General features: G+C 45.9%; 2 protein-coding genes across 2 annotated transcripts in view; one reads left to right on the forward strand and one right to left on the reverse strand.

Annotated features, from left to right (window-relative positions):
- The first annotated feature begins 15539 nt into the window (after nucleotides 1–15539).
- LOC113451314 (polyunsaturated fatty acid lipoxygenase ALOX15B-like) lies at nucleotides 15540–57548 on the forward strand. Its single transcript, XM_087917289.1, has 17 exons — nucleotides 15540–15597; nucleotides 16551–16657; nucleotides 25029–25205; nucleotides 25941–26105; nucleotides 31374–31578; nucleotides 34703–34787; nucleotides 36111–36233; nucleotides 38419–38522; nucleotides 40693–40865; nucleotides 44481–44624; nucleotides 45997–46200; nucleotides 47469–47555; nucleotides 48582–48751; nucleotides 50542–50663; nucleotides 51282–51382; nucleotides 51800–51970; nucleotides 56310–57548. Exons 1-17 carry the CDS (start codon nucleotides 15540–15542, stop codon nucleotides 56487–56489), a joined length of 2376 nt encoding a protein of 791 aa, XP_087773415.1. The 3' UTR covers nucleotides 56490–57548.
- Nucleotides 57549–61007: 3459 nt separating this feature from the next.
- LOC113451308 (hydroperoxide isomerase ALOXE3-like) overlaps nucleotides 61008–70953 on the reverse strand; it is a 23316-nt gene continuing 13370 nt past the window's right edge. Inside the window, exons 11-14 of the mRNA XM_026722674.2 lie at nucleotides 70510–70631; nucleotides 70120–70220; nucleotides 65797–65967; nucleotides 61008–62764 (exon numbers count right to left, since the gene is read on the reverse strand). Coding sequence (XP_026578459.1) covers nucleotides 62546–62764; nucleotides 65797–65967; nucleotides 70120–70220; nucleotides 70510–70631 — 613 coding nt within the window. The 3' untranslated portion in view covers nucleotides 61008–62545. The remainder of the gene's footprint in view (nucleotides 62765–65796; nucleotides 65968–70119; nucleotides 70221–70509; nucleotides 70632–70953) is intronic.

A 70953-nucleotide genomic window follows, 5' to 3' on the forward strand; every position in this document is an offset into this window, starting at 1 on the left:
TCAGTGCTTTTATTACTTCCAACGGTCACCGAAATCCTGTTGTAAATTGAGAACCACCTGTACAGAATTCCTAATGGATGCATTGAAAACCTTCCCAAATCACAATAAACTTAGATTATCTTCTTCCTCTTCCTGGAAGTTTTGGACTACAAGTCCCATCCCCCTCCTCGCCATCTGCCCCTGTAGCTTGGATGGCTGGAAGATGCGAACCCTAGGTAGCTCAGCAATATAGCTGTCCATCTTCGATGCTTTCAAAGGGTGATTGGCTAAACATCCAGAGGGCGGGACATTTGCCATTGGTTGCAAAGCATCACCGCTATGGATCTTCCACGTTCCGAGGCAGTCTATCTGCACCAGGAGAGCCTGCTTTCTGGGTTTCCGAGTGGCTCCTCTGCGGAAAGATCTCTGGATTTTCTTAGAGATTGCAGAATGAACCTGGAAATAAGGAGGAATTTTCTGACAGTGAGAACAATCAATTTTGTTGCCTTCAGAAGTTGTGGGAGCTTCATCCTTGGAGGCTTTCAAGAAGAGATTGGACTGCTGTCTGTCAGAAATGGTAGGGTCTCCTGCTTGGGCAGACGGGGTTGGACTAGATGACCTACAAGCTCCCTCCCAGCTCTCTTTAATCTGTATTATTAAGACCACCAGTTCCAGAAGTGTCCCATCCAGGTGTATCAGCTCCATGATTAAGAATGCATCCAGTTTCGGTCACCACAATATTGTAAAAAAAGAGGTTGAGACTCTAGAAAGAGTGAAGAGAAGAACAACAAAGGGGATTAGGAGACCGTAGGCTAAAACCAGGAGTGGGATTCAAAAACCGGTTCACTGCTCAGTGGGTGGGCGTGGTCACAGTGGGTGTGGCCTACTGGAACATCCGGGACGGCCATTTCTCACTTTTCCAAGGGTCTAGAGGCTTCCCTCAGGCCTCTGGGGGGGCAAAAATGGAATTCTGGACTTCCGGAAGGCCCATTTTCCCTTTCCCAGAGCCTCCACGTGGGCTCTGCACTTACCTGCACTGAAAATGGGCTGCATGGAGACTGCTGGGAAAGGCGTGGCAGGGCGGGCGCCTGTCAGTTCAAATACTGGTTTGGCAAACCAGATGCAAATTTAACAACCAGTTCGTCTGAACCAGTCCGAACCGGTAGAATACCACCTAAAACATGAAGAACGGTTGCGGAAATTGGATATGTCTAGTTTAATGAAAAGAAGGACTAGGGGTGACACGATAGCATTCTTCCAATATTCGTGGGACTTCCACCAAGAAGAGAAGGTCAATCTATTCTTCAAAGCACCTCAGGGCAAGACAAGAAGCAACGGATGGAAATTAATCAAGGAGAGAAGCAAACCGGAATTAAGGAGAAATTTCCTAATATTGAGAACAAATAATCAGCGGAACAGCCTGTTGTAGGTTCTCCATCACTGGATATTTTTAAGAAGAGACCAGACAAGCCATTTATCTGAAATATTATAGGCTTTCCTGCTTGAACATGGGGTGGGACTAGAAGACCTCTAAGGTCCCTTCTGACTCTGTTATTCTGTTATTCTGAATCCAGAGGCAGGATCAGACCAAAGGTCCATCATATCTAGGGTTGGCTTTCCTATAGGGCAAAGGAAGAGAAGTGGACACCCACCCAAAGGTTTTGAGACTAGAGAACAGACTTAGACTTAGAACAGGAGTTGGCAACCTGTGGCTCTGGAGCCGCATGTGGTTCTTTCATCCCTCTGCTGTGGCTCCCTGATGCTCAAAATATGCGTCACAACCATCATTGTGCAACACCCACCAGCATGCAATTTATTGAGCTTTTCAAACGTCTCTCTCAGTAGGTTTTGTGGCTCCCGGTGTTTTGCCTTTTTTGTGGGAAACGGATCCAAATGGGTCTTTAAGTCCTTAAAAGGTTGCCGCTCATTGGCATACATTAAAATGAAATTGCATTGCACACAGCTCTCAAAGGGTCACCACTTCCAATATACATGACATAACCATGACAGAATAAATCAATCAGTACAAAATTATGCATATATACCCATATATTATATGACACAGAGAAACAACGCAGTTTAGTTCAGATGTATACACATACAGGGCAAGAAAAACTAATATTTTTGGATTTACCAGATGGATGGACTAGGGCAGTGGTCGCCAACCAGTGGGCCGGGGACCACTGGTGGTCTGCAAGAAAATTTTGGTGGTCTGCAGAGAAATGTCGCCCCTAAAGCAACCCCCAAAGCAATTAATCCAGGCTGTAAGGGAACACAAGGCTTGTGTCGTTTGCATTGTGAACAACACAAGATAGTGAGGTGAGGGGGGAAAGGGCAGAGGGGAGGAACTTGCCCCACTAACTCCACATGCCTCGTCTGGCCACTGGGCTGCTTCTTTCTGCTTCTTTCTTCTTCTGCTTTTGGCTGCACGCAAGGAAAGCAGCAAAACATCTTTCTTTCTCTCCCCCAAACTGTGCTAGAAATGAATCTTTGGGGGCCTCCTGCTCCAAGAGGATGCACCGGCGTGACAAATCTCACAAAGACTTGTTTCTGACGGAATTTGGGGGACAGGAAGAGAGACTTCTGCTGCTTCTGCTGCTTTCCTTGAATGAAGCCAAAAGTCTCTCTCTCTCTTTATCCCCCCCTGAGAACGGAGCTGGAGATGGTATCCTGCGATGCCAAATAAAAAATGATCGATAGGTAGGAAAACGGGGTGGGGGAATTTTCCTTGGTGGTCCCTGAGGTCCAAAAAGTTGGTGACCCCTGGCCTAGGGGAACCAAGCTATTTATAGAATTTGGTAGTCCTGCTAGAAAGACTTTGAAAAGAAATACTTTGAAAAGTATAGAGTAGAATAACAGAGTCGGAAAGGACCTTGGAGCAGGGATAGGCTTCAAAAAAATTTAACAACTGATTATCTGACCTATTGCTGGGTGGCCGTGACCATGGTGGGCATGGCCTAGTCAGCCTCCTTCACCACCCTGGCCTAGGAGTGAAAACGGGCCACGGGGGGGCTTTTTTCACCCTCTCGGGGCTCCCGGGGCTCTCTGGAGGCCAGAAAGCGAGCCCATTTCCAGCCTTCCGGAACTTCTGGGAGGCCCATTTTTACCCTCCTGAACCTCCTCACAGACCCTGCACTTACCTGCGATCCAAAACAAGGTGTGGAGGGACCCTTGGGAGGGGAGGGGAGAGTGGGCGAGGCCAGCCGGGGTGGAATTTGCCGGTTCGCTGAACTGGCCATAAAATTAACAACCGGGTCGCCTGAACCGGTGCGAACCGGTAGCAGCCTCCACTCCTGCCTAGGAGGTCTTCTGGTGCATCCCCCTGCTTAGTCAGGGAACCCTAGGCCACAAATGTTCACCCGATCTCTTTCTTGAAAACTGATACTTCATAGAATGACAGAGTTGGAAGGGACCCCAGGGGTCATCTAGTCCAACCCCCCACTCGAACAGGAGAGTCTATATCCAAATATTAGCCTCTACCTAGGATCGAACTCGCAGCCTGCTGATTGTGAGGTGAGAGCTCCACCTCTAGGCCACCGGAGCTGCCTAATATAAGAATTTCCTGTTGGATTTCTCTCCTCTCTGTCAACTTGGAATGAGGACAGGAAGGAAACCTGGTGAGATACAGCAGTGTGGATGACTTGCAAAGTTCTCCTCCTTCAGAGGCCGCCATGTGGGGTGGGGTAAAAGGAGGAGATAAATAAATGTATCCAAGGATAATTTTGTGGGATCCAATCTGAGTCGGTCGCGGAACCAAGGTTTATTCTTGAAGGTTTCTTGCCGGAGGCCATTCTTAGGAAACGCCTCCTTCTCTCCAGAATATATATGCACTGGGCTGTTCTACGCAGTGTATTCCAATCAATCAATTAATCAATCAATCAGAATAGAGCTGGAAGGGACCTTGCAGGTCATCTAGCCCAACCCTCTACTCAAGCAGAAGACCCTATCCGGGATGGGGGGAGGGAATTCAGCCGATTCGGTCCAGTTTGGGTGAATCGGATGTTAAACTTACAACTGGTTTGCCGAACTGGTAGTTGAACTGGCCAGCTGGCCTCAGCTGCTCCTCCCAGGAGTCTCTTTGCGGCTTCTTAAAAACCTCCAGTGTTGGAGCACCCATAACTTCTGGTGGCAGGCTGTTCCACTGATTAATTGTTCTCCCTGTCAAGAAATTTCTCCTTAGTTCTAGGTTGATTCTCTCCTTGATAAGTTTCCATTCATTGTTTTAGCCTCCAATATTTATATTTAAATTTTATTGTATGTGTGTATGTGAATATGTATGTATGCATGCATGTAGGTAGTTCCTGGTTGTGTGTAGCTTTTAGTTGTTAATTACCGGTAGTCCATTAAGTCATTAGTTGCTTTTTCCTCATGCCCTTGGCTCCTACATACCTGATAGACTGGCAGTAAATCACCCCCCTAAGTACTAGGTACTTAGGCCTGTGGCACAAGGAAGCCACAATTAATGACTAAATGGCCAGCTACCAACACTGAACAGCTATTAACAAACTGAAAGCTCCACATAACCAGGAAGTAAAAATACAATGACAAAACCACCCAGTTTGCACATATTCTGGAGACAGAAGTTCCCCGAAGGATAGGGCCTCAGGACAAGTCCCAAAACTCGGAAGAATAAATTTTTGGTTCCAGTGACTGACTCAGATTGGATCCTGAAATGAGGTGAGTTTGAATCCAGTCCTGCTTGGAAAGCTGGAGACAGGATGCTGGAGAAGTGGAAACGGGCTTCAGCTATCTTCTTCAAGATATGATCAGAAGATCTCTCTGGTCGTCAATCAAGCCATTCCTTCTGGCCTAGTTTTGTTGGGGTCTCCCAACTCTGATAGGTGAGAACAATTAACCAGCAGAACAGCTTGCCACCAGAAGGGTCAGAGTGTTTGCAAGTGTGACTTCTACTGTGAGACAATCCAGGAGCACAACACAGCACACACAGAGGCCTCGTCTTTTAACAGTGGTTTATATACGAGACTGCTATATACATCCATATTCGTGTTAGGTAAATACCAGGCAAGCAAGCAATCTTCAACTCTTCACAGAGAACTACAATGGAAATAGAACATGAGAGAGAGAGAGGGAGGCTCTCTCATGGCTGCCCTTATGTAGACAGCTTCTTAAAGGGGCAATAACCCTGCTGACCCCAACCTCAGTCTTAAAACGGCAATAACCCTTGCTGACTCATCCACATTGCATCCGCAGCCTTACAGCAGCTGGTCAGCTATTAAATCGTCAATATCTTAACAAGAAGTAAGAGGCTGGACAGCAACTTGCCTGAAATGGGATTGGTGCTTCTGCTTGAGCAGGGGGCTGGACTAAAAGACCTCCAAGGTCCCCTTCCAGCTCTATCCTATTCTAAATGTCAGCAACCAGCTTCATTTGGGTCAAATGCTCGCTCCTGAACATTTGGCACAAACGTATAACTTTAGCACCTAGCACCACCTAGAAGGGCTGTTTCCTTTGCAGTTTAAATTACTTGGCTAGAATAAAATAGGTGGTACCCTGTCCAATACAGTAGAAGTAACTGTGAGAGGGATACAGATACAGATTAACAGAATTAGAAGGGACCTTGGAGGTCATCTAGTCCAACCCCCATCCCATCTCTCCTTGAAAAAAGGCGACGAAGGTCCCACAACTTCCAAAAGCAACTTCTGTTCTATTAGTCGATTGTTCTCTCTGTCAGAAAATTCCTCCTTGTTTCCAGGTTGAATCTCTTCTTGTTCAGTTTCCATCCATTATACCTTGTCTGGCTTTCAGGTGCCTTGGAAAATAATTTGCACCTCTTCTTTCTGAGGCAGCCCCTCAAATATTGGAAGGCTGCTCTCCTGTCCCCCGGGTCCTTCTCTTCCCTAGACCAGCCAGGCCCAGTTCCTGCAACTGTTCATCGTATGTTTGAGCCTCCAGTCCCCTCATCATCCTGGTTGCTCTTCTCTGCACTTTTCTAGAGTCTCAACCTCTTTTTTATAGCATGGTGATCAAAACTGGATGCAGGACTCTAGGTGTGGCCTTACTAAGGCTTTATAGAAAGGTATTAGTACCTTACTTGATCTTGATTGTATCCTTCTTGTTAAGTTTGAGCAATGAGAGGCTGAACCAGAGCATGGGTGCAACAGTACTTTATTTTACAAATAAAGGGCTGACCGTGCTATGCCAAGCCTGGAACTGGTTCACAGTCAGCAGCCAGTTATCAGCCTGTGGCTGGCTGAGAACTGACCAATGGGAATGGGGGAACACGCCCACACAAAGTGAGTGGACCTGAGTGAGAACTCCTTGAGTCCTCAGGACATAACACCCCTTCCCCCAGATGCGAACACGCATAGTCTTGAGGTAGATGGGGGTTTGTGTTGGCGCCGGAGCGGCGCAACTCGGGAACATTGTCTGACTGTTCGGTATCAGTCTGTGACGGTTGAGCTGGCATAGTGTCGCCAACACTCTCTCTGGACTGGGCATCCTCGGAAACCACCGGGTTGGTTTCTGGAGTCAAACTCTCGTGGGTTGGATCCGGTTGATCAACTCTCTGGGCGCTGTTGTCCGAGTTTGGGCTGACCGGGCGACCGCTGGCGCAGACTGGTCACTGGGTGCGGTGTGGCTGGGTGGCGGATGGGACGGTTCCCCTTCGACTGGAGACTCTGGATTCTTGTTTGCGAGGTTGCTGAGGCGCCTTCTGAGTTGGTCTATGTGTCTCCTCCAGGCGCGACCATCCTCCAGCCTGACTCTATATGATCTCGGCCCGGTGGCGGCGATGACCTCGCCGGAATCCAAAGTGGGTCCCCAGCGAAATTCCTTGCGAATATCGGCTCCTGTAACATAAAATGTCTAACCCCGAAGTGGAAGCGAGGGGAGAGTCAAGACAGTATTGTGGGTGCAGTCTATCTAATACAGTCCTCAGGCGCGGCCCATCAGAAGTTCCGCTGGGGACTTATTGGTGACTGCACAGGGGTTGAGTGCTGGCTCATCAGGAACCGTGAGAGTTTGTGGTGCCAGTCATCTCTGCCAAACCTAGCGAGGGCCTCTTTGGTGGTCCTGGCGGCCCTTTCAGCCAACCCATTACTCGCAGGGTGAAATGGGGCTGTGAAAATGTGGCGAATGCCTAGGTTGGCTGCAAAGCGGCTGAATTCTACTGATGCGAACTGTGGGCCATTATGGAGACCAAGGAGTCGGGTAGTCCATGGAGTACTTGAACAGGCGCGTTAACACGTTGGTGATTGCTAGTGTGGTGGTGCGTGGATAGCTGCGCCACGTCTATCCACTTGGAATAAGCGTCCACGACCACTAGGAACATCTTTCCATGCAGGGCGGCCAGATCGATATGGATTCTAGACCAAGGGGCGCTGGCGCTCTCCCATCTGGTAGGGGTGGCGATGGGGGAGCAGGACGGGATTCCTGGCAAATGCTGCAGGAACTTACCCAATTGACAATGTCCTCGTCTGAGACCCGGCCACCACACGTAGCTGCGTGCCAACGCCCTTCATTCTCACAATGCCGGGGTGTCCCTGGTGCAGCGCTTCCAGGACTCGGAGTGCATGGCGAGGTCGGGATGACCACTCGAGTGCCCCACAGTAGACAACCCTGCAAACTGGACAGCTCCTGCATGCGAGTCTTAAAGGGTGCGAATTTGTTATCAACATTGCCTCCCGGCCACCCCTCCTCACCCAGTCGAGCACCTGGGCGGCGTTTGGTCTGCCTTGGTTTTGGCGGGCGATGTCAAGGGCGGTGATGGGCAGGTCCAACTGGGTGATTTCAAAAATGGCATTGACAGGAGCTGGGTCTTCAGCCGGAGCGGGTAAGGGCAGCGACTGAGTGCGTCAGCGTGGGATAGAGTTTTGCCCGGGCGGTGGATAAGTTTGTATGAGTAGGCCGCTAGGAAAAGCGTCCACCTTGTCATCCGGGGGAGAGGACTTGAGGTGTCTGTTTGTGCGGCCAGTAGGCCCAGGAGGGGCTTATGGTCGGTGACCAGTTCGAAAGAAGTGGCCAAAAGGAATTCGTGAAACTTTTCACGGCTGCAGCAACTGCTAGGGCTTCCTTGTCTATTTGGCTGTAATTTCGCTCCGTGGCCGAGGCGTCCTGGAGAAAAAAGCGATGGGGGCCTCGGCGCCATTGGCGAGTCGGTGACTAAGGACCGCCCCAATTCCAAGGGGATCGTCTGCTGCCAGTACTAAAGGAAGGTTGGGGTCGAATTGGATGAGCACTGCCTCTGACGTAAGTAGTGATTTGGCGTTAAACGCCTGGTCTTCTTTATTGCCCCAGTGCCACGGTGACTTTTGTCTAGTAATCTGTGTAGGGGTTCGGCTACTGAGGCTTTATGGGGCAAAAGGATGCATAAAAGTTTAGGAGTCCCAAGAAAGCTTGTAGCTCCGTTTTGGAGGTCGGTGTGGGAGCTTCGTGGATCGCCCTGACCTTGGACTCCAGGGGTGAATGCCAGAGGCGTCAATTTTATAACCCAGAAAGTCCACCTGTCTAGTGGCAATGGCGCATTTTTCTTTTTTTAACTTGAGGCCATGCTGTCTGAACCTCTCTAACACTGCTCGCACTCTCTGGAAGAGTTGGGGTCTGTCCCTGGCCGAGACCAAGATGTCGTCAGTAGGGTACTACACCAGGGAGGCCCTGTAAAATCCGCTCCATGAGGATTGAAAAATACCGGGGCAACACTTACGCCAAATTGGAGGCGCTTGCATGGAAGGCACCCTGTGAGTGGCGATGGTCTGAAGTTCCGCTGTTTGGTTATCAACAGGGAACTGTTGATATGCTTGAGACATGTCCAATTTAGCAAAAATACTGCCCGGTTGAATGTGTGCAATAAGTGCTGAATAGCGGGCACAGGGTGGCGCTAACTTGTAAATATTTATTGATTGTTGTCTTGTAGTCCGAGCAAATTCTCAGGCTACCATCTTTTTGAGGGTGTGACAATGGCGTCTCCCACTTGGCGAAATCTGTTGGCTCAATGACCCCTTGTTTTAGTAGTTTATCCAATTCAGCGTCTAGTTTTGGTCGAATAGCAAATGGAACTCTACGTGGTTTTAATCTGATTGGGACTGCCTGGGGGTCAACGGTGAAGCGAGATGGGGTTCCATTATAACACCCCAGCTCCTCGCTGAACACATCTGCGGAGTCAGTGTAAGGAGTCAGTGTCTGAGGTTGAGACAGCATGGACTCCTGTTAACCCTAGGCCGAGGTGGAAACCAATCGAGCCCCAATAAGGTGGGTAGATTGCCGTTAACTACCACTAGAGGTAGGTGGCCTTTAAAAGCTCTAAAACTGACAAAGAACTTGCCTCTGCCGATCACGGGAATGGCCTTCCCCTGGTAGTCCTTCGGAGACCGAACTGGCATCTCTGAAGCCGGGTAGTAGATAGGCTGGGGTGGAGTCTCTTGAGGGTGTTCCACGAGATTATTGAGAGCGCTGACCCTGTGTCAACCTCCATGTACACGGTTTACCTTCTAGGGAAACGGAGAGAGAAATTTTACTAACAGAGTGGCAAGTACGCCTGGCAAGGCGGTGCGTGCGACAGTTTAATACTTGCCTCTGTGGTCCCGAGTGCGAGGGCGGGGGTCTTTGTGCAGCGCTTTGGGGGCTTGGCAGACTCTGCAATGTGCCCCCTCTTATGGCAGTTGTTGCAAGCGGCTCCTTTAAACTTGCAGGTGGCCCTTTGATGTGATCCCCCACAGGCTAGGCACAGGGTGATGTGCTTGGGTGGACGGTGTATTCTTGTTTGGCCCCTACCTGCGACCGTCTGTCATTGGTGAGGCGATGGACATCGTTCTCATCGTTGTGGCCTTCCTCCGCTTCCACCTCTTCGGAATGGACTGGGAGCGCTGCTAGCTTGGTGCTTGGGCCCTGAATTTCGGTGGCTGAGTTCGTTGCTAGCTCGGCTGCTAGGGCCTCCTCTACCGCTTGCGCGAGGTTGAGGTCTTTTTAGCTAGCAGTCGCCTCTGTAGGTTGAGATCCTTGACCCCACAAACCAATTGATCGAGGAGCATGTCCTCCAGGTATGTTCCAAACCCGCAGTGCAGGGCTGCTGTTCTGAGGGCGACCATATATTGGTTGATGGTCTCCTTACTTGATTGCTTCCTCATTCGGAGCGTGAACCTCCTGGCGATTTGTGAAGGCCTGGGAGGGTAGTGGTTTGTGAGGATCTCAAGCAACTCAGACCACGGGCGTTTTTAATTCTCTCGGCGCCACACGAGTGCTGCAGCGGTATGTAAGCGGTGGCTCCACAGTAGATTAGGAAATAGGATTTTTCGATGCTCTCCCGCATCCGACAGGCCGGCCGCATCGATGTAATGATTGAAAGCGGTTCTTATCGATTCCCACTTCTCTTCGTCTGGTTTAAACGCCGGGAATACTGGATTGGAACTCATGGTGCTGGAGCGGCTGGGCTACCTGCGGGAGAAATCTCTCTGGGACTACGACGCTCGTGAGTTACTAGTGATATCAGCTCTGGAGGTTTTTGCTACCCTCTCTTCTCTCTCTCTGGGTTACCACGTTGGCTGCTAGCCGTTGGAGTGTCTTGATTCGCGCCAAAAAAGTGGGCGTTAGTGACTCTCTACAGCGCTGTGCTGTGATTCCTACTGGCTCGAAATTCAAATGACACCCGTTTGAATTTCGCGCCAAATGCAGAAGCGGCTGCGGCTGCCATGGCGCTTCACTTTCCCCGTGGCGAGGCTAACAAGCGGCTACAGCGCTTCTAACTTTGACTCAGACCGCTTTCTCTGGCTGCGGATCTGCGTTTGCTCTTTTTGATCGCTCGTTTCGCTAGCTGACCGCTCTCTCTGGCTGCGGATCAGCGTTTCCCTTGTTGCCAGCCGATCGCTCTCTCTGGGCTGTAGATCGGTGGCTGGTGACTCAGCGGTTGCAAGGTGCTTCTGGTAGCCATCCCACCTTCGTGCGCCAGTGTTAAGTTTGAGCAATGAGAGGCTGAACCAGAGCATGAGTGCAACAGTACTTTATTTTACAAATAAAGGGCTGACCGTGCTTGCCAAGCCTGGAACTGGTTCGCAGCAATCAGCAGCCAGTTGGACCCCGCAGCCTGCTTTTATAGCTGGCTGCTGGGGGGGATAAACTGACCAATGGGAATCAGGACGTAACACCCCTTCCCCCAGATGCGAACACGCATAGTCCTTGAGGGAATAGCGCCCACACAAAGTGAGTGGACCTGGTGAGAACTCCTTGAGTCCTCAGGACGTGGGTTGGATCAGGTTGGTCAACCTGGCGGAGCACCGCTGGCGCAGACTGGTGCTGGGTGCGGTGTGGCACTGGGCGGCGGATGAGGACGGTTCCCCCTTCGACTGGAGACTCTGGATTCTTGTTTGCGAGGTTGCTGAGGCGCCTTCTGAGTTGGTCTGTGTCTCCTCAGGCGCGACCATCCTCCAGCCTGACTCTATCCGATCTCGGCCCGGTGGCACGCGATGACCTCGCCCGGAATCCAAAGTGGGTCCCCAGCGAAATTCCTTGCGAATATCGGCTCCTGTAACATAAAATGTCTAACCCCGAAGTGGGCGAGGGGAGAGTCAAGGCAGTATTGTGGGTGCAGTCTATCTAATACAGTCCTCAGGCGCCGGCCCATCAGAAGTTCCGCTGGGGACTTATTGGTGACTCACACAGGGGTTGAGTGCTGGCTCATCAGGAACCGTGAGAGTTTGTGGTGCCAGTCATCTCTGCCAAACCTAGCGAGGGCCTCTTTGGTGGTCCTAAGCGACAGCCCTTTCAGCCAACCCATTACTCGGGGTGAAATGGGGCTGTGAAAATGTGGCGAATGCCTAGGTTGGCTGCAAAACGGCTGAATTCTGCTGATGCGAACTGTGGGCCATTATCGGAGACCAAGGAGTCGGGTAGTCCATGTGTAGCGAACAGGCGCGTTAACACGTTGGTGATTGCTAGTGTGGTGGTCGTGGATAGCTGCGCCACGTCTATCCACTTGGAATAGCGTCCACGACCACTAGGAACATCTTTCCATGCAGGGCGGCCGTGATCGATATGGATTCTAGACCAGGGGCGCTGGCGCTCTCCCATCTGGTAGGGGTGGCGATGGGGGAGCAGGACGGGATTCCTGGCAAATGCTGCAGGAACTTACCCAATTGACAATGTCCTCGTCTGAACCCGGCCACCACACGTGGCTGCGTGCCAACGCCTCTTCATTCTCACAATGCCGGGGTGTCCCTGGTGCAACGCCTCAGGACTCGGAGTGCATGCAGCGAGGTCGGAATGACCACTCGAGTGCCCCACAGTAGACAACCCTGCAAACTGGACAGCTCCTGCATGCGAGTCTTAAAGGGTGCGAATTTGTTATCAACATTGCCTCCCGGCCACCCCCTCCTCACCCAGTCGAGCACCTGGGCGGCGTTTGGTCTGCCTTGGTTTTGGCGGCGATGTCAAGGCGGTGATGGGCAGGTCCAACTGGGTGATTTCAAAAATGGCATTGACAGGAGCTGGGTCTTCAGCCGGAGGCGGGTAAGGGGCAGCGACTGAGTGCGTCAGCGTGGGATAGAAGTTTTGCCGGGCGGTGGATAAGTTTGTATGAGTAGGCCGCTAGGAAAAGCGTCCACCTTGTCATCCGAGGAGAGGACTTGAGGTGTCTGTTTGTCGCCGGCCAGTAGGCCCAGGAGGGGCTTATGGTCGGTGACCAGTTCGAAGAAGTGGCCAAAAGGAATTCGTGAAACTTTTTCACGGCTGCAACAACTGCTAGGGCTTCCTTGTCTATTTGGCTGTAATTTCGCTCCGTGGCCGAGAGCGTCCTGGAGAAAAAAGCGATGGGGGCCTCGGCGCCATTGGCGAGTCGGTGACTAAGGACCGCCCCAATTCCAAAGGGGATGCGTCTGCTGCCAGTACTAAGGAAGGTTGGGGTCGAGGTGGATGAGCACTGCCTCTGACGTAAGTAGTGATTTGGCGTTAAACGCCTGGTCTTCTTTATGCCCCCAGTGCCACGGTGACTTTTTGTCTAGTAATCTGTGTAGGGGTTCGGCTACTGAGGCTTTATGGGGCAAGAAGGATGCATAAAAGTTTAGGAGCCCCAAGAAAGCTTGTAGCTCCGTTTTGGAGGTCGGTGTGGGAGCTTCGTGGATCGCCCTAACCTTGGACTCCAGGGGTGAATGCCAGGCGTCAATTTTATAACCCAGAAAGTCCACCTGTCTGAGTGGCAATGGCGCATTTTCTTTTTTTAACTTGAGGCCATGCTGTCTGAACCTCTCTAACACTGCTCGCACTCTCTGGAAGAGTTGGGGTCTGTCCCTGGCAGAGACCAAGATGTCGTCCAGTAGGGTACTACACCAGGGAGGCCCTGTAAAATCCGCTCCATGAGGGACTGAAAAATACCGGGCAACACTTCGCCAAATTGGAGGCGCTTGCATGGAAGGCACCCCTGTAGTGGCGATGGTCTGAAGTTCCGCTGTTTGGTTATCAACAGGGAACTGTTGATATGCTTGAGACATGTCAATTTAGCTTAAAAATACTGCCCGGTTCGAATGTGTGCAATAAGTGCTGAATAGCGGGCACAGGGTAGGCGCTAACTTGTAAATATTTATTGATTGTTGTCTTGTAGTCCGAGCAAATTCTCAGGCTACCATCTTTTTGAGGGGTGTGACAATGGCGTCTCCCACTTGGCGAAATCTGTTGGCTCAATGACCCCTTGTTTTAGTAGTTTATCCAATTCAGCGTCTAGTTTTGGTCGAATAGCAAATGGAACTCTCGTGGTTTAATCTGATTGGGACTGCCTGGGGGTCAACGGTGAACGAGATGGGGTTCCATTATAACACCCCAGCTCCTCGCTGAACACATCTGCGTAGTCAGCGAATAAGAGTCAGTGTCTGAGGTTGAGACAGCATGGACTCCTGTTAACCCTAGGCAGGTGGGAAACCAATCGAGCCCCAATAAGGTGGAGTAGATTGCCGTTAACTACCACTAGAGGTAGGTGGCCTTTAAAAGCTCTAAAACTGACAAAGAACTTGCCTCTGCCGATCACGGGAATGGCCTTCCCCTGGTAGTCCTTCAGACCGAACTGGCATCTCTGAAGCCGGGTAGTAGATAGGCTGGGGTGGAGTCTCTTGAGGTGTTCCACGAGATTATTGAGAGCGCTGACCCTGTGTCAACCTCCATGTACGGTTTACCTTCTAGGGAAGCGGAGAGAGAAATTTTACTAACAGTGTGGCGAAATACGCCTGGCAAGGCGGTGCGTGCGCAGTTTAATACTTGCACCTCTGTGGTCCCGAGTGCGAGGACGGGGGTCTGTGTGCAGCGCTTTGCCAGGGGGCTTGGCAGACTCTCGCAATGTGCCCCTCTTATGGCAGTTGTTGCAAGCGGCTCCTTTAAACTTGCAGGTGGCCCTTTGATGTGATCCCCCACAGGCTGGGCACAGCGTGATGTGCTTGGGTGGACGGTGTATTCTTGTTTGGCCCCTACCTGCGACCGTCTGTCATTGGTGAGGCGATGGACATCGTTCTCATCGTTGTGGGCTTCCTCCGCTTCCACCTCTTCGGAATGGACTGGGAGCGATGCTAGCTTGGCACTTGGGCCCTGAATTTCGGTGGCTGAGATTCGTTGCTAGCTCGGCTGCTAGGGCCTCCTCTACGCGCTTGCGAGGTTGAGGTCTTTTTTAGCTAACAGTCGCCTCTGTAGGTTGAGATCCTTGACCCCACAAACTAATTGATCGAGGAGCATGTCCTCCAGGTATGTTCCAAACCTGCAGTGCAGGGCTGCTGTTCTGAGGCGGCCATATATTGGTTGATGGTCTCCTTACTTGATTGCTTCCTCATACGGAGCGTGAACCTCCTGGCGATTTGTGAAGAGGTCTGGGGCGTAGTGGTTAGTGAGGATCTCAAGCAAGCGCTCCGGACCACGGGCGTTTTTAATTCTCTCGGCGCTACGCAGTGCTGCGGCTAGTGCTAGTAAGCGGTGGCTCCATGATAGATTAGGAAATAGGATTTTTCCGATGCTCTCCCGCTATCCGACCAGGCCGACCGCATCGATGTAATGATTGAAGCGGTTCTTATACGATTCCCACTTCTCTTCGTCTGGTTTAAACGCACAGGAATACTGGGTTGGAACTCATGGTGCTGGAGCGGCTGGGCTGCCTGCGGAAAAAATCTCTCTGGGACTACGGCGCTCGTGAGTTACTAGTGATATCAGCTCTGGAGAGGTTTTTGCTAACCTCTCTTTCTCTCTCTCTGGGTTACCACGTTGGCTGCTAGCCGTTGGAGGTGTCTTGATTCGCGCCAAAAAAGTGGGCGTTAGTGACTCTCTCACAGCGCTGTGCTGTGATTCCCTACTGGCTCGAAATTCCAAATGACACCCGTTTGAATTTCAGCGCCAAATACAGAGCGGCTGCGGCTGCAGGCCTTCACTTTCCCGTGGCGGGGCTAACAAGCGGCTACAGGCGCTTCTAACTATTTGACTCAGACCGCTTTCTCTGGCTGCGGATCTGCGTTTGCTCTTTGATCGCTCGTTTAGATTTAGCTGACCGCTCTCTCTCAGCGGCTGCAGCCGATCGCTCTCTGGGCTGCGGATCGGTGGCTAGTGACTCAGCGGTTGCAAGGTGCATCTGGTAGCCAAACCCACCTTAGATGTCGCCAGTGTTAAGTTTGAGCAATGAGAGGCTGAACCCGAGCACGCCGTGCAACAGTACTTTATTTTACAAATAAAGGGCTGACCAGTGCTTGCCAAGCCTGGAACTGTGAGTGGACTGCAGGACAATCAGCAACCAGTTGGACCCGCTTGGAGCCTAGCTTTTATAGCTGGCTGCTGGCTGAAGAAGCGCTGTCCAACCAATGGGAATGAGGGGAAGTATCGCCCACACAAAGTGAGTGGACAAAGGCTGAGTGAGGACTCCCCTTGAGTCCTCTTAGCCACTGAGCCACTGCGTCCTAGTAGGCAACCACTTAAATATGAGCCAGCGGTGTGCGGCGGCAGCCAAAAAAAGGCCAACACAATCCTAGGCTGCATTAACGGAGGGATAGAATCAAGATTACGTGAAGTTTTAGTACTACCTTTACAAAGTCTTAGTAAGACCCACACTTGGAATTTTCCATCCAGTTTTAGTTGCCATGATATAAAAAAGATACTGAGACTCTGGAAAGAATGCAGAGAAGAGCAACAAAGCCGATTAGCGGCCTGAAGGATAAAACACACAAGGAATGGTTGCAGGAATTGTGTATGTCTAGTTTAATGAAAAGAAGGAATAGGGGGGACATGATAGCACTGTTTGAATATTTGAGGGGCTGCCCCAAAGAAGAGGAGGGTCTACCTATTCTCCAAAGCCCCTGAAGGCGAGACAAGAAACAACAGATGGAAACAAATCAAAGAGAGAACCAACCTAAATTTCTTGACAACGAGGACAATTAACTAGTGAAACAGCTTGCCACCAGAATTTGTGGGTTCTCCATCACTGGAAGTTTTTAATAAGAGATTGGACAGCCAGTTGTTTGGAATAGTATAGGATTTCCTGCCAGAGCAGGGGTTGGACTAGAAGACCTCCAAGGTCCCTTCCAACTCCGTTACTTAATTCTGATATTTAAGATGGCCTTGATAGTGCTGCCTCCTGACTTCTGGTTTGTTCCTCATCGGTGTCGATGCAGAATCTGTGATCGTGCGCGGTTTCGCCCGAGCCCACTTGCTGGAGGATCCCGATCAAGACCGGAGCCACCCTGGTGGCGTGATGAAGAAGGGGGAAATCACCTGGAGGGTTGAGGGGAGCCTTAACTCCACTCCCTGACAGGAAAATCTCTCCCAAAGGCAAGCTGCTGTGGTGGTCTTAAAATGGCCACCACGAAGACGAAGAACATTCCGGGAAACTAAGTTTTGTGCTGGAGAGAGAAGTAATGAGCAGAGTGAACCAAGCAAAGGACATCACTTTTGAGGTATCCTGGTATCAAATTAAAGGGCTATTTTGGAGGAAAGTGTGTGGAAGCAGCGACCAGAGAAAGTGAGAAAGAAAACGGGTCTTTAAATTTGGATTTGACTATTCTATAGGACTAATCTGGAGGAGAAATTTAAAGGAAAATTCATTAACACAACAAAGGTTTAAAAATTAAACTGGACAGATATTGAACTGTGGGCACTTAAAGGGGATAACAAAATGCTGGAATTAAGTTTGTTGAATGATTGAAATTAGCAAACTTAAATATTATATTCAAGAAAGAAAGTTAAAAAGAAAAAGACTCAAGAGCGCCACCTGATGGTACAGGAAAATTTTAGTATGTTTTAAAATGAATGTCTGATCTTTTTGAGACTTTGGATTTTGGAATTTGAAAGAAAATAAAAGGAACTTTACGATTGCCAGTAATTTGGGAAACAATGGAGAGGCCAGTTAGAGGATTCGGAATAAAGACTCAAGAGTATGAATTGTTGAAAATAAACTCAAAATATATTGGCTGAAATAATATACTGGACTATGAGATTGAATATATCTACGAAAGAAGAGGATTTCAGCTATTAAGAAGAGGAAAGAAAAAGGAAAAAGAAGATATCATGGAGGAGCTACTTGTTGACGTAAGACTGGACTCACAAGATATAAGCTCGGATATGCAAGATATAAGGGACATGATAAAAATCAAACTTGGAATGTGTAATTATGTACTACAAAAATTAGAAATGGTGACTCAGCATACACAAGAACATAATAAACCAGAGGGGGAGGAGTTTGATAAAGAAAAAGCCAACTTAGAAGGACAAAATGAACAACATTTATTTAAGCGAAGGGGGGGGAAGGAATTAAAATTAAAAATTTGTGGTCTGATGGGATAATATAAGGGAGAATGGCTTGGAAAACGGCTAAAGAGAGAAGGAAAAAGCAGAAAAAGGAAATGTAAAAGGAAGATCAAAAGAGGGAGAGAGAAAAGTTTAATAACTGGAATGAGAAAAGGAGGGGAATAAGAATGGGGAGGGAAAGGGAATTAAGAGAAAGGACCAGAAAATAAAGAGAAACGGGAAACAAACGAGGATGAAAAGAAGGTACACTATTCAAAGAGTGAGAGATAATGGGTGGAAAAAAAAGGAATAAGGAAGGAGATTTCGCAAGGCAATGTGTTGGGATGTATAAGAATATATTGAAAATAGTATTTTGTAATGTATAGATGATTTATTGAGAAAATATAATGCGGAATCTGAGAAAAAAAAATATATATATATGGTTTTTTTATACTAGATAGGGAGATTGATATTAAGGAACAGTGAAGGTGGTTAGCTCAAATTATTAACTAGAGGGGACAATTATATTTACAGATAAGGATTGATAAAATGACAAATGTGACAGGAAAAAATAATAGGAGAAATGACAATAGAAAGGAGATGAGAATTTTAAATAGCATTGAAAAATAAGATATGAGAATATACTAAGAAAAATGGAAGGAGATATATTAGGATTTGGAACTGAATAAATGAATATAGAATTGAGATGAGAATTTTAGATAATATTGTAAAATAAGATGAGAGAACATGAATTGGAATTGGATAAGCTTAATATTTAATAATGATAAGGATGACGTAATACAAAATTAAACAAATAAAATGAATAGGTAACTATGGTCATGTTTGTATTGAGATGTGAAACCTGGAACCGTACTGCTTGCCAAATGAGAATTTTTTATTTAAAAAAATAAAATGAAATGAAAACAGGGAGAAAATTGAATAATGGAATCATTAGGTATGTTTAACTGATATGGTGGTAGGCATTTGGAGAGAATAAGGTTGAAAATAAATATTGAAGAAGTATGAATTAATATGAATATATGCAATGAGAGATATATGATATATTGATGCCACACTGTTAATGTATTGTTGTTATATGTAGATTGAAATAAAAAAAAATGGGGGGGGGGAGATAATACTGCCTCCAAGAACAACAATCTTGTGAGGTAGTCTGAGCTGAGACAGGATGAACCCCAAAGGCACCCAAAATATCAATTCACTCCTCTTGAACCCAGGAAGGCCTAATATTCACAAGTTCCTCTGTTTTGGAAATTGCAATAGGATCTTTCCAGATATTTTTCACATTTCCACCTTCCAAAACATTGCAGATATACCTAGATTTTTAGGTGCCTTTCCCTGCCTGTTGACCTCAGGCTGGGATGGATAACAACGCCCATCATCCCCTATCGACCTGCATTTAAAACCCAGCAGGTGCCAGCTGGGGATGTCCTTTGCAGACAGCCAGTTGAGTAGGACCAGGTAATTACAAAGAGGCAAACTCACAGGTTGTCTAAACAGCAATTTTATACCAGCAGGTGATGCAAATGGATTTTTTTTTAATGTCAATTCCATCAACTCAGCAGCTGCCTGCAGGAAACGCACACAAATCTTGGCTGGTTATAACCCTGGTCTTGTAACATATAATTCATGGCAAGTTTCTTTAACCCATTGTGCTCTTTATTATGTATGTATGTATGTATGTATGTATGTATGTATGTATATATACTCAGAGAAGCAAAGACCCGAAGACAGAAGCCTGAAGATGATGAATGAGACTTCATCGAAACGTTGCCTAGATACTTCCAATTTTATGCAGGAGAAAACCCAAATAACCAAAGATCCATATACAAATACCCGCGAGAACCTCAGAAAACATTTTATATGTATATGTATATGTGTGTGTATATATATATATATTCTTAAGTTTTCGCGGGTACTTACATGTATGGTATTCAGCTTTGTTCAGGTATTTTCCCACATCATTATAGTTGTGCCTTTAAAGTTGTAGCGACGTTTCGGCAGAATCTCATCTGCCATCATCAGGCTTCTGTATAGTGTTCATCTGTGAGTCAGACGGTTGTGAAAGCCTGACTCACAGACGAACACAATACAGAAGCCTGATGATGGCAGATGAGATTCTGCTGAAACATTGCTATAACTTTAAGAGCACAACTATAATGACGTGGGAAAATACCCGAACAAAGCTGAATACCATATATACGTACATACACATATATATGTATACACACACACACACACACACACACACACACATAATTTGATTTGTCAACTGCTTACAAGATAATAGGTATAAGTAAAAACATAGTTATGACATGGATACATATAAGAAAAATAAAAAGCTAAAAGAAATAATAGGACAGGGACGGTGGGCACGTTGGTGCGCTTATGCATGCCCCCCCACAGACCTCTTAGGAAAGGGGTGAGGAAGAAACCACAGGGTCAGGATCCAAGCAAGAATAGAACTGAACAGAACAGAACAACAGAACAGAATTCAGAATTCAGATTTCAGAGTAGAGTAGAAAATAGAGAATAGAGTGAAACAGAACAGAATAGAACTGAATAAAAAACAGAATAGAATAGAATAAAATAGAATAGAATAGAAAATAGAGTGGAACAGAACAGAACATAATAAAAAATAGGGAATAGAATAGAATAGAATAGAACAGAATAAAAAATAGGGTATAGAATAGAATAAAGAATGGACAATAGAACAGAATAGAGAATAGAATAGAAAATAGAATAAAGAATAGAAATGAGAATAGAATAGAATAGAAAAAAAGAATAGAAAATAGAGAACACAGAATAGAGAATAGAATAGAATAGAATAGAATAAAATAGAATAGAATAGAATAGAAAATAGAGTGGAACAGAACAGAACATAATAAAAAATAGGGAATAGAATAGAATAGAATAGAATAGAAGAGAAGAGAAGAGAAGAGAAGAGAAGAGAAGAGAAGAGAAGAGAAGAGAAGAGAATAGGTCACTTTTTCTGTGGGATGCTAATTTTGAATGGTCACTAATTAAATTGTTGTAAGTTGAGAACTACCTGTATCTTCCTCCAATTTTTTTTCTTATTTTTCTTCTCAGGATGCACACCAACCAGATGTGTCGCTCTGCTCAGGATGATTGTGTACAGTCTCCTGCTTGGGCGGGGGGTTGGACTAGTTGACCTACAAGGTCCCTTCCAACTCTTTGTTAACCTGTTAATGATGGATCTTGTTATTGATGGAGATTTTGGGAGGTTCATTCCTGGAGGCTTTCAAGAAGAGACTGGACTGCCATTTGTCAAAAATGGTGCAGGGTCTCCTGCTTGGGCAGGGAGGGGGGGTTGGACTAGATGACCTATAAGGTCCCTTCCAACTCTGTTCATCTCTGTTAATCTCTGTTGTAGTCCAAACTCCTGGAGGGTTCCTAAATCTGGCTGCATTCCAACTCCCAAACAAGGCTTGACAAAGTCAAAGAAAGCTATATGAATATGGCTAAAACCCAAGATTAAATCCCAGTTGGCAGAATTTGGAAAAGAAAACCTTGGTTGATTCACCCAGAATCTGGCTAGGATTAAAGGCTTGCTCTTTAAAACACAACAGGTGAAGAGAGACAGATCGCCTCTTGGTCATCTTTGAGCCAGAAACCTTCAATTAAACCCGATTTAATGTTATTAAAATCATATGCTGGAGTGGAAAGAAGAAAGAAGAACGTCAAATCAAAGGTATGCCCTCGATTAATTCTTCAAGGGCCCGCCCTGCTGGCTTCCTGGACTTGGCTTTTAATCATCCCTGCTACCCTGTTTCCCCAAAAATAAGCCCTACCCTGAAAGTAAAGTCCTAGCTTGATTTTTTTTAACACCTGCACCTAATATAAGCCCTATCCTAAAATAAGCCCTAATTAAGATCCTGCTGACTCCAGAGTGCACAGATAAACATTAAACTAATGTGGGAATTTGGGAGTGGGTAGGTGGAGCTGCACCTTTGGTCAGTTGTAGCCAGGCCTCGCACACCCCGACATCAGAAGTGAATTCAGCAGGTTCTGACCAGTTCTGGAGAACTGGTAGCAGGAATTTTGAGGAGTTCAGAGAACTGGCAAATTTATTTATTTATTTATTATTTGTCGATTGCTTACAAGATAATAGATATAAGTAAAAACATAGTTATGAATATATGGATACCTATAAGAAAAATAAAAGAAACAATAGAACAGGGACGGTAGGCACATTGGTGCGCTTATGCACACCCCCTAGAGATCTCTTAGGAAAGGGGTGAGGTCCATAGTAGACAGTCTAAGGTTAAAGTTTTTGGGGTTTGGGGAAGAAACCACAGAGTCAGGTAGAGGATTCCAGACATTGACCCCTCTGTTGCTGAAGTTGTATTTCCTGCAATCAAGTTTGGTGCGGTTTACCTGGAGTTTGTATCTATTGTTTGTTCCTGTATTGTTGTGGTTGAAGCTGAAATATTCATTGACAAGTAGGACATTGCAACGTATGATTTTATATACTATACTTAGATTGGACCGAAGGCGGCGTAGTTGTAGGTTTTCTAGGTCTAGAATTTCAAGTCTGGTGGCATAAGGTATTTTACAACGAGTAGAGGAGTGGAGAACTCTTCTTGTGAAATATTTCTGGACTTTCTCAAGTGTGTTAATTTCAGATACGTAATGTGGGTTCCAGACTGATGAGCTGTATTCGAGTATCGGTCTAGCAAATGTTTTGCATGCTCTAGTTAGTAGTGTGATATTTACCAGAGAAAAAGTTACGTAGGATTAGGTTAACAACTCTTAACGCCTTTTTGGCTATGGAGTTACAGTGGGCTCTAGCACTTAGGTCATTAGAGAGGAGTACTGCAAGGTCCTTGACAGAGTTTGGATCATCAACAAGGTCTGCTGCAAAAAAATAAGAAGTAGCCACACCCACCCAGTCACATGGCCATGCCCACCTAGCCACGTCCACAGAACCATATTTGCATCCCACCCCTGCTGATACCTGCCTTGTTGGCCCATTTCTTTGGCAGCCGGCAAGGTTTTCCTGAGGCCTCTGGAGCTGATAACAAAGCTCTGGATCGATCCAGAACTCTGTTATCAGCTGCAGAGGCCTTCAGGAAAGCCTTGCCGGCCATAGAAGAAGCTCCTGGAGGACTCTGACAGCAAAAAAAAAAAAGGGGGGGGGCGATGCATGCAAGTGAGGTTAGTCAGTGGATGACAGCCCCTCCCCCCAAAATAAAACCTGGTGCCTCTTTTTGATGGCTATATATATATGTATGTGTGTGTGTGTGTGTGTGTGTGTGTGTGTGTGTGTGTATGGATGGATCTTTGGTTATTCAGGTTTTCTCCCGCGTAAGATTGGAAGTATCTAGGCAACATTTCGATGAAGTCTCATTCATCATCTTCAGGCTTGTGTCTTCAGCTCTGTGCTTCTTCACTCTGAGAAGCACAGAGCTGAAGACACAAGCCTGAAGATGATGAATGAGACTTCATGAAAACTTTGCCTAGATACTTCCAATCTTACGCAGGAGAAAACCCGAATAACCAAAGATCCACATACTAATACCCGCGAGAACCTCAGAAAACATATATACATATACATATACATATACATATACATATACATATATCATAGGGTCTTATTTTGGGGGTATTTATTTCCATTTCACAGTTGGGAAAATTGAGAGCCCAACATTGATCAAAGATGCATTTGAACCCAGGACCCAAGTGGGTCTCCAAAAAGCAAAAAGTTGCCCACAGACATTGTCTAGAGAGATACAGGTGATGTCATTAAGTGATGTTAACGTGGTTGTTAAGCGAATCCCCCATTTGCTGCTAAGAAGGTCACCAAAGTGGATCACGTGACACCCCCCTGGGATACTGTGACCATCATAAATATGAGTCGGTGGACAAGCACCTGAATTTTGATATCATGATCCTGGGGATGCTACGACAGTCGTTAAGTGGGAAAGGTGGGCATAAGTCCATTTTATCAAGGCTGTAATGTTGAACAAATGGTCATAAGTTGAGAACTGCCTGCAAAATCTCCAGGTCCTTCTGTAATACAGGTTGTAAGCCCTCGCCTTACAATGGTTCATTTAGTGACTGTTTCAAGTTATGACAATTCTGAAAACAGTGACTTGTGATATGATCGTTTTTTGCACTTATGACCGTTGTAGCATCCCCAGGGTCACGTGATTTACATTTGGATGCTAGGCAACCAACTCACATTTATAACGGTTGCACAGTCCCAGGGCCATGCAATCCCATTTTGCGACCTCCTGACAATCCAAATCAATGGGAAAGCCGGATTTACTTAACAACTGGGTTACTCGTTGAACCATGGCAGTGATTCACTTAACCACTGCAGCAAGGAATGTCGTAAAGTGGGACAAACTCACAAATGTCTCACTTAGCAACCTAAATTTTGGACTGAACCGTGGTCGTATGTTGAGGACTACCTGGAATAAGTTAACAGATGGAATCGGTAACCGATTTCCCCAGCACTGGGTTCCTGATAGCTCCGGGTTCAACCAGTCCTAGGTCCTGAAAAGTAGAGCAATTCGCACTCAGTCCTCAAAAGTCCGAGCCGCAAAACTGAGGATTTTTTTAAAAAAAAATTAAAATAAAATCAGGCCTGTTTATTAGATTTTGCCATGATGCAAATCAAGGATTTGCCCAAGAGGATAAAACCAGGTTTTCCGACTGAGATTTAAACCCTGAAAGTCAGTTTCATGCAGAGAGAGTGGTATTTGACCGGTTTGGACTGGTTCTATAGAACCGGTTGTTATGATTCTGTGGACTTCGGAGAACCGGCAGATCGTGCCCCTGGCTGGCCCTGCCCGGCCTCCCCTCCTGGCCCAATCAGTCCTTATCATGTATGCACGACATCGCACGCATGTCCAGCATCGCTGACTGCGTTCTCCCCCGCCCAGTTACTCCTTAAAGTATTTTTTTTCCCCTCCTCCGGATGATCGGCTGTTCCGACATTAAATGTTTAGATGATTAAATGTTTAGGCTGCCCGTCTCCCCTCCCAGCTGACCACGTGACTTCACTTAACCACAATGGGTCATTAAAAATCAGGTGGACTCGCTTAACGACCGCCTTGTTGAGCCACGGAAGAAAAGGTGATCGTAAGTTGAAGGATTGCCTGCTGTCTGGAAAAGGGATCAAACGTGGTTGCCCCGTGCGAAGGCGGAGACTTGGAGGATCCGGGAGGTGAGTCACCATTGGTCGGAGCTCACTTCCGTCGTTGAAAACCGTGCACCGAGCAGAGGGTTGGACTAAATGACCTCCAGGGCTCCCTCCCGCCTGGATGATTGCACATTGTAGGAAGGGCTCAACCGTCTTCTAAGCACCTGGGCTCTTCCAGCATTTGTCAGTTAGCTTCACCTGGTGCCGCGGCCCTTCCTGGGTGCCGGTGAGCAGCCACGGGAGGTTCAGAGGTGGGGGGAACGGAGACCGGACCTCCCACACCGAACAGCCTCAGGCCCACCACCACCGCCTGGTCTCGCCCAGCTTCGTCTCTCACCCCGAAGCTCAGCGGCAGGTGAACGGACTGGTTCTCTGGCTTATGGGGACAAATTTCAGGAGCTGAACGGGAGCTAAACTTTGGGGCTGATTTGTTTTTTATTTTATTTTCTTTCTTTCTTTCTTTCTTTCTTTCTTTCTTTCTTTCTTTCTTTCTTTCTTTCTTTCTTTCTTTCTCTCATTCTTCTGTCTTCCTCTTCCCCACTCTTCCACCCTCCCTCTTTTCCTTCCTGTCTTTTTTCCTTCCTTCCTCCCTTCCTCTTTCATTCGTTCATTCTTTATTTTTTCTTTCTTTCTCTCTCTCTATTTCTTTCTCTTTCTCCTTCCTTCCTTCCATATTTTCTTTCCTCCCTCCCTCCCTCTTTCTTTCATTCTTTCATTTTTCTTTCTTTCTCTCTCTCTATTTATTTATTTCTTCTTCCTTCCTTCTATATTTTCCTTCCTTCCTTCCTTCCTTCCTTCCTTCCTTCCTTCCTTCCTTCCTTCCTTCCTTCTTTTTTAACCTATTTTTCTCTTTCTTTTTCTTTCTTTCCCCATTCCCTTCTCCTTATTTTGCTTCCTTTTCCTTCCTTTGCTTTCCTTTCTTTCTTCCTCCCTCCCTCCCTCCCTCCCTTTCTTTTCTCTTTTTCTCTTTATTTTTCCTTCCTTCCTTCCTTCCTTCCTTCCTTCCTTCCTTCCTTCCTTCCTTCCTCCCTTCCTTCCTTCCTTCCTTCCTTTCCCTCTTGCCTTTGTCACCATCAGGGTCACTGGCCAGCATGGCAGCCGTCCCCTCTCCCACCATCTACAAAATCGAGTGGCCACCGGCAACTATCTCTTTGGTGGCACCATGGACAACATCTCCATCTCCTTGGTGGGCACCCACGGCGAGACCCACAAGTTCCAGCTGGATAAATTTGGCAAAGATTTCTCACCAGGAAAAGTAAGTGCTGGGATGTTGACACAGATGGAAACCAGCTGGGGAGCCTCCAGCTGTTTATTACAGCTCCTGTCATCCTCTGCCCCCTTCCTGAAGGCTGGCAGGAAAATCTTCCGGAGGAAGAGATTAAGATTATCCTTTGCCACCCTAGATGGCAACCGGAAAAACCTGCTTCAGTTCAGGGTTTCTCAACCCAGGTGTGGACTTCAACTCCCAGAATTCCACAGCACAGCCGTGGAATTCTGGGAGTTGAAGTCCAGACATCTTCTAAGGGCCAAAGTTGAGAAACACTATTTCATTTTATTTCATTTCATTTTATTTTATTTTATTTTATTTTATTTTATTTTATTTTATTTTATTTTATTTTATTTTATTTTATTTTATTTTATTTTATTATCTCATCTCATATTTATTTGTTTGTTTGCTTGCTTGCTTGTTTACTTGTTTACTTATTTATTTATTTATCTATTTATTTATTTAATCTGGTAGTCTTCTGGCATTTGCAAGCCAGATCTTCTGAGTTGACTTTCCAGATTTTCCAATTTCTCCAGCTGAGCTTTTGACATGCAAGGAGAGAGTCTCAGGTTTTTGGGAAGAAATTGCAACAGGACTCATCCAACTGGAAGAAGAGATTGCCCTCTGCTAATTTCACCCTATGGGTGCTTTGGCGGGGGGAGGGGGAGGAGAGGGAGGAGAAGGACTTGGGGTCCTGGGTGTTGTCTGAACTTGGCTGTTTTCTTACAGACGTTTCATTCATTGATTAGGGAATATCATCAGCACGGTGGTCATCAAAATAGCACTGATGACGTTCCCTAGTTGGGTCATGAAATGTCCGCAAGGAAACAGCCAAGCTCAGAGAGCACCAAGGACCCCACAGTCTTCCTCCTCCTCCTCCTCCTCCTCCTCCTCCTCCCCGCAAATCCCATTCCCTCCTAGCACTGATGATGTTACCTAGTTGGGTCATGAAACATCTGCAAGATTAACTCTCCCCCTCTCTATTTATTTTTTTCTCCTTCCTCCCTTCCTTCCTTCCTTTCTTCCTTTCTTCCTCCCTTCCTCCCTCCCTTCCTTCCTTCCTTCCTTCCTTCCTTCCTTTCTTCCTTCCTCCCTTCCTCCCTTTCTTCCTTCTTGCCTTCCTACCTTCTTTTCAATCTATTTTTCTTCCTTCCTTTTTCTTCCTTTTCTTTTCTTTCTTTCCTCCCTCCCTTGCTCCCTCCCTCCCTTCCTTCATTCCATTTTTCTTGGACAAGAAAATAACCCACTTCAGAGAGCACCAAGGACTCCCTTGTAGCACTGATGTTGTTGCTTAGTTGGGTCATGAAACATCAGCCAGGAAACCACCGAGCTCAGAGGGCACCAACTTTGACCTGCAAATAATCTCTTTTATCAGAAGCAGGAAGCACCTGCCTGCATCCCAAAGAATCAATACTTGGGGTTTCTTTTCCTTCTTCAATTGATCTCCTCTCGAGATCCAATGAGGGGCTGAAATCCACACACCCCCAGGACCCCCAGCCTGCCATCCCCAAAGAGGGGGTCTCTAAGGAACAAATTCAACCCAGCTGCCTTCTTACGAACCAATCTCTAAGCTGAAGAGCTTTTCCTTTTAACCTCCTTAGCATGAGAAATGATTCAATTTTTCTCTTCTTTGCATAGATCCGAACCGAAATTTAATCTGGTTCCACCAGTTCAATCTGCAATGTGCTTTTTTTTTTTTAATTTAGGGAGGGAAGCAGAGGTGGGAGGCTGGATACGATCCGAGCATTGCTTCATGTAAGTTTCTGCATTTCCCAAGAAATAGCTCAGCTCCAGTGGCCTAGAGGTGGAGCGCTCGCCTCCCAATCAGGAGGCTGTGAGTTCGATCCTAGGTTAGAGGCAGATATTTGTCTCTCTTTGGACATGTTGAGAATATATCTGCCGAACAAAACTCTGCCCCGGCGACACGAAGGGCATCCGGCCAGTAAAACACTCAGCTCCATTCAGTTGCCATTCAAATTTGTGGGGGCAGGGTGGGGTCCATGGTGGAATGGAAATGACTGGCATGGTGGCCTAGAGGGGGAGCTCTTGCCTCCCAATCGGGAGGCTGTGAGTTCGATCCTAGGTAGGGGCTAATATTTGGAATAGAGCCTCCTGCTCGAGCAAGGGGTTGGACTAGATGACCTCCAAGGTCCCTTCCAAATCTGTTATTCTATGATATTTAACACAACATTTCTGTGGCTAAGTGGAACCTTGGCTCAGTGAGCTTGGTCCCCATTTTATGACCTTCCTGGCACACTGAGACCATCTTAAATGTGAACCAGCTATCAAACACCTGAATTTAGATCCCACATTGTGGTGAAGCCCAAATGGTTGTAAGTGTGGTGAAAAAAACGGCCCTAACTTGCTTTTTTTCCCCAGTGCCGTCGTAACTTCAAATGGTTGCTAAATGAAATACCGTAAGTTGGGGACCGCCTGTATCCATTTGACCATCTCGGGGTCACGCAATCGCTTTCCTCACCTGCTTCCAACAAGCAAAGTCATTGTTGAAAATCGTATCTGTTTAACGACACCGCAATTCACTTAACCAACGGGAGGAATTTCCTTTAACCGCCGTGGCAGAAAAGCTCGTAAAATGGAGCTTGATTTACCTATCAATGGCTTTGCTTAGAGCGGGGGAAATTCCAGTTGCCGTGGTGGTCGTACGTTCAGGAGCAGCCTGTAGCCAGCAACCCTCTTCGATTGAGGTGGAAACTACACCGATCCAATGAGGTCAACTTTGTGACCACAGTGTCAGGACTCCAACAAATCCACCCCCCATTCAAATCATGTCTCAAATCTACTCTCAGAGTAAAAAAGATTGATTTATTAGAAGTGGCCATGTCGCCGTTAGCTGGGTGCAGCCGACCACTAAAATACGTCATTCATTTCCCCCTTGACCCTGGTCTTCCTCCCACCCCCTGGATGTATATTCTCCAATGGGACACATCCATAGCCAAGAGTCATCGATCATTCTCTCCAGTAATATTCTTGTGCTCCGACAACTTTGGGCTGCCGGGGCGATTATCTAGGCACTTAAGGAAGGCACTGTTTTGCCCCGCTTCCTTTCTGCTGGCAGCTAAAAGGACCAAAGGAGTATCTTTTTAGTTGCCACACAGCTGACGTTTTTGGATCTATAGACTTCCCACCTCAATCAAGGGAGGTTTTTCCTATTTATTGGCAAATTAAATTTCCTCGGTGGAGCTTAACCCATCCTTGCGTCCATGTCACAGCCCCACAGCCACAATTCTGAAAAGGGTTAAGCCAGAGGAGGACAACGGCCAATGAACCTCATAGGTGAAGATTGAGGTCAACGAAGTGACCGTTTCAATCAACCGATCAATCAGAATAGACCTGGAAGGTACCTTGGAGGTCTTCTAGTCCAGCCCCCTGATCAAGCAGGGGGCCCTATAGCATTCCAGACCAATGGCTGTCCAGTCTCTTCTTGAAAACCTCCAGTGATGGGAGCACCTACAGCTTCTAAAGGCAATTTCTGTTCCACTGGTTAAGTGTCCTCAGTGTAAGGGGATTTCTTCTCAATTCCTTCTCTCCTGGGTCCATTTTTATCCGTTGCTTCTTGTCCTGCCTTCAGGGGCTTTGGAGCATAATTTCACACACCCCCTCATTTGGGGGTAGCCCCTCAAATACTTGAATTACTCCTATCATGTCCCCCCTAGTCCTTCTTTTCTCTAGATTAGCCAAACCCAATTCCTACAACACAGTGGTGGGATTCAAAATTTTTTTTTTACTACCAGTTCTGTGGGCGTGGCTTGATGGGCTTGGCATGGCTTGGTGGGCGTGGCAGGGGAAGGTTACTGCAAAAAATCCCCCTTCCCTCCCCACCCCACTAACCTGCTTTCCAGCTCCGTTCTCCTCTGCAGGGCAACAAAAGGAGACCCAGCCAATCAGCTGGGACTCAAGGGGAGGCAGAGAAGAGATGGGATTGGTGGGGCCAGTCAGAGGTGGTGTTTGCTGGTTCTCTGAACTACTCAAAATTTCCACTACTGGTTCTCCGGAACTGGTCCAAGCTGGCTGAATCCCACCTCTGCTGTATCTGTTCTCTGTATGTTTTAGTCTCCAGACCTTTAATCCTCTAGTTGCTCTTCTCTGCACTTTCTTTCTTTCTTTCTTTCTTTCTCTCTCTCTCTCTTTCTTTCTTTCTTTCTTTCAGAGTTTCTTTCTTTCTGTCTTTCTTTCAGAGTTTCTTTCTTTCTTTCAAGTTTCTTTCTTTCTTTCAGAGTTTCTTTCTTTCTTTCTTTCAGAGTTTCTTTCTTTCTTTCGAGTTTCTTTCTTTCAAGTTTCTTTCTTTCAGAGTTTCTTTCTTTCTTTCTTTCTTTCTTTCTTTCTTTCAGAGTTTCTTTCAGAGTTTCTTTCTTTCTTTCTTTCTTTCTTTCGAGTTTCTTTCTTTCTTTCAGAGTTTCTTTCTTTTTCTTTCTTTCTTTCTTTCAGAGTTTCTTTCAGAGTTTCTTTCTTTCTTTCTTTGAGTTTCTTTCTTTCTTTCAGAGTTTCTTTCTTTTTTCTTTCTTTCTTTCTTTCTTTCAGAGTTTCTTTCTTTCTTTCTTTTGAGTTTCTTTCTTTCTTTCAGAGTTTCTTTCTTTCTTTCTTTCTTTCTTTCTTTCTTTCTTTCAGAGTTTCTTTCAGAGTTTCTTTCTTTCTTTCTTTCGAGTTTCTTTCTTTCTTTCAGAGTTTCTTTCTTTCTTTCTTTCTTTCTTTCTTTCTTTCAGAGTTTCTTTCAGAGTTTCTTTCTTTCTTTCTTTCTTTCGAGTTTCTTTCTTTCTTTCAGAGTTTCTTTCTTTTTCTTTCTTTCTTTCTTTCAGAGTTTCTTTCTTTCTTTCTTTTGAGTTTCTTTCTTTTTCTTTCTTTCTTTCGAGTTTCTTTCTTTTTCTTTTCTTTCTTTCGAGTTTCTTTCTTTTCTTTCAGAGTTTCTTTCTTTCTTTCATTCTTTCTTTCGAGTTTCTTTCTTTCTTTCTTTCTTTCAGAGTTTCTTTCTTTCTTTCAGAGTTTCTTTCTTTCAGAGTTTCTTTCTTTCATTCTTTCTTTTCGAGTTTCTTTCTTTCTTTCTTTCTTTCTTTCTTTCTTTCTTTCTTTCTTTCTTTCTTTCTTTCTTTCTTTCTTTCTTTCTTCCTTTCTTTCAGAGTTTCTTTCTGATCCTCCCTTCCTTGCCTTCCCAACTCTCTCCATCTCCACTCTTAATAATTGCTAGGAATGGGTGGGAATTGTAGTCCAGGTGCACTTAAGCTTTCCTGTTTGGCTTTGCAGGTGGAGGAATTTGTGGTGGAAACCCAGATGGAGCTGGGGGACATCCTGTTGGTGCGTCTTCATAAGGAGCCCTACGGGTTCTTCCCTCCCACCAACTGGAACTGCAGCTTCATTGAAGTGGAGACCCCTGAGGGGCAGACCCATCGTTTCCCTTGCTATCAATGGATCCTGGGGTACCCCACCTTTGAGCTCCGAGAAGGGACAGGTGAGATCTTCCCACCTTCTATGAAGCTTCTGGAAGGGAAGCCCTTGAACATTATTTCTTGAGTTTGGCAAGTTAAAGATGGGTAGATTTCATTCCCAGAACGGAACATGGGTGGACTTTAACTTCAAGATTGCTGGACTTCAACTCCCAGAACTGAAGATGAATGGACTTCACCTCGAAGAGGGCGGAGTTCAATTCCCAGAATTGGATGAATGGGCTTTAGCTTGAAGATTGCTGGACGTCAACTCCTAGAACTGGAGATGAGTAGATGTCAGCTTGAAGACTCCAATTCCCACAACTGAAGATAAGTGGACATTACCTTGAAGATGGGTGAACGTCAGTTTCCAGAACTGAAGATGAGTGGACTTCTCCTTGAAGATGAGTTGGACTTCAGTATGAGGATGGGTAGACTTCAACACCCAGAATTCAAGATGGATGGACTTCACCTGGAAGATGGGCAGACTTCAATTGCCAGAACTGAAGATGAGTGGACTTCTTCTTGAAGATGGATAGTTTGTGGTTCCTAGCACTGAAGATGGATGGATTTCACCTCGAAGAGGGCGGACTTCAATTCCCAGAATTAGATGAATGGACTTTAGCTTGAAGATTGGTGGACTTCAGTTCCCACAGTTGTAGATGAGTGGACTTCAGCATGAGGATGGGTATAGACTTCAACACCCATAATTGAAGATAAGAAGACTTCACCTTGAAGATGGGTAGTCTTCAGCTGCTAGAACCGAAGGTGGTGGACTTCAATTCCCAGAATTGGATGAATGGACTTTAGCTTGAAGATGGGTGGACTTCACCTTGAAGATGGTGGATTCCAGTTCCCATAATTGAAGATGAGAGGACTTCACCTTGAAGATGGGTAGTCTTCAGCTCCTAGAACTGAAGATGGGTGAACTGCAATTCCCAAAACTAACTTTAGCTTGAAGATTGGTGGACTTCAATTCTCAGAACTGAAGATGGAAGTTCAGAAGAAGTTTAGCTTGAAGATGGGTGGACTTCACCTTGAAGAAGGTGGATTTCAGTTCCCATAATTGAAGATAAGAAGACTTCACCTTGAAGATGGGTAGTCTTCAGCTGCTAGAACTGAAGATGGTGGACTTCAATTCCCAGAATTGGATGAATGGACTTTAGGTTGAAGTTTGGTGGACTTTAATTCCCAGATCTGAAGATGAATGGACTTCAACTTGATGATGGATGAACTTCAATTTCCACAACTGAAAATGAAAGGACTTCACCTTGGAGATGGATGGTCCTCAGCTCCTAGAACTGAAGATGGGTGAACTTCAATTCCCAAAACTAACATTAGCTTGAGGATTGGTGGACTTCAATTCTCAGAACTGAAGATGGAAGTTCAGAAGAAGTTTAGCTTGAAGATGGGTGGACTTCACCTTGAAGAAGGTGGATTTCAGTTCCCATAATTGAAGATGAGAGGACTTCACCTTGAAGATGGGCAGTCTTCAGCTCCTAGAACTGAAGATAGGTGAACTTCAATTCCCAAAACTAACTTTAGCTTGAGGATTGGTGGACTTCAATTCTCAGAACTGAAGATGGAAGTTCAGAAGAAGTCCAGCTTGAAGATGGGTGGACTTCCATTTTTTTGCCAAGCTTGAGAAATATCACAATAGAGTGAGGTCTACAAAACCTTCAGTCAATATTCAACAAGGAACTGAATATGACTCAATAGATCAGTTTTTCTCAATCTTGGCTGGTAAACTTCAACTCCCAGAGTTCAGCTTGCTGACTGGAGAATTCTGGGAGTTGAAGTCCACACAGTTTCAAGTTGCCAAGTTTTTAAAAAACAGAGCTTTATAATGAACAGTCCAGCCATAGTTCAGCCGCTTTACACTATTGCCACATTCTGTTTGACACACTTTCCTAGTAGGTAAAAATAGTTACAAAATTCAGGGATGATTTATTAGGAAGTGTAAAAACTGGAACTTCTGGAGTTTGTGCTGACCTAGAAAAATTTAAGTTTGCTTAAGTATCCTTGTATTGCCTCCGGCTCCTGCAACTCAACAGGCAGGAATCTACAGATATAATTTTGTCTCTCTGTGGGACAAATTTATTACTTGATTTATTCAATTTATCCACCCACCCACTGGTTTCATTGTTGGAACTCCCGACAGCTGTCAGATCCCAACCCAATTTTAAATAAAATGAATTTAACCTAAGAAATATGACAGCCCATTGACTCAAAAGCTTTTTCTGAGAAAGCCAGAAAGCTTTTCCGGTGGAATTCCTGCCTTCAGTGGCAGCTATTCAAATGGAGAGTTGTGGGGGCCTAGAGGTGGAACTCTTGTCTCACAATCAGGAGGCTGTGAGTTCGATCCTAGGTAGAGGCAGATATTTCTCTCTGGGCACAATGAGAATATATTTGCCGAACAAAACTCCACGCTGGCAACAGGGAAGGGCATCCGGCCAGTAAAACACTCAGCTCCATTCAGTTGCCCAGACTCCACCCTACAAGGGGATTATGGGGTCGTTAAAAGAAGACGATGAAGATGATAAAAGAAGATGATGAAGAAGCTATACAAAAGCGTAAAACGATTGGGGAAGTTTTAAGAGGTGTGCAACTACCCCAAATCTGGGTTCCAATTACAGGTAATCCTTGATTTATGACCACAACAGAGCCCCAAATTTATGTGGTTAAGTGAACCGTTGGCTAAGTGAGCTTTGCTCCATTTTACGACCTTCCTTGCACCATTGTTAAGTGAATCACTGCAGTTGCTAAGTTAGTAACAAGGTTGTTAAGTGAATCTGTCTTCATTTAAGATGTAAGAAGGTCGCAAAAGGGGATCAGATGACCCTGGGAGACTGAAACCGTCATAAGTATGAGTCAGTTGCCACGCATTTGATCCTGTGACACCCCTCCCTCCAGGAATATTGCAACGGTCGTAAGTGTGAAAAAAATAGCCCTGTCACATTTTCAGGGCCATTGTAAACTTCAAATGGTCACTAAACAAATGAAACAGTCCCTAAATGAAGCACTGCCTATATTTTAGAGTCCCAAATTATTCCTTTAATGCGAAAGAAACACTCGAAGTGGAAGAAGGAAGGACAACCAAGCAACTGAATTACAAATAATTCTAATTCTCCCCCCACTCTCTTTTCGCAGCTAAAATCGCTCGCCTGGATGCAAACGATCCATTGCTTTCAGAACATCGCAGGTACGAACTGCTAGCAAAACAGGAAACCTACAGGTGAGTCAGCCAATCTGAAATGCTAAGGCCCAGGTGTAAATATGGACAAGGATGTGAATCTTCACACATAAATGTAAAACATTTCTTCCTGCATTCAGACACAAACAATTATTGCAGGCACCCTGGGAATATTTTTAAACTCCTGATTTTTTTCCCCCCTCTGTAAAAATTATCCAAGAAATCCAATTTTTGCAGACGAGTCTCAAACACAGCTAGAAATTTGCCCAGTTTGCAAAAACTCCCTCGTTAGTTACTTCTGCCTCTTCCAATCCCCCCAAAGGGGTTTCTGGCTAAGGATGATGGGGATTGGAGTCCAAGCTTTCTGCAGAAGCAGCGTGAAGCCCAACAGGTGTGTTTTCCCTGGGGGGGAGTTTACCTGCCTTATAAATAAACATGAAGGAGTAATTTTAAAAATGCAAGCGGTTTTTCTCAATCTCAGCGACTTGAAGAGCTGCGGACTTCAACTCCCAGAATTCCCTAGCCAGAATTCTCCCCTCCATGGTCACATGACTGCCTTCCAGCTAATCAGCTTGCATTTAGGATTGTTTGCAACATCCCAGGTGACCACAATTTACCTTTTTTGCAGAAAATCACTGGGTGTTTCATAAACCAGATTCTCCAATTGAGTACGTTCATGGGCTGAGTGCAGGGGTGGGATTGAAATTTTTTAAAAATGGTTCTGTGGGCGTGGCTTAGTTGGTGGGCGTGGCTTGGTGGGTGTGGCCAGCTCAATATCACTCACATCGAGGCACGCATCTCCTCGCCTGGCCTCTCATGACTGTGGGGATGCTGCAACAGTCATAAGTGTGAAAAATGGTCATGTCACTTTTTTCAGTGCCATTGTAACTTTGAATGGTCCCTCCACACAAGCAAAATAACAGCAAAGGAAGGAAAAGAACTCCAGAGAAGTTCCTGAGACAGGAAGTCTAGTCCTGCCAAGAATACCTTTAACAGAGAGGCAGTTTCTGTAAGCAACACCAGAATGTTTCCTTCCAGCCTTCCTTACAGGATTAGCCCAGTAATTTCTTCTAACAACCGGTTCTCCGAACTGCTTAGAATGTTAAAAACCAGTTCTAGCAAATAGGTGTGAACTGGTAGAATCCCACCCCTGGCTGAGTGTCATCATTTACGTTCTCCAATTCAATATATTCCTGGGCAAAAACTGGGGTAGTTTAGTTACAATCTTTTAAAGATAAGAGTTGGAATGTACTTTCGCTTTCTCCCTTTTTTATGGCAATTACTAAACCAGGCATAGGAATGTTTTATGAGTTGACATTAACCCGCAATCCTTTCTGGTGCCCCCCCTCTTTTTTTGGGCTACAGATATAAAGATTATCAACCTGGATGGCCCAAATGTTTAGACGCCGATTCGGTGGACCATTTGCACCTGAGTGATCAATATTCCAGCATAAAATCCTGCTCTTTCCGAGTCCTCCTGAAAACTGCGTATGTACAATTGGAAACACATCAGGAGGAGAATCCGAGAGTTTCTTCGTTATTGCCAGAAAAATAATCCCATTCTATTTGCCGTTGAACCGGTTTTTTTCACAAGTTGCCATAAAATTGCTACAGAGGGGGCTGGACTAGGTGACCTCTGAGGTCGCTTCCAACCCTGTAATTCTATGTTCTATTAGCCGGTTAGAAATTTGTATTACTTGATCAAAACATAAAATATAAAAATATGAAGAAAAAAATGAAAATATAGGTATGATAGGGGAGGGAAAGGGGGAGAGGAGAAAATGTAGGGGAAAAGGGGGGAAAAGCATTGACTTCTGACTCTTTGGTGCAGTAGAATAAGGTAGAATAAAGTAGAATAATGAAACCTCAACTTTTATTATTCTATATAATTATATATGCTAGCCATTTTTATCACAACAAACTTGTCCAATCAGCAGAACCCAAAATCAAAGTTTCATTTTTTCCACCTCGAGCACAAAGTCCAGAAGTGGTTTCCAAGTAGAAACCAAATTTATTGTCTTCTTTTCTTGAATTGAAGCAATGAGAATCAAAGTTTCTCCTACCTCGAGCACAAAGTCCAGGAGTGGTTTCCAAGGAGAAACAAATTTATTGTCTTCTTTTCTTGAATTGAAGCAATGAGAATCAAAGTTTCTCCCACCTCGAGCACAAAGTCCAGGAGTGGTTTCCAAGGAGAAACAAATTTATTGTCTTTTCTTTAATCAGAGCAATGAAAATAAAAGATTCCCCTACCTCGAGCACTAAGTCCAGAAGTGGTTTCCAAGGAGAAACAAATTTATTGTCTTCTTTTCTTGAATTGAAGCAATGAGAATCAAAGTTTCTCCCACCTTGAGCACAAAGTCCAGAAGTGGTTTCCAAGGAGAAACCAAATTGTCTTCTTTTTTTTTTAATCAAAGCAGTCGATTTAGCTATCTCTGCTAATTACATCAACTTTTGCAGCCTTTCATCCATTATGCGAATCACTATGTCCTTCCAAGATTACTGCAAAGTAATCTTGGTGCCATCGACATAAATAACTTCAAAGCTCCATCTTTGTTTCAAGTCCTTCATCGATTACTAGCTTGATACCCGTGCTTCGCTACAAAACTATGTGGAGCGGGCTTACTTTTGGGGGAGGAAAATAAGGGGAGGAAATTCTGCCTCTGCCTACCAGCATCCATTGGTATTCATCTGGCTAGCATCCTGTGAGAGAGTTGAGGGCTGTTTGAGAACTGAAACAGCATTTGCTGTGTGAGCAAGCAGGAGACAGCATGGAGCCTGGGCGTGGCTTAGTTCAACTGTTCTGGATTAAAGCTGCTTGGTGCTCTGAAACTGAAACTGAAACTGAAACTGAGACTGAGACTGAAACTCCTCTCCTCTGCTTGTGTTTTGCCTTTGGAAGATATTTCTTTTCAGGTGGAGGGTAGAATTCCTTAGTATCAGAACATAACAACAACAACAACAACAGAAATAATAATAATAATAATAATAATAATAATAATAATAATAATAATAATAATAATAATAATAATAATAATGACAATATAGGAAACATTCTAAATGCTTTGATGGGCATTTCAAAAAATCCTTTCTTAATGAGCCCCTAGAAGCCAAGAGGAACATAGGTGTCAAATGTCAAGTTTGTAGACTGGACAGTGCTGGAGATTTTGTGATGATGCATGAGGGGTATTTCACTTTTATATATATAGATGAGACCCATGATGGTGAACCTATGGCACACATGCCACAGATGCGGGTATGCTAGCCCTAGGCAAACTTACCTCACTGCACATGCACGCGCCTCCCACTTCATCACTTCCTATATTTCTGGAAATACCGGAAGTTACTAAACAGGCCCGTTTTTCAGTTCTCCAAAGGCTGCAGAGACTTCCCTCAAGCCTCTGGGAGGCCAAAAAAGCCCCAAAAATCAGCTGGGAGGTGCACACGTGCAGAGTGCAGGTAAGGGGCCAATGGGGGGGGGATTGTGCACGCATGCGCAGGGGACATGGGGGGGCTGCACGCATTGCCTTCTGGGTGTTGGCATGTGAGCAAGCGCGAGCGTACACTCAATTTTCGGCACAGAAGCCCAAAAATGTTATCCATCACTGGATTAGACCCTATTATTCTATGTTCTCATTGTCTTCTCTTAACCTTATCTTCCCTTTTTCAATGCCAGGGAAATCGAGTTGAAGCTGAAAGGGTTGCTGAACCTCAAGGGATCCTGGAAAAAATTGGCTGACATCCGAAGGGCTTTTTGGTTTTATCGGACCCCAACCTCAGGTCAGTCTTAACAACCACCATGAGTCACTTAATATGCATGGCAAACAAAGGTCGTAAAACGGGACAAAATTCACTTAAGAAATGTCTCGCTTTGCCACATAAATTTGGGGCTCATTGGTGGTCGTACATTGAGGACCACCTATGGAATGATGTTTCTCCACCTTGGCCATTTTAAGATGGGTGGACTTCAATTCCCAGAATTCCCCAGTCATTTTTTGTACCCGTTATGTAGGAAAGTGAAACCCTCTCATCCATTCAACCATCTTCACTTCCCCAAATCCAAACCCAGAAAGGATTTATATACTCTAAAACTGTGATGGCGAACCTAGGGCACATGTGCCACAGGTGGCATTCAGAGCCATTTGTGCTGGTACGCGAGCCACAGGCAAACTTACCTCACTGCTCATGCACACGCCTCACAGCTGATTTTGCAGGCCGAAAAATAGGCCCGTTTTGTCACTTTCTTTCTGCATTTTTTGGCCTGCAGAGGCTGCAGAGCTTTCCTCAAGCCTCTGGGAGACCAAAAAAGGCTTCAAATGGGCCAAAAATCAGCTGGGAGGTGCAGTGCAGGTAAGACGGTGGCATGGAGGGGGCGGATTGCATGCGCATGAGGAGCGGGAATGGGGGGCATGCATTGCCTTCTGGTGCTGGCATGCGAGCACTAGCATGCACAATTTTTGGCACAGGAGCCCAAAAAGGTTAGCCACCACTGCTCTAAAATAACTTTTTTTTTCAAAATTTGACCTCTTTAAGGTGTGCTGGTTTCAATTCCCCATGCTTGGCTGAGGGATTCTGGGAATTGAAGTCCACACAGCTTAAAAGCATACTCTCTAGGGAATTCTGGGAGGTGAAATCCACCCATCTTAAAAGCCCATGGTTGGGAAACCCTGCGGTAGAGTGAGGACTACAGAACCTTCAACGTTGAACATCAACATTGGAACGGCCTGTAGATTTCCTTTCTCATGTGGACTAAAAACTTAGAATCGTAAAAGCTGGGCTGCTTCTTTGATAACCTGGCTTTCCAAGGAAGGAAGACTTTGAAAATTCTTATCATTTCCAGACAGGATTCAGAAGAGCAGACTATCGACCGGCAGTAGTCTGCCATACTTATTCGTCTCGGCCCCCTGTTTTTATCGCCAGAGCTAGGCCGGGGCTTTGCAGTGGTGGCTTTTCCATCCCAAGGACTGGCCTAGATTTCCACTGCTCGCCTCTCCTCTGCCTTCTGCACGTCAGGCACTGGACCCAGCTGTTTCTCCTCTTCCTCATCAGCCACCTCCAGACTTAGGAGCTGTTGATTCTCCAAGTGAGGGACGGCCTTGTTCTGGCCAGCTTCCCAAAAGCATGAAGCGAACTCCTCAATCTTACAAAATCCCTTTCACTTAATTTAAAGTGAATTCCTCTCCAGCAAAGTCCTGGCAAACGGTCTTTCAAGAGATTGCACAACTACAGACCTTTATCAGGCTGGGAGAGTTCCTAGGCCAATATTGTCCAAATGCCATGCTGTAGCAGACAATACCTGGCAAGAAGTCAGGAGCAAATCTTCACCCTAATTAACTAATTGTCTCCTGCAAACACCATTCCCCTTTCACTCCTCGTTATTCTCTCTGGGACAGGCCTTCATTGTACACGTGGCTTTACTCTTGAGGCAACCCTTGTTCCTTAACTGTTCCCTTCTCCTGGCAGCTCTGCGCATGCGCACACTGGGAACAGGCTCCCACTGTTCTTTTCCCCCACTGATCTCTGACTCCGAAGGCAGCTGGTAACTGTTGGACGGCTCTGGCTCCATCTCTGCCTCTGATGCAGAGCCCTCGTCCGAGCCTTCCCCAGACTCCAGGACTGGCCCAGGTTCCTCCCCAACCTCCTCACTGTCTGAGTCTGCTGCCAGCTCTGCTGGCTGCTGGTGGGCCACAACAGGCCCAGGCCCAGGCCTCACCTCTCTCTCTCTCTCTCTCTCTCTCTCTCTGACAGCTCCGTCCCTTCTTCCCCCTTGTAGCTCTCAGTTTGGCTTGGTGCTGACCCTGACTCCCAACACAGACTTACGCTGAAATTTAGTTTTTAAACAGGAGAGACAGAAAATGAGAGATATTGTTCTGGAGGGGAGTCCATCAGATCTGTCTTGTCCCAGAAAACTAGCCCTGCCTCTTTTCAAGGACATTTTCTGTCTCCCCAGAATATGTCAGCAAGCATTGGGACGAAGATGCATTTTTTGGCTACCAGTATCTCAACGGGGCGAGCCCCGGGATCATTCAGCGATGCACAGAGATTCCAGCAAAGTTCCCCGTGACCCAAGAGATGGTGGTCGAATCGTTGGGACTGGAGACCACCCTGGAGAAAGAGGTGGAGGTAAGATTAGGAACATACTAAGACACTCATTTGGCAAGGCTGACTCTACATAGCACGACTAACAGCTGTTCCAGAGAAGCTTTGGCGGTCAAGAGATGATGGGAAGCCAACATCTCCTTCAGCTTCTGAAGGCTTCGTGGAGAGTCCACCTGAGATTCACTCCACCTCTTTCCCCCATGAAACCCGGTGAGGTGGGCTGAGCTGAAGGAAAAGTCCCACCTAAAAGTCCTCCAGGGACCTTGCATAGCTGAGGATGACCTTCTTAAAGTTTACCAACTTTGGCCTTCATGTCACCACCCAGTGAGGAAAGCGAGATGTTTTGGAGTTCCTGGGATAGGAAATCCAAAATGGAGTCTTTGGGTGACCCCCTTGGACCCCCTTTCTATGGGAAACAGCCTCATTGAAAAGGACCAAGGTGACGCCCCCGAGTTGGTGCCAGGCTGATTTTGGGAGACCCAAATCAAACTGAGGTCTTTCCCTCTGTAGCAACCAATGGATGAATCTTGTATGGTCCCGAAGTACTCTGAATTTAATTTGGTCACCACAGAGATGGTGGATTGGGGTCCTTTGTTGTAAACAGTCCAAAATGTTTAGATTTGAAGTGGGAAGAGGAGGGAAGGAGGGAAGGAAGGAAGCAGAGGTGGCGTTCAGCAGGTTCTGACCAGTTCTGGAGAACCAGTAGCGGAAATTTTGAGGAGTTCAGAGAACTGGCAAATCCCACCTCTGACTTTTACAGATTTTACAGTATCCTTCCCCTGCCATGCCCACAGAACTGGTAGTAAAAAAATTTAAATCCCACCACTGGAATGAAAGACAATGGAGGAAGGAAGAGGGAGGGAGGGAGGAAGAACCATAGAGGGAGGAAGAGGGAGGGAGGAAGAACCATAGAGGGAGGAAGAGGGAGGGAGGGAGGGAGGGAGGAAGAACCATAGAGGGAGGAAGAGGGAGGGAGGAAGAACCATAGAGGGAGGAAGAGGGAGGGAGGAAGAACCATAGAGGGAGGAAGAGGGAGGGAGGGAGGAAGAGGGAGGGAGGAAGAACCATAGAGGGAGGAAGAGGGAGGGGGAGGAAGAACCATAGAGGGAGGAAGAGGGAGGGAGGAAGAACCATAGAGGGAGGAAGAGGGAGGGAGGAAGAACCATAGAGGGGAGGAAGAGGGAGGGAGGGAGGAAGAGGGAGGGAGGAAGAACCATAGAGGGAGGAAGAGGGAGGGGGGAGGAAGAACCATAGAGGGAGGAAGAGGGAGGGAGGGAGGAAGAGGGAGGGAGGAAGAACCATAGAGGGAGGAAGAGGGAGGGAGGGAGGGAGGAAGAACCATAGAGGGAGGAAGAGGGAGGGGGGAGGAAGAACCATAGAGGGAGGAAGAGGGAGGGGGGAGGAAGAACCATAGAGGGAGGAAGAGGGAGGGAGGGAGGGAGGGAGGAAGAACCATAGAGGGAGGAAGAGGGAGGGGGGAGGAAGAACCATAGAGGGAGGAAGAGGGAGGGGAGGAAGAACCATAGAGGGAGGAAGAGGGAGGGAGGGAGGGAGGGAGGAAGAACCATAGAGGGAGGAAGAGGGAGGGAGGAAGAACCATAGAGGGAGGAAGAGGGAGGAAAGAAGTGGGAGGAAGGGAGGGACGGAGGAAGAACCATAGAGGGAGGAAGAGGGAGGGGGAGGAAGAACCATAGAGGGAGGAAGAGGGAGGGAGGGAGGGAGGAAGAACCATAGAGGGAGGAAGAGGGAGGGGGAGGAAGAACCATAGAGGGAGGAAGAGAGGAGGGGGAGGAAGAACCATAGAGGGAGGAAGAGGGAGGGAGGGAGGGAGGAGGAAGAACCATAGAGGGAGGAAGAGGGAGGGGGAGGAAGAGGGAGGGAGGAAGAACCATAGAGGGAGGAAGAGGGAGGGAGGGAGGGAGGAAGAACCATAGAGGGAGGAAGAGGGAGGGGGGAGGAAGAACCATAGAGGGAGGAAGAGGGAGGGGAGGAAGAACCATAGAGGGAGGAAGAGGGAGGGAGGGAGGGAGGGAGGAAGAACCATAGAGGGAGGAAGAGGGAGGGGGGAGGAAGAACCATAGAGGGAGGAAGAGGGAGGGAGGGAGGGAGGGAGGAAGAACCATAGAGGGAGGAAGAGGGAGGGGGAGGAAGAACCATAGAGGGAGGAAGAGGGAGGGAGGGAGGGAGGGAGGAAGAACCATAGAGGGAGGAAGAGGGAGGGGGGAGGAAGAGGGAGGGGAGGAAGAACCATAGAGGGAGGAAGAGGGAGGGAGGGAGGGAGGAAGAACCATAGAGGGAGGAAGAGGGAGGGGAGGAGGAAGAACCATAGAGGGAGGGAGGGAGGGAGGGAGGAAGAACCATAGAGGGAGGAAGAGGGAGGGGGGAGGAAGAACCATAGAGGGAGGAAGAGGGAGGGAGGGAGGGAGGGAGGAAGAACCATAGAGGGAGGAAGAGGGAGGGGGGAGGAAGAACCATAGAGGGAGGAAGAGGGAGGGGGAGGAAGAACCATAGAGGGAGGGAAGAGGGAGGGAGGGAGGGAGGGAGGAAGAACCATAGAGGGAGGAAGAGGGAGGGAGGGAGGAAGAGGGAGGGAGGAAGAACCATAGAGGGAGGAAGAGGGAGGGAGGGAGGGAGGAAGAACCATAGAGGGAGGAAGAGGGAGGGGGGAGGAAGAACCATAGAGGGAGGAAGAGGGAGGGGGAGGAAGAACCATAGAGGGAGGAAGAGGGAGGGAGGGAGGGAGGGAGGAAGAACCATAGAGGGAGGAAGAGGGAGGGGGGGGAGGAAGAACCATAGAGGGAGGAAGAGGGAGGGGGGAGGAAGAACCATAGAGGGAGGAAGAGGGAGGGAGGGAGGGAGGGAGGAAGAACCATAGAGGGAGGAAGAGGGAGGGAGGAAGAACCATAGAGGGAGGAAGAGGGAGGAAAGAAGTGGGAGGAAGGGAGGGACGGAGGAAGAACCATAGAGGGAGGAAGAGGGAGGGAGGGAGGGAGGAAGAACCATAGAGGCAGGAAGAGGGAGGGAGGGAGGGAGGGAGAATGAGGGACAGTGGGTGGGAGGGAGAAAGCGTGAGTAAAGGAGGGAGGGAGGGAAGACAATGGAGGGAGGAAGCGAGGAAGGAAAAACCACGTGAGAAAGAGGGAGGGAGAAAGGGAGGAGGACAGACGGTGTGTGGGAGGGCTCTCCCTCCCTCTCTAGGACGAGGGAAGAAGAGACAGGGGGAGGAGCAGAAGAAGGAGGGAAGGAAGGGCGATGGAGGAAGAGGGAGGGAGGAAGCAGTAGGGGGGAGAAAGTGGGATGAAAGAAGGAAAGGAGAGGATGGGGAGGGAAGGAAGAAGGAAGGAAGGAGAATGGAGGGAGGAAGAACAAGGAAGGAAATGGGAGGGGAGGAAGTGGGAGGAGGGGAGGCAGGAAGGAAGGAAGGAAGGAAGGAAGGAAGGAAGGAAGGAAGGAAGGAAGGAAGGAAGGAAGGAAGGAAGGAAAGATGAGAATGGGAAAGGGAAGGGGGAAAGGAGGAGAGTGGTGGCCCTTGGGGAGGAATCCACACTCTCCATTTGGGAAACATAGTGCGGTCTCCCAGGTGCCCTCTTTCCCGCCTCCCTCCCCCCACTATCTCAACGCTCTGCTTACGGCTCCTAGGAAGGCCGAATCTTCCTCATCGACTGCCAGATCCTGGAGGGCATCCCAGCCACCACACTCAACGGGTCCCCGCAATACGTCTCGGCTCCTCTCTGCCTCCTCCACCTCAACCCCTGGGGGGAGATGATGCCCGTTGCAATTCAGGTAAAAAGGTCTCCACGTTTCCACCTGAGGCTCCTGGGGTCCAGGGAAGGACGTCCATAATGTCGGCTTTTTTGCCAGTCGCCGTGTGTTGCTGTTTTTTTCTGGCAAAAAACATCCTTGGGGAAGCTAGATTCACTTAACGAACATGAGATTCACTTCGCGATCACCAAGAACTGTGGCTAGAATGTGGCATTTGGTCGGCTGATTCTACCCACTGTCAGTAGTTTGATCCCGAGTGGCTCAAGGTTGGTTCAGCCTTCCGTCCATCCTTCCGAGGTCGGTAAAACGAGGACCCAAATTGTTGGGAGCGAGAGGCTGACTCTGTGAACCGCTTAGAGAGGGCTTGTACAGCACCGTGAAGTGGTATATGAGTGCTGTTGCTATTGCTATCTTTAAACTGGTGGGAAAATTTGGGTCCAGTCATTTAGAGATAGGAGAGAGAGAGAGAGAGAGAGAGAGAGAGAGAGAGAGGGAGGGAGGGAGGGAGGGAGGGAGGGAGGGAGGGAGGGAGGAGAGAGAGAGAAGGAAGGAAGGAGGGAGGGAGGGAGGGAGGGAGGAGAGAGGGAGAGAGAAATGATAGAGATGATAGATAGATAGATAGATAGATAGATAGATAGATAGATAGATAGATAGATAGATAGATAGACAGACAGACAGACAGACATAAAGACAGATAGATAGACTAGATAGATAGATAAATAGATAGATAGATAGATAGATAGGTAGGTAGATAGGTAGAAGATAGATAGATAGATAGATAGATAGATAGATAGATAGATAGATAGATAGATAGATAGATTAGAGAGAGAGAGAGACAGACAGATATAGCTGGATAGCTAGATTAGATAGACAGACAGACAGATAGATAGACAGATAGCTAGATAGATGATAGAGATGATAGATAGACAGACAGAAAGACAGATAGATATAACTAAGTAACTAGATAACTAGATAGATTAGTGATAGAGGGACAGACAGATATAACTAAGTAGATAGATAGATAGATAGATAGATAGATAGATAGATAGATAGATAGATAGATAGATAGATTAGAGAGAGAGACAGACAGACAGACAGACAGACAGATATAGCTGGATAGCTAGATTAGATAGACAGACAGACAGACAGACAGATAGATAGATGATAGAGATGATAGATAGACAGAAAGACAGATAGATATAACTAAGTAGCTAGATAGATTAGAGACAGACGGACAGACAGATATAGCTGGATAGCTAGATTAGATAGACAGAGAGATGATAGATAGAGATAGACAGAGACAGACAGACAGATAGGCAGACAAATAATTGAGAAGGGGGTGGGGGGGTTTCTTCGAACAAACAGGCATCTCACGAGCTTCTTCTCCTTCCAGCTGACTCAGCAGCCTGGACCAAGGAGCCCCATTTTCCTCCCCACGGATTCGGAGTGGGAATGGGCGCTGGCCAAGTTTTGGGTTCGCAACAGCACACTCTACATCCATGAGCTCCTGGCCCACCTGCTTCATACTCACCTGCTGGTGGAGGTCTTCCTGCTGGCCACCCTCCGGCAGCTTCCCAAGTGCCACCCAGTCCACAAGGTGTGTCAGTGTGGGGAGGGGAAAGCAGAGGTCAGAGAGACCCCCCAGCCACAAGGTGGGGTGGGGGTTCAATCCCACTGAATGTTCAGAGATGACACGAAGATCTCGGCCACTGGAGGGTTCAAATGTCAATGAAGGCCAGAGGCACATTCCACGCTTATCTTGTGGAGATTATAGTCTAGGCTACCGGATCGTCCACCCACCTGAAAATCCTTCTTCTGGGTTCCCACGATTGTCCTAATTAAATCGTGAGCCTCCAGCCCAGCTTCGAAGGAATCCAAAAGATTTATTAGGAGCAATATGTCTGGCACTCACTGGTATGAAACCAACTCTGAGGCACGTAATTTACTATCACCTGTGACCCTGTTTCCACCCACCCACCCCCTGGGTGTGTCATAAATCAGATTCTCCAATCAAAACACTGTTCACGGGCTGAGTGTCATCAATCACACTTTGCAATGAAGGATTTTCGCAGACAGAAGATCCGGTAGCCTAGGCTACAATCTCCACAAGATAAATGTGGAATGTGATTCTGGCTTTCATCTGCCACACTGTTCCCTCAGGCCTTTCCCACCTGGATGTGTCATAAATAAGATTCTCCAATAAAACACATTCACTGGCTGGGTGTCATCAATCACACTCTCCAATTAAGGATTTTCGCAGACAGGAGATCCGGTAGCCTAGGCTACAATCTCCACAAGATAAATGTGGAGTGTGATTCTGGCCTTCATCTGCCACACTGTTCCCTCAGGCCTTTCCTGCCTGGATGTGTCATAAATCAGATTCTCCAATAAAACACATTCAGTGGCTGGGTGTCATCAATCACACTCTCCAATTAAGGATTTTCGCAAACAGAAGATCCTAGACTACAATCTCCACAAGATAAGTAGCCTAGACTACAATCTCCACAAGATAAGCATAGAACGTGATTCTGGCCTTCACCTGCCGCACTGCTCCCTCAAGCCTTCCCCACCCACACCCCTCCTTCTTATGACAACTCGGAAACAGGCATAGGAATGATTTACGAGTTGACACACCTGACTTTATGAGTCACGGTTGTGACTTGTCACCTGCTGCAAACGTCTCAAGAGATTCATCTAGAAGTTGAGGAATTCTCAGGAGGGGTGCAGGATAGAGGTCCTCCGCTCTTATCTTCTCCCAAATGGCCTCAGGATGTCCGTAGAGAGCGAGAAGGAGAATATCTCCCAGGGACTCCATTACTCGCTTCATCTCTTCTCTGACCTGCCTTGTTGTTTCCTTGTCCACAGCTCTTAATCCCACACTTTCGCTACACACTGCACATCAACATCCTTGGCCGGACGCACCTCCTGGCCCCCAATGGAATGCTGGACAAGGTAAATGGATGGCTTCTCCTCAGTCTTGATCATCCTTGGAGGAGATGGTCCACCAAGTGGACCTACATCAGGCCTGGAAAAGGAAAGGCAGGGGTTCAAGGGATGCTATGTGGTGGAGGGGAGAAGAGCATTTTGGGGGCTAGACTGTCCCAGGCATAGGAGGAAGGAGTCTCTGGTGAGTGTGCGTAGGTCCAAAAATGGAAGATAGAAGGCACTACTGGATGGGTTGAGGCCTACTCCTTTTTTACATGTGTCAGATATCCTCTTATGAGGGTGTACTGCCAACGTGATCTATCTTTCTTTTTCTTTCTTTCTTCCTTCCTTTTCTTTTTTATCTATTTTGTTTTTTCTTTTACTCCATTCATGTCCCCTTACATCTTCCTTCTTCTGCTTTTCTTTCTTTCTTTCTTCCTTCCTTCCTTTCTTCTTTTTTCTTCCTTCCTTCTTTCCTTCCCTACTTCCTTTTCTTTTTATCTTTTTCTTTCTCTCTCTTTTTGTTCTTTCTTTCTTTCCTCCCTCTTCCTTTCTTTCTTCTTCCTTCCTTCCTTTTTTTTCTTTCTTTCCTCCTTTCCTTTCCTTCTATCTTTCTTTTTCTTTCTTTCTTTTTGTTTTTTTCTTCTTTCTTTCTTTATATCTTTCTTTCTTTCTCTTTCTCTCCCTCCCCTCTCTCTTCTTTCTTTCTTTCCTTCTTCCTTCCTTCCTTCCTTCCTTTCTTTCTTTCTTTCTTTCTTTCTTTCTTTTTCTTTCTTTCTTTCTTTCTTTCTTCCTTTCTCCTTTTTCTCCCTTCCTTCTTTCCTTCCCTACTTCCTTTTCTTTTTTATCTTTTTCTTTCTCTCTTTTTGTTCTTTCTTTCTTCCCTCTTCCTTTCTTTCTTCTTTCTTCCTTCCTTTTTTCTTTCTTTCCTCCTTTCCTTTCCTTTCCTTCTTTCTTTCTTTTTCTTTCTTTCTTTTTGTTTTTATCTTCTTCCTTCCTTCCTTTCTTTCTATCTTTCTTTCTTTCTTTCTTTCTTCCTTTCTTTCTTTCTAGATGATAGGCACAGGTTTCCAGGGTCTGTCGCAACTGGTGGCCAGGGGTCTTTCTAAGCTGACCTACTCCATGCTTTGCCTCCCTGACGACCTGCGGGACAGAGGAGTAGATTCGTTGCCCAACTATTACTACAAGGAGGACGGATTGAAGCTCTGGAGTGCTATAGAGAGGTGCGATCCCCATAGAAGGCAATGGGAGAGAAATGACAACACGGCAGAACTGCAGGCTTGATGAGGAGGCACCTTTCATTCAGGATCTAGCGTTTTTCCACCACAGCAGTTTTAAAATGGCTGGACTTCAACTCCCAGAATTCCCCAACCAGCGTGGGAATTCTGGGACTTGAAGTCCACACATCTTAAACCTGCTGAAGTTAGGGGGAAAAACACTCTTATAGGGGAATTCATGTCATAGTATCTTGCCTGCAAGTTAATCTCTAGATTGGAGATCTCGGCTTGCATGAAATAAGATTATTTATTTGACACGCTTGTGGTTTCCTAGCTAATATGTGGTGAAAGCAGAGGTGGTATTCAGTCAGTTCTGACCGGTTCTTCAGAACCGGTAGTGGAAATTTTGAGTAGTTCGAAGAACCAGCAATTCCCACCTCTGACTGGCCCCGCCCCCATCTATTCTCCACCTCCCGAGTCCCAGCTGATTGGCTGGATCTTCTTTGTTTGCCCTGCACAGGAGAACGGAGCTGGAAAGCAGGTTAGAGTGGGGTGGGGAGGAATGGGATTTTGCAGTAATCTTCCCCTGCCACACCCACCAAGCCACGCCCACCAAGCCACATCATGCTCACCAAGCCATGGCCACAGAACTGGTAGTAAAAAAAAAAATTGAATCCCACCACTGGGCAAAACTGATGGTTATCATTCCTTAATCAGAATGGGCAAGAAATGCTGAATGCAGTCAAAACAGGCAACCCAGTCTTACATTTTTGTCTGTTTTATTAAACCGTGGTATGTGCCAGCTCTGATTAACAGAAGCCTTGCTTGGGTGAGGGGTGGGGGTAGACTAGATGACCTACAACATCCCTTTCAACTCCGTTAATCTGTTACAATTTGTTACACCCAGGGTCGTTGATTGAGATGGGTAGCTCTAAAAAAAAAGTTTAATAAATGATATATTGACTGGCTCAAGAGAAAGCACAAGGAATTTAAACAGCAATCGGCATAAATAGAGCTGGGGTTTGATATCTAGCAGTGGGTTGAATTTTTCCCTAATGGCTTCTTAGCTTTTCTACCATCCTGTTCTAACCAAAGCTTCCTGAGACTGTAATTAAGCACACATGTAGATAAAATAACTCTTGTTTTATTTCAACGCTGGGAATTATGTTCATTCCCAGCCAGTAATGAGTCTCAAACAGTCCCTCGAGATAAGCACCCACCTTTCTCTCCTTTGAATTGCTGCCAACAAATAAAGTGCCAAATTAACTGTAAAAAACAACAACCGAAATACAAAGTCCGCACAGAGTTTCGAGGATTAATCTGAACAGAGTGAACAATGTTGCTTCCTGCAAAGGTTTCATCATCTTTGCCTGTCTTTTATCCCTTATGGGAGGGGCAATCACCTCCCAGCCTTACTCTTGAGTCACCCCTTTTGTCTCAGCTGCTCTCGCCTTCTAGCAGTTCTGCGCATATGCGCCCTGGGAACAGGCTCCCCTTGTTCCTCAGCCTCGCTGCTGCCAGACTCTGGAGGCTGTGGAGTTAGCACACAACTCCCAGATGGTCCTGACCCCATCTCTACATTGGACATAGGATCTTTGTCTGAGTCCTCCCAGACTCCTGGACTGGTCCCCGTTCTTCCCCACTGTCCCAGCTGCCAGCGAACCACAACATACCCGTTCGTTTATCAGAAGTCCCTGCTGCTGTACTGCTGTTTTGTCAAATGTGAGTTTTTCTCTTGTATACCAGGATGGATGACCTTTCTGTCCCCCTGCCCACCATGTTTTGCATCTTTGCAGTTTTGTGTCTGGAATGATCGGCCTTTACTATCTGAGCGACGGAGCTGTGGAGAAAGATATGGAGCTACAGGCCTGGGTGGCTGAAATCTTTGAAAAATGTTTCCATCAGCGGCAATCCTCCGGTATAAAATTCTTTTTCTCTCAAACCCACCACGATCGAGGTGTGAAATCAAGAACAGCCAGAGGCAGTTTAAACTGTGGGGTGTCCGATCTTGTCCACTTGAAGACTTGTGGATTTCGACTCTCAAAATTCCCCAGCCCGCAAAGGTTCAGCAGGATTCAGCACTTGATGGGACACAGATAAATGTGGCTAGACTATTGCATTTTTTTAAATTGGATAACTTTCTTAGTAGATAGTGGGAATGCAGACAATGTAATATATCTTGACTTTTTTTTTCACAGAGTGAAAAAAAAAGAGCTGCCTGGGGGATTGTGGGAGTTGAAGTCCACAAATCTTAAGGTTGTTAGAGTTGGACACCTCTGTTTGTGGAGATAAGATTGCACCCCAGGCCACTTAAAACTCTTTAGAAAGGGTACTCCGGGGTGATACAGAACTCATCAAGTGGTTGGTTTGATTGTTTGTCACCTGGGAGGTGGGAATCTATTTCAATTTTATTGTAGTTTTATTTTTGTAAGCTGCCCAGGGTCACTGCGATTGAGTCGGGAGGTCCTATGAATGTTCTTAATAAATAGGTAATCCCATCCCAAAAAATATATTTATTTTTTAAAAATTCTTCCAGGTTTCCCCGCACATCTTGGAACTGTGGCTGAGTTGACAAAGTATCTGACCATGATAATCTTCACCTGTTCAGTCCGCCATGCCAGTGTCAACAATAGCCAGGTTTGGAGGTCCTCTTATCTTCTTCCTTAACTCTATAGGAGGATGGGGTGGGTTGAACCATCTATCTGCCCCCTTTACTCCAACCCAAGGCTCCCCATGCTAACTAGATATTATGAAAAGTAAGCCAAAATATATGGATGATATCAGATGGGCGGAAATCTCACTGTGTGCATGAAAAAGGGGGTTTAATAAACATGTCTCCATCTTGAAGATGAAGCTTCTTAGATGATTCCACGCTTGGAGATGGAGCTACAAGTTTCACCTGTAGAAAGGCATCCCAGAGAGCCAATGGAGGTCTCCTTTCTAGATCTCTCCTCCAGAAAAGAACTCTAGAACGCTATCTTTTTCCAAGCGGGAGCTAAGGAACGGCTCAAAGTTCTGAAGATAGGCTAACCTCCAACTTCTCCTCTTCTCCAGTTTGATTTTGGAGCCTGGATGCCCAACTACCCTTCCACCATGAGGAGGCCTCCTCCAGAATCCAAGGGCGGCATGACTTTTGCCGACATCCTGGAAACCTTGCCGGACGTCAGCACGAGCTGCCAGATGTTGCTCATCTTGTGGCTTCTCAGCCGAGAGCGAGGAGATAAGGTGAGGTGATATTTTCAGCATCGCAAGCCAAATTAAAGGGATCACGAGAGGAAAGGATTAAGGAGTGGCGCAGTGGCACGGTGGCGCGGTGGCTTGGAGGCAGAGCTCTCGCCTCACAATCAGGAGGCTATAAATTCGATCCTAGGCAGATATTTTTCTCTCTGGGTACAATGTTGTTTTATTTTGCTGAACAAAACTCCGCGCTGGCAACAGGAAGGGCATCCGGCCACTAAACACTCAGCTCCATTCAGTAGCCCAGACTCCATCTCGCAAGGGATGATGGAGTCATTAAATGAATGAGAAGGAAAGATTAAGGAATTTTTAATCCCAATCTATAATTTAGCCGTGGGTTTTTTTAAATAATCCCACCCCCTGAAATTTGACAAATCAAGGTTGTGTTATAATATGTTTTTGTGGTGCTGGCTGGTTTGATTTAAAGTGACATCTCGGTCCAGTGACACTCTAATTTATAAACCGTGGTTTGCAAGCCCAAACAATCCTAGTTTGGTTAATAAACCACAGTCAAACAAGCCATGTCTTAAGTCTGAATTCAGTCCTGGCCTCTCAGACTAAGTTACCTTGTGGATTGTTGTGAAGAAAGACCTGGTTCTCGACTTACGACGATCTTATACAATCTTTTGAAATTACCACAGAACACACCCTGCCAAAGGGACTTATGACCCTGTTCTGAAGTTCTGACGGTTCCCCTCAAGGTCACATAATCACATATTTGGAGCTAAGTGCCGTTTGCAATGCTCAAATCACATAATCAAAATTAATAATGTTTTTGCCAAAAAAAAATACTCCAGCATTTGCTTCCTATTTTTGGCAAAAACACCTCCTAGAGAACAATGGGTTCACTTAATGACTGCAGATTCATTTAGCAACCATGGTGATTCACTTAATGACCGCTGCAAAAAATAGCTCGTAAAATTGGATCGGTCATATGGTGATCCTCGCTTTATGACTTGTCACAAAGTAACAAGCCTAATAGGCTGGTTTCCTTACAGTCGTAAGTTGAGGACCACCTGTAAAAGGGAGACAGAGGAAATTTGCAGCTCACTTAGATTCTTCAGAGGAATGAAGAACTAACAGTAAAGTTAATTTTGTCCCATTTTACGACCTTCCATGCCACAGTTGTTAAGTGAATCACTGCTTCCGCATTGACTTTGCTCATTGGAAGGTCACAAAAGGGGAATCGCATGACCCTATTGCGACCGTCATAAGTAGGAGTCAATTGCCAAGTGTCCAAATTTTGATCACGTGACCAGGGGGGTGCTGCAATGGTCGTAGGTGTGAAAAACAATCCCAACTCGCTTTTTCAGTGCCATTCATATTCCAAACGGTCACTAAATGAATTATTGTAAGTCGAGGACTGCCTGTATAAATCACATTCAGGTATTTACATAAAAACAGATAACAGATAATCAGAGCTGGAAGGGACCTTGTAGGTCATCTAGTCCAACCAGGGGTGGGATTCTACCAGTTGGCACCTATTCGCTAAAACCGGTTGTTAACATTCGAAGCAGTTCAGAGAACCGGTTGTTAGAAGAAATTACAGGGCTAATCCTGTAAGGGAGGCAGGAAGGAAACATTCTGGTGTTGCTTACTGAAACTGCCTCTCCGCTAACCCTTATTACATTCTTGGCAGGACTAGACTTCCTGTCTCTGGAACTTCTCTGGAGTTTTTTCCCCCTCCTTTGCTGGTACTTTGCTTGTGTGGAGTGACCATTACAGTTACAATGGCACTGAAAAAAGTGACTTATGGCTGTTGTTCACACTTACGACTGTTGCAGCATCCCACAGTCATGAGAGGCCAGGAGAGGAGATGCGTGCCTCAATGTGCGTGATGTTGAGTTGGCCACACCCAGCCAATAACATGACCACTAAGCCATGCCCACCAACTTAGCCAAACCCACAGAACCAGTTGTTAAAAAAATTGAATCCCACCCCTTAGTCCAACCCCCCATCCAAGCGGGAGACCCTCCACCATTTCTGACAGAGGGCAGTCCAGTCTCTTCTTGAAAGCCTCCAGGGATGAAGCTCCCACAACTTCCGAAGGCAACTTCTGTTCCATCGGTTGATTGTTCTCATGGTCAGAAAGTTTTCTCCTTATTTCCAGGTTGAATCTCTCCTGGATCGGTTTCCATCCATTATTCCTTGTCTGCCCTTGGAAAATAGGTTGACCCCTTCTTCCTCTCTGGGGCAGCCCCTCAAATATTAGAAGGCTGCTCTCCTGTCTCCCCTGGTTCTTCTTTTCCCTAGACCAGCCAGGCCCAGTTCCTGCAACCATTCGTCGTATGTTTTAGCCTCCAGTCCTCTCATCATCCTGGTTGCTCTTCTCTACACTCTTTCTAGAATCTCAACATCTGTTTTATAGTGTGGTGACCAAAACTGGATGCAGTCCTCTAGGTGTGGCCTTACTCAGGCTTTATAGAGCGGTATTAGTACCTCACTTGATCTGGATTGTATCCCTCTGTTAATGCAATTTAGGATTGCATTAGCTTTTTTGGCTGCTGCTGCACACGGCTGGCTCCTCTTTAGCTGGTTGTCCACTGAGACTCCAAGATCCCTCTCACAGTTCCTGCTATTGAGCCTGGTTTCACCCAGTCTGTGTGTGTACTTTTGGGTTTCTTTTTGCCTAAGTGTAGGACTTTCCTTTTCTCTACATTGAATTTCATTTTATTAGATACAGCCCAGTCTTCTAGTCTGTCGAGATCCATCTGGATCTTGAGCCTGTCTTCTTGGGTGTTGGCTATTCCTGCCAACTTAGTATCATCTGCAAATTTCATAAGTTATCCTTCTATTCCCTCATCTCAGTCATTTATGAAGACATTAAAGAGTACTGGACCTAAGACAGAACCTTCTGGCACCCCACTGCTTCCTTCCCTCCATGTAGACTTAGACCCATGAAGGACTACTCGTTGAGTACGGTTGCCAGCCAGTTGCGAGTCCATCTAGTGGTGGTGCTATCTGAGTTGGCCACGCCCAGTCAATAACATGACCACCAAGCCATGCCCACCAACTAAGCCACACCCACAGAACAAGTTGTTAAAAATTTTGAATCCCACCTCTGCTACCGTCCCTGTCCTATTGTTTCTTTTATTTTTCTTATATGTATATGTGTATTCATAACTATATTTTTACTTATACGTATTATCTTGTAAGCAATTGACAAACCAAATAAAATAAAAATAGAATGATAGAATAGAATAGAAAATAGAATATAGAACAGAATATAGAATAGAATAGAATAGAATAGAATAGAATAGAATAGAATAGAATAGAATAGAATAGAATAGAATAGAATAGAATTCTTTATTGGCTAAGTGTGATTGGACAGACATGGAATTTGTCTGCTGCATAAGCTCTCAGTGTACATAAGAAAAAAATAAAACTAATAGATAGAAAGACTAGAAGTTTACAGATGTTAGGCATGTTTAAATGTATTTTTAAATAATAATATGAGAATCACTAAAATTTGATAAATGTGATAGAGAATAGAATAGAATTCTTTATTGGCCAAGTGTGATTGGACACACAAGGAATTTGTCTTTGATGCAAATGCTCTCAGTGTTACATAAAGAAAAAATAAAAATACATTCATCAAGAATCATAAGATACAACACAGTGATACTCATAAGCAGCCAAATCATACTAGAGAACAAATAAACAATATAAAAACAATATAAAAATATAAAGATACAAGCGACACGGTTATAGTCATAAGTTGGAAGAGATAGGGAATAGGAAGGATGAGAAGAATAACAGTAATACAGTCTTACTAAATAGTTGGACAGCGTTGAGGGAATTATTTGTTTAGCAGAGTGATGGCATTCGGGGGGAAACTGTCCTTTTGTCTAGTTGTCCTGGTGTGCAGTGCCCTATAGATATATAGATGATAGATAGATAGATAGATAGATAGATAGATAGATAGATAGATAGATAGATAGATAGATAGAGAGTTATGTAGATATAGATGTAGATATAGAGATTATCAACACTGCTAGGTATGAATTGGATCAATATGAATGATATGATGAAGAATTAATTTTTTATACATAATAGAGAAATGTTTATATTGAACAAGAAAAACATAGATGAAGATAGAAATAAAGATGAGGAGTTAGGCATTTTTTGTTTACGTATGTTTAGGCAGTATAATGAGGATTATTTAAATCTGACAAATGTGACAGCGATTACTAATATTGTTATGATGAATGGATTAATATGAATGATAACCAGCTCTGTTCACACACAATATGGATGTATATTTTAAAAAATATGGATGTATATTTTAAAAAAGACCTCACTGTGGCTTTCTTTCATCTCCTTCCAGAGATCTCTGGGTTACTACCCTGAGGAACATTTCACTGAGGAAGGCCCAAAGAAGGTCATCGCCACTTTCCAAAAACAATTGAGCAAGATCTCTCAGGAAATCGTGGAGAGAAATCGACGACTTCCGCTGCCGTACAATTATCTCAACCCTCCTGAAGTAGAGAACAGCATCTCCATCTGAGGACCGGTCACTCGTCCTGTTGTACAATGAGGTTTCTAAGCCCAACGAGTCATGGAGGACCTTCTATGGAAAGACACCTGGTCAAGAGTTAGGACACTTCATTATAGATTGAGTAGACTGCGGCCAACCACTTCCAGAAATCTGGTTGTGGAACAGAGACAATGGTGTTGAGGGTGTGAAAACGAGTGAGCTTTGACTGGGTGGTTGTGCCAACACATCTGGACATTTGTGACCTGCCCCCTCTTTGTGGACACTTCAGAAAGAAAGATTCGGTCCTAGCTCGGCCATCATCTGTTCTGTCGCAGGCTTCCCCCAAAACACACTAAGCCAACTCTGAGTCGCGGCAAAACCTCTTTTATTAAATGAATGTGAATTTGTTGCATTCACATTCAGCCAACAGCCTGGCAAAGAGTCTTGCAAAGGTATAATCATTAGCTCAGACCTTATCTATCTTGGAAAGCTGCCCAGTAAATAGTTCCACACTCAGTGCTGACAAGGAAGGGCTGAGTTATACAGATGAATCTTCACAAGGCTGGAACGAATGAGCGAACAAGTTGTTTCCTGCAAAAGCCCCCTCCCCTTTTGCTCCTCTTTTAATCCTGATGGGAGGGGCTATTCACCGTCCACCAATGCCCTTACTCCCACATTGACCTTGAGTTCTTAATTGTGCCTTACTTTTGGCAGCTCTGCTTATGCGCAAGCTGGGAACCGGTTCCAGAAGCTCCCACGCCTCACTGCTGTCCGAGCCTGAAGGCAGCTGATAACTGCCAGCCTTGCCCTGGCCCCATCTCTGCCTCCGATGCAGAGCCCTCGTCCGAGCCTTCCTCAGCCTCCGGGACTGGCCTGGGTTTCTCCCCAAACTCCTCACTACTGTCTGACTCTGCTGCCAGCTCCATCAGTCACTGGCGGGCCACAACACCGTCTAGGTCCTCACTAGAAGCTTTACTCCACATTCCCCCCACTGTTCTTTATTTTAGGACTGGCAGTGGGTCACACTGTTGCAAGAAAAATCGAGGTCCGGTTTCAAACCGGGAGACAGAATGATGGAAATAAAATAGAGGCAGGCTGCAGGAAAGGATGTCTCTGTTTATTTGGTAGCCAGAAACTAGTGACAGCAGCAGGTTTCTGGGGCAGCTGACTAAATGGGGTTGAGAGTAGGTGAGCTTTTATATACCTTCTTTGGGGCTTTGTGATTGAGATGCCTGTTCCTGTGCACGAATATGTCTTTTAATATTTTAATGCCTGCTGCCAGATTCCTATAGGGCTGTGATGGCGAACCTATGGCACGCGTGCCGGAAGTGACACACAGAGCCATTTCTGCCGGCATGCGAGAGGTCTCCCGGAAGAGCCCCACTGTGCATGCATGCACACACACACCACCAGCCAGCTGATTGTCGGGTATCTGTCATGCATGCGTGGTGAGAGATGCGCACATGGGAGATGCACACACGTGCGCAAGGGGCAGGGTGCATGGGGAGGTGTTGCACACGCATGTGCAGAGGTGTACAGTGGGGGGGTTGTGTGCGCATGCAAGTTTGCACACACGCACGCACCTTTGGCACACTGTGCTCCGTTTTCATTGGCAGAGGCACCGTGGGACGGTCCAGGCCAGCCCTGTGGGCCAGTTCTAAGCTACTTGCTGTCCACATCCAACCCGCAGGCTGTCAGCTTGACACCACCGCTCTAAGGCCAAAGGGATTCAAAGAACGGATTATTTTGGGATTTATTGATTGATCGATCGATCACATTTATATAACCATATTTCATGTAATGATTTAACTGGGCTGAATTCGCCCATTTTGCAATATTGCAGAGACAATATGCCAGTCTATTGTCTCCAACCCAAACTTATTTTCTTACTAGCTCGATCCCCGTGCTTCTCTATGGTTGGGCTTAGTTTTTGAGCAGGAAAATTAAGGAGGAAAAAATTCTGCCTCTGCCTACCAGCCTCCATCGGCATTCATCTGGCTAGCATCCTGTCAGTGCGGGAGAGAGTGGAGGGCTGTTTGGAACCTGGAAGAGTATTTGCTGTGTGAGCAAGAAAGAGACAGCAAGGAGCCTGGGCGTGGCTTAGCTCAACTGTTCTGTACAAAAGCTGCTGGGGGCTGTTGAACTAAAATTGAAAGTGAAACTCCTCTGCTTGTGTTTTGCATTCGGGAGACATTTCTTTTCAGGTGGAGACGGGGAGTAGAACTCTCTAAGCATCAGAGTGTAATAATAATAATAATAATAATAATAATAATAATAATAATAATAATAATAATAATAATAATAATATGTGCTGCATCAGCGTAGTGACGTCGACAGGCTATATTTGCCCAGAAAAGCAGGCAGCAGAGGACTTTTGCAAGTGAAGCAGACAGTCGAAGAAGAGAAGCGTGTTCTGGCAGATTATGTGAAAGACAGTCTTGAACCAGCTTTGATGGAGGTCAACAAGAGGAAGCTACTCAAAGTGCAGCAAACCAAGGATCGATGTAGGAAAACAGTGATGCAAACTCGGGCTGACAGCTGGTGTAGCAAAGCACTGCATGGACAGTTCCTTGAAAAGATCCAAATAAAAGTAGATAAGGAAAAAACCTGTTTATGGCTGACCAAGGGAACACTGAAGAAAGAAACAGAAGGCCTGATTCTTGCAGCCCAAGAACAAGTCATCAGAATGAATGTAATCAAAGCCAGAATAGAAAAATCTGCTGATGACCACAAATGCAGACTCTGCAAAGAAGCGGATGAAACCATCAATCACATACTGAGCTGTTGCAAGACAATAGCTCAGACTGACTACAAACAACGTCGCAACACAGTCGCTCAGATGGTCCACTGGAACTTGCGTCACAACTACCATCTGCCTGTAGCAAAGAACTGGTGGGATCATAAGCCTGAAAAAGTGAAAATGAGCGTGCAAAACTACTGTAGTAGCAAAACTACTACTACTTCCTAATACAGACTGACAAAGTTTGTATCCCGGATATCACAACTGTGGAGAAGAAAAAAGTGTGGATCATCGACATTGCCATACCTGGTGATAGCAGAATCGACGAGAAACAACTTGCAAAAGTCACCAGATATCAGGACTTGAGAATCGAACCGCGGAGACTCTGGCATAAACCAGTGCAGGTGGTTCCAGTGGTACTGGGCACACTGGGTGCTGCTGTACCTAAAGACCTAGGCAAGGTCTTGAAAACAATTGGCGCTGACCAGATCACCATTGATCAGCTGCAGAAGGCCACCTTACAGGGATCTGCTCGCATGATCCGCCGATACATCACACAGTCCTAAACACTTGGGAAGGGTTCGACTAGTGATTTGTGATACAAAACCCAGCATGGTTATCTCATCTGCTGTGTATACTGTGTACAACAACAACAACAACAACAGCAATAATAATAATAATATACAAAATACTAATGCTTTGATGGTCATTTTGAAAAATCCTTTCTTAGTGATTACCTAGAAGCCAAAAGGAACATAAATGCTAAATTTCAAATTTGTAGGCTTTATGCTTCTGGAGATTTTGTGATGATGCATGAGTGGTATTTCGCTTTTATATAGAGAGATTTTATTCAAAACAAAGAGAGATACCCATGATTAAAACTCACAGTCCATATATTTCCATACTTCTCTGCCTGGCTGCGATCCTGAACTCACCTATCTGGAATTGTTCTCATTGGTAAATCTACTTCTGAACTCAAGCCAGGAACTCAAGCCATGAACTTAATTAGATAAAGCTTCAATGATAGGAAAGTATTGGTATTTTATTGGCAGAAGGTGTAGGTTTAATTAGGCATAGATATAACTGACTTTTAATTTATTAAGGAAGTCTAGGACTGTCTGTATTTATAATTAAGCAACAAGCAACAGGTGTGAACCTGTTGGAAATGTAATCAGACACTGTGTACATGTGGCGGACGTGTGTTTAGCAAAGAAGTATTGGATAAAAATACATTCACAGAAAAAAAATATGTTAAAGCTGCACATAGATTATAAGCCAGAAATATTTTTGTTAGGGATAATACCAGAAAAATATAATAAGAGGAATTTGTATATTGTATGTTTTGACAGCAGCAAGAATGGTATTTTCAGGGGCGGGATTCAAAAACCGTAGTAACCGGTTCGCTGCCTGGTTGCTGGGTGGGTGTGGCCTACCAGAACTTCTTAGAGGGGCATTTTTTGCCATTCCCGGGCTCCAGAGGCTTTCCTCGGGCCTCTGGGAGGGCAAAAATGGCCTCCCCTAGGCTCTGGAAGCCCTCCAGAAGCTGGAAAGAGGCCCACTTCCAGACTTCCAGAAGACCCATTTTTCGCCTCCCAGAGCCTCCTACGCTTACCTGTATCCGAAACAGGTCGCGTGGCGATTCCTGGGAGGGGAGGGGCAGGGTGGGTGGGGCCAGCCGGTGGGTTCAACTACTAGTCCCACGAACCAGATGTAAACCTGGAATAATGTCAGGTTTCCCGACGATGAAATCCATTTAAAAATAAAAGAGCCAAGTTTCATCTTCCGAAACGATTTCTTTTATTTAGGAAAGCATCAAAATTGGCAAAAAGTCCGTTGTAATTCTGCATCGGACACAATCCGGGATTATGCCGCATAACGTTGGAAATTAGAAACAGCCCCGCAAAGCCACATTCCCCAATGGAAGTAAATCAACGTTGCCTGGGGTCTTCAATCTCCACCTCCAGGTCTCAGCAGGGTCAGCTTTTGTTCCCACGGGAAGAAGAACCATCTAGCCTAAACAATTTTCTCTATCTCCACTCTTCCCACCTTAGGAATGCGGCAAGCCCGAAACCCTCCCCCGCATAACCAGCAAAGAGAAATAAAGAAAAGGAGTATATCATAAGGCTAAATAAAATGGCTACACATATGTCAATTTCAGGCTTTGACATTTAACACCCGGTTCATCCAAACTGGTCTGAACCGGTAGAATCCCACCCCTGGGTGTTTGCACAGTATTAGAAAAATGAGGAAACACAGAGAGAAGATTCTGTAATTTTTTTTAAAAAAAGTATTAGATTGCACAGAAATAGATAGACCGACATTAAAGATAAAAGAAAAGGAACATACTGAGTATTTTCAAATATAGGATTTGGATAATAGAGGCAGAAATTAGGAGCTAGGAAATCTTTTATTATGTAAACATTCAACCCACACAGTACACTTTTTACTAAGCACTTATGTACGTTAAATGAAAATGCACAAATAAACTATTTTTTTAAAAGAGGTTTGAAAACAGGATGGGTTACAAAAATAAGACAGCTGCCCTTGCATTGTGCAAACTGCTATACAGGTACTCCTCGACTTATGACCATTCATTTAGTGACTGTTCAAAGTTACAACAGTGAACAAAAGTGAATTATGATCATTTTTTCACACTTATGACTGTGGCAGCCTTCCCGTGGTTCCAGGATCAAAATTTGGACCCTTGGCAACTGACTTGTATTTACGACGGTTGCACTATCCCAGCATCTTGTGGCAACCTTCCAACAGGCAAAGTCAGTGGAGGAAGCCAGATTCACTTAACAACTGTGTGACTGACTTAACGACTGCAGTGATTCACTTAACAACCATGGCAAGAAAGGTGGTAAAACGAGGCAAAACCACTTAACTGTCTTGCTTAGCAATGGGAATTTGGGCCTCGATTGTGGTCGTAAGTCCAGGACCACCTGTATTTCCCACTAGCTCTTACAATTTAATCAACTTTCGCTTGCATCTTTCTAACACCCAAAGGTGCTTTTATTTTATTTTTTTAAGAGGCAACTGGACTTTTTTCTTTGAAGAGGTTTTGCTTCTATTCCGAGAAGCTTCTTCAGTTCTTTAGTGCAAAGGAGATCAGTTCTTCGGAACTGAAGAAACTTCTTGGACGAAAAGCAAAACCTCTTCAAAGGAAAAACAAAACAAAACAGAAAGTCCAATTGCTTTTTGAAAAAAACGCACCTGGATGATGGAGAACCTCCATTTTTGTAACACATTGTTGTATCCGTTAACACAAGATAGAAAGTTGAAGCTCCCTGCTTACTATATGGCTTAAATTCTTCCAGAGAAAGGAACAATTTAAGTCCCCTGTTTAAATGCTGACACTATTCTCCATCTCAGCGGGATCGAGATATTTGTAAGCGACGAGAAGAGACGGGTCCTGTTTGGTGAGGGGCTCCTTCTTGACGAGCGATTTATTCCTCTCCTTAATTTCGTTGGAAATCTTGTGCAGATGGGCTTGGAAGGTTGTGATGAGTTCGAGGGGAGCCTTCTCGGTGAAATGACGGTCGGGATACTTACCCAAGGGAATCTGGAGGTGTAGGAAGGGAGAAGGAGGAGAATGGGGAGGGGGAAGGAAAAGGAGAAGGGACGGGGGAGGAGAAGGAAGATGAAAAAGAAAAGAAGGGATGGAGAGGGAGAAGAAGGAGAAGGAAACAGAGACGGGGTGGAGGAGGAGGAGAAAAGGAGGAGGAAGGAAGAGGAGAAGAAGGGAAGGGAAAATGAGAAGAAGAAGAAGGGATGAGGAAGAGAAGGAAGATGAAAAAGAAAAGAAGGGATGGAGAGGGACAAGATGGAGAAGGAAACAGAGACGGGGTGGAGGAGGAGGAGAAAAGGAGGAGGAAGGAAGAGGAGAAGAAGGGAAGGGAAAATGAGAAGAAGAAGAAGGGATGAGGAAGAGAAGGAAGATGAAAAAGAAAAGAAGGGATGGAGAGGGACAAGATGGAGAAGGAAACAGATGGGATGGAGGAGGAGGAGAAAAGGGAGAAGGAGGAGAAGGAGGAGAAGGAGGAGGAGGAGAAAGAAAGAAAGAAAAGAAGAAGGTATGGAGAGAAGAAAGAGGAGATGGGCGGAGAAGGAGAAAGAGAAAGAAAAGAAGAAGGGATGGAGGAGGAAAAAAGTGGTGGAGAAGGAGGAAGAGGAGAAAAAGAAGGAGGAGAAGGAGGAGATGGAGAAGGGAAAGGAGATGGGATGGAGAAGGAGAAAGAGAAAGAAAAGAAGGGATGGGGAAAAATGGAGAAGGAGAAGAAGATGGATGGAGGAAGAGGAGAAAAAGAAAAAAGGGGAAGAAGGAGATGGGATGGAGGAGGAGCAGGAGGAGCAAGAAAGGAGAAGGGGAGAAGATAGGTGAGAAGGGGAAGAAGGAAAAGGAGAAGATAAGGAGGAGGAAAAGTAGACAGAGAAGGTTGGAGGTATAGATAGATGAGGAGAAGAAGGAGAAGAAGGAGCCAGGGAAGGAAAAGGAATAGAGGAGGAGGAGGAGGAGGAGGAGGAGGAGGAGGAGGAGGAGGAGGAGGAGGAGGAGGAGGAGGAGGAGGAGAGGAAGAAATTAATCACCTAATGAAGTTCTTTCCTTGAGCCACCCAAAAGGCCATTCAGGCCATGGAGTAATAAATAAAATAAAGTATCTCAGACAGGTGGTTCACCACCGTCCTTCACTTCCACAGTCAATCTACTCTTATTATTGTGTCATTTTTTTTCCGGACGTTCCTAGAACTTGGATCCATATATTCCATATTCTAGCATGAACCTTCAAGACAGCTATTATTATTTCCCCTCCCGACGTCCCCTCCCCCATGTCTTCCCAACCCAACTCCACATTAGACTCATGGCCACGCTCAACCTGTCATCGACTTCTGAAGAGCCCATCACTTTTCCTCCCCTATATCACTTGTCTCATCGCTTATAACCAAGGGTGGGACTGCTACCGGCTCTCCCCGGTTTGGGTGAAGCAGATCCAAACCAGTAGCTAATTTTATGGCCGGTTTGGAGAACCGGCAAATCTGACTCCTGGTTGGCTCTGCCCATCCTACCCTGTCCCTCCCAGGAATTCCCACGAGGCCCATTTTGGATGCCAGATAAGTGCAGGACCCACGCGGAGGTTCAAGGAGGGTGAAAAATAGGCCACCTGGAAATTCCAGAAAGCTGGAAATGGGCCCATTTCTGGGCTCCAGAATCTCAGGGAGGCCGTTTTCATCCTGCCAGAGATTCATGGAAAGCGTACAGAGCGTGAGGAGAGTGAAAATGCCCCCTCCCTGCCATGGTGCAGGAGGCCGACTAGGCCACGCCCACCATGGCCACGCCCACCCAGCAACCAGGCAGAGAACCGGTTGCTTAAATTTTTGACGCCCACCCCTGCTTATAACATCACCAAACCTGGCCACTTTAAGACTTAATGGACTTCCACTCCCAGAATTCCACAAGTCTTAAAGTGACCAGGTTTGAAAATCCCAGGTGATCGCTCACTTCCTCTTCTTCATTGGCAACACCTCTTCCAAGAAAGCGTGGTGAGCAACCTTGAAGACCAGTCAACCTTGCAAACCAGAAGGTCTACAAGGTCAGGGGCAAAACTCCAGGTTCCTCAGAATTCATTTTGTATTGTGTTCCTAATAGTAGCTGTTAGGAATGTAAGTCACCTAACAGGTATTTGGGTTAGAAATATATAAACCAGAATAAACATTTTAGTACTATGTCTTTAAGAAAATGCTAAATTGTAGTTGGGTGTGTTTTCTCAAACAGCCATAAGATGGAGCCAGAAACCTGGATTGTTTTAGTCTTAGTCTCAGAAGAGAGTGTGTCTGAGTGAGTATCTCTGTTTCCTTCTGTTGGAAAGTATTGCCGTTGCTCCATTTCTTCTAATTGACTGATATTACTGGGTTTAATGTAAGTCTGATACTGAGCTGTTTTTTGACACTGGACTTTGTTATTGGATTATCCCTGGATTGAAAACTGACTGATTTACCTGTGAATGACTTTTGGACTGCTTATTTTGGACTTTGCTTAAACCTTTCTGGAAGTAAAACCCTACATTTACTGTACAGTGTATCTGTGTACTGTGTGTGTGTTATTCAAACACTTCTCTCAAATACGTCTCCCTGTATGCGCTCATTCTCCTAATGGGGAATTACCTCAACAGTAGCCTCAAAACGTAGCTGCTCAGCCCTTAGACACGTAGATAGATGGGAACTCAACCCTCCCATCAGATTCCCATTTATCCTCTTCATGATGGATTCTGCTGGCCATCAGGGCGATCTCGCCTGATTGGACAGGCACCAAATGTTGAGTGAGACAGATGGTTGGGTCCACCAGTTTCCTAGCTGTCCTGAGTGTTTAGTCTTTATCTTGTTGTTGTCATTCAGGTAGACTTCCAAGATCTTCTTAGAAGACCTTCTTAGTCATCTTCTTAGAGGACCGTGGCCCATCCTACCTGGAGCCATTGCCCTAAGAGTCCTTAGCAAGGGGTTCCACCCCTCTGGATGTCAACCCCATAAAGCACCAGGGAAGGTGGGCCTTGCTGCTTTCAGGCCAATGTCATCTTGAGATCAGTAGGGTAGTTGCACTCACCCTGTCTCCTGTTGGAGCACTGAGAAGCCACAGGACGCTGATGATGTTAGCCGTTGTGTTGATTTCTGGAATGGTCTCCTTATAGCTCTTCAGACTCGCCTGGCCCTTGGTTTTGGGAGGAGGCTTCCTCATGGCGGAAGGGAAATTCGGCATCCAGGCGCCGAAATCAAACTGCAATTCAACATTCCAAGAATTAACCCCCTGTCGGACCTGCCACAACTTCACTCTCTAAATCAAGGATGTCAAACTCAAGGCCTGCAGGCTGGATTCGGCCCTCCAGGGGGGTTTAGATCTGGCCTGTGGGCCGACTCTGGAAACAGTGAAGGACTGGCCCGCGGTGCCTCTGCCAGCGAAGATGGAGCTCGGGAGGGCCATGTGTGGCAATTCCAGGCTCCGTTTTTGGCCACGGTGGTCCCCTGCAGTCCTCTGCCAGTATCTCCCCCTTCCACCAGCTCCGTTTTATCGGGCAGAGGGCTAGCAAAACATATTAAAAGCAAAGCAAAAGGAGAAATGTTTCTCCTTTTGCGTTTGAGCATGGAAGAAGGGACAGGAAAGGAGAAAGAGGAAAGAGGAAAGAAACAGATGGGAAGAGAGCGAGGAAGGAAAGAGAAGGAAAGAGGGGAAGGGAGAAGAAAGGAGAAAGAAGGAAAGAAGGAAGGGAGGGAGGATCTGAGGGAAATCCTGCCTTGGCAAAACATCACTCATGCCAGCTCAACGTCATTCATGTTGGGGGCACCTCTGGTGGTTGAATTGCCCCCAACACGAGTGATGTTGAGCTGACCACACCCACCCCAGCCACGCCCACTCCACTGCCCCGAGATCAAACACAACCTTAATGTGGCCCTCGATGGACCCGAGTTTGACAGCCCTGCTCTAAATAAAAATGATGCTTGGCTCCAATGGTTGAGAAAGGTATAGTTTGATTAGAGGCCAAGTGTATTGCACTAAGTAGTGAAAAGCCAGAACTGAATATTACGTGCCCAAATCCCTAAGTTTTACTCACCCACCACTTAACTGTCTCTCACTGCCCACACCTCAGTGTCACCAATCCGTGTCAGGCCTGCCTCCGTTCAAAACTCAAGAAAGAAAAACCCTCAACTCCGTTGATTTAGGGAAGATTGGTATGCGACCCCTTTTTTCTTCCCGCTGTGTGACCTTGAGGCAGCATCTCAGGGAGATACAGTTGCTTACTTTAGCTTCCCCAAGCATTCGCCACTTTCTCTCTCCTTCCAAAGTTCACGGCAGCCTGTCACTGCAGAGCAGCAAAGTACAAGCAAGCATAAGGTGGCAGCTAACAACCCCACCAAAGGGGCCCTACTAGGTTACACCCCACATCCTAGTCCTCACACTAATGCCTTTCTACTACATGAGTCTGGTTTCTCATCACCTTCTTGTGTTGTTGTATTTTTTCCCAGGCAGGAAACTCAACTAGGTGCACCAATTCTACATTACCTTAACCAAATCTTGTATCTGTAACTTAACCGCAGGGATTCGCTTATCAACAGTGGCAAGAAAGGTCTTTAAATGGGGCAAATCTCACTGTCTCACTTAGCATGGAAATGCTGGTGGCTCAGTTGTAGTGGTCCTCGACGTACAGCCATCCTTGGGCCCAACATTTCCACCGCTAAGCGAGACAGTGGCGCGGTGAGCTTTGATCCTTTTTTACGACCTTTTTTTGCCTACGTTCATAAGGGAATCGCTGCGGTTGTTAAATGAGTCACCTGGTTGTTAAGTGAAGCTGATTCCCCCCGTCGACTTTGCTCATCAAACGATCGCAAAAGGGGATCACGTAACCCAGGGGCACTGCAACCGTCATAAATAGGAGTCAGCTGTCAAGCATCTGGATATGGATCGTGGGACAGCGGGAAATGTTGCAGCGGTCATAAGTGTGAAAAATAGTCATGCATCAGATTTTTTTAGTGCTGTTGCAACTTTGAACGGTCACTAAATGAATTGTTATAAGTCAAAGATTACCTGTACAAATTTCCTATCTTCCCTCTATCCATTAAGCCAATTGGAGCTTCTGTCCCTAACCAAATATCAGAACTGGAAGGTCCGTAAGTTTCAAGATCAGCCAACGATGGTTCAGTGTTGCCCCCTAGTGGGGGCTATTGAGTATGGCCATATACATTGATGAGTCCTAACGTGTTTCCCCGAAAATAAGACCCTGTACTTTTTTTTTGCCACCAAAAAAGGCACCAGGTCTTATTTTGGGGGGAAGTCATCCACTGACTAATCTCATTTGTGCATGTCGCTCCTGGCCTCCTTTTCGCCGTCAGAGGCCTTCAAGGAGCTTCTTCTTCTGCGGCCAGCAAGGCTTTCCTGAAGATCTTTGCAACAGATAACAGAGGTCTGGATCGATCCAGAGCTTTGCTATCAGCTCCAGAGGCCTTCAGGAAAGCCTTTGCCAGCCTTGCTGGCTGCAGAAGAAATGGGCTGGCAAGACAGCTGTCGGGGTGTACAAGGCCTGGCTACACCTGTCCAAAAGTAAGTAGTAGGTAGCTCCACCCTTCCATCCCCACCTTAGCTTAATTTTTACCCGTGCAACCTGGAGTAGGTGAAACCTTAATTAGGGCTTATTTGAGGGGTAGGGCTTATATTGGGTGCACATGTAAAATCAAGATGGGACTTACTTTCAGGGTAGGGCATATTTTCGGCGGAACAAGTATTTAGGTGGGGGTGCACGAACTAAATGGCCTACAAGGTCCCTTCCAATTCTGTTTAAAAAGTATCAGTACCACTTCATAAAGGCTTAGTTAGGCCACACCTGGAATCCTGCATCCAGTTTTGGTCACCACGTCACAAAAAAAGATTCTCAGACTTTGGGAAAAAGTGTAAAGAAGAGCAACTAAGATGATTAGTTGGAAGCTAAAGGAGATTGGAAGCTAAAACATATGCAGAAATTGGGGATGTCTAGCCTCGTGAAAAGAGGACACATGATAGCAGCATGCAGCGAGATGATTTTGTGGACCACAAAACCCACGAAGTCCCTATTTAAGAACCGCTCTGAACTCAAACCATCTTGAAAGCATGAAAATGGTTTTGGGTCTAAATCAGCCGTCCCACACTCTGGATCTATAAACCAAGATTGTATAAACAGATTGAATAAACTTGGTTATATGATTATTGAGCCTGTCATCGGCACCTCTATAACTGTCTGGTTTGGTTCTGCAACCCAACAAGACAGACACAGACTCCGGAGAGTAATTAGGACTGCAGAAAAAACAATTACTTCCAACCTGCCTTCCACCGAGGACCTGTATACTGCACGAGTCAAAAAGAGGGCTGTGAAAATATCTACACACCCCTCACATCCTGGATACAAACTGTTTCAACTCTTACCCTCAAAACGACGCTATGAAGCACTGCACACCAGAACAACGAGACACAAGGAAAGTTTTTCCCCAAATGCCATCACTCTGCTAAACAACTAATTCCCTCAACACTGTCAACTTATTTACTAAGACTGTATTACTATCACTATTAATCTTCACATCACTCCTTATTACCCATCCCTTCCCGCTTGTATGACTGTAACTTTGTTGCTTGTATCCTTACAATTTATATTGACTGTTTCCTAGTACAATTTGATTGCTTATTGTACCTTATGACTATCATTAAGTGTTGTAGCTGATGATTCTTGACAAATGTACCTTTTCTTTTATGTACATTGAGAGTATATGTACCAAGACAAATTCCTTGTGTATCTAATCACACTTGGCCAATAAAGAACTCATTCATTCATTCATAAGCAGAGAATCAAAATCGTGTGAAGCGGTCATATCACTTTGTAAAGCCTTAGTAAAACCAGATTTGGAGTACTGCATCCAATTTTGGCCACCACATTACAAAAATATATATATATATGTTGGGACTTTGGAAAAAGTGCAGAGAAGGGCAACTAAGAGGGTTAAAAGCCCCGGAGACTAAAACATAGGAAGAACGGTTGAAAGATTTGGATTTGGCTAGTGTAGAGAAAATAAGAACTATTTGAGGAGTTGCTCCAAAGAAGACAGGGTCAATTTATTTTTCAAAGCACCAAAAGGCAAGACAAAGAGATAATGTAAGGAAACAAATCAAAGAGAAAAACCAACCAATAAGGATAAATTTCCCGACGGTGAGAACAATTCACCAATGGAACATCTTGCCACTAGAAATTGTGGCTCCCTGGAGGTTTTTAAGAAGAGACTGGACAACCACTTGTCTGAAATGATAGAAGGTCTCCTTCTTGAGCAAGGAGCTAGACTAGAAGACCTCCAAGGTCTCCTCTAGGTGTACCCTGATTGATTGTGTTCAGCTACTCGCTGATATATGTGCTCCTACCTGTCCAGCGTTCACAGCAGTATGCTGCGCTGAGCAGGTATAAATCACCATGGTGATGAATTTTTTCACTTCTTCCACGGTACTGAATGAAGAAGGGATACCTGAGAAGGAAAAGAAAAATACACATCGGTTATTAATAACAATTACCTCTAAGCAGTTGTGGGGTTCAGCCGGTTCGTAGCAAGTTCAAGAGAACCAGTTGTTAACTTGTTGAGCAGTTGGGTGGGCAGGTTTTTGGGAAAAAAATCATTAGGGCCGAGAAAACTGGTTGTTGAACAATTGGAGTCCCACCACTGTCCATAAAGTATATAAGGACAGCTAAAACCGAGGTGTTTACAAACGTGCAACTATTCAGAACTCATATTGCCACCAGTAAAACCTGGTCCTTACCAGAAGACGTGAGAGCCAGGAAACCTTTTTGAAAAATCTCGTAGATCCAGCTCTGCAGTTCATAATCTTTCTGGACGGAATCATCTGCCTTATAATATAAATCAACCATGTTGGAGACAAAGCTGAGAAGGAGAACCAAAGAGGAAACATGAATCTCTCCTGCTTGGTCAGAGGGTTGGACTGGATGACCTACAAGGTCCCTTTCCAACTCTACTAATCTGAATCTATCTCTCCTCCCTTCTTGGCTTACAGGAAAGGAATTAGGAAATGCCACCGGTGCAATAAGGCGGTGTGGTTTGTGAAGGGAAGGAACGAGAAGGGGAAGAGGAAGGGGAAAGAGGTGAACGGTGGGTCTTGGATGCTCTCTGAGCTGGGTTGTTTTCTTGCAAGACATTTCATGACCCAACTAGGGAACGTCATCAGTGCTAGAAGGGAGGGGGATTT

This window comes from Pseudonaja textilis, chromosome Z (assembly GCF_049901715.1).
Source record: "Pseudonaja textilis isolate UNSWEBS1 chromosome Z, rPseTex1.2, whole genome shotgun sequence".
Classification (NCBI taxonomy): Eukaryota; Metazoa; Chordata; class Lepidosauria; order Squamata; family Elapidae; genus Pseudonaja; species Pseudonaja textilis.

Excerpts from the sequence above, each read along its gene's own strand:
- LOC113451314 (XM_087917289.1), top strand. The coding sequence starts at position 15,540 with ATGTCGCCAGTGTTAAGTTTGAGCAATGAGAGGCTGAACCCGAGCACG. Across the intron at positions 25,206-25,940 it reads ACCCCGAAGCTCAGCGGCAG|CATGGCAGCCGTCCCCTCTC; the intron begins GTGAACGGACTG and ends GTCACTGGCCAG. Across the intron at positions 36,234-38,418 it reads CGAGTCCTCCTGAAAACTGC|GGAAATCGAGTTGAAGCTGA; the intron begins GTATGTACAATT and ends TTTCAATGCCAG.